The 71,289-nt window shown below is 38.1% G+C and overlaps 5 protein-coding genes across 7 annotated transcripts in view; 3 read left to right on the top strand and 2 right to left on the bottom strand.

The window, feature by feature from the left end:
• LOC119486288 (serine/threonine-protein phosphatase 6 regulatory ankyrin repeat subunit C-like) overlaps positions 1–9,653 on the top strand; it is a 16,751-nt gene extending 7,098 nt beyond the window's left edge. The window contains exons 11-29 of one of the 2 annotated variants that reach the window (XM_037767551.1): positions 1–71; positions 202–304; positions 834–905; positions 988–1,128; positions 1,220–1,276; positions 1,551–1,662; positions 1,766–1,837; positions 1,951–2,152; positions 2,367–2,454; positions 3,229–3,346; positions 3,503–3,722; positions 4,553–4,640; positions 4,757–4,840; positions 5,113–5,258; positions 5,618–5,700; positions 6,068–6,150; positions 6,502–6,593; positions 6,709–6,905; positions 8,791–9,653. The exon at positions 1–71 is cut by the window's left edge and continues 12 nt beyond it. In XM_037767551.1, coding sequence (XP_037623479.1) covers positions 1–71; positions 202–304; positions 834–905; positions 988–1,128; positions 1,220–1,276; positions 1,551–1,662; positions 1,766–1,837; positions 1,951–2,152; positions 2,367–2,454; positions 3,229–3,346; positions 3,503–3,722; positions 4,553–4,640; positions 4,757–4,840; positions 5,113–5,258; positions 5,618–5,700; positions 6,068–6,150; positions 6,502–6,593; positions 6,709–6,899 — 2,023 coding nt within the window. In that variant the 3' untranslated portion in view covers positions 6,900–6,905; positions 8,791–9,653. Of the gene's footprint in view, positions 72–201; positions 305–833; positions 906–987; positions 1,129–1,219; positions 1,277–1,550; positions 1,663–1,765; positions 1,838–1,950; positions 2,153–2,366; positions 2,455–3,228; positions 3,347–3,502; positions 3,723–4,552; positions 4,641–4,756; positions 4,841–5,112; positions 5,259–5,617; positions 5,701–6,067; positions 6,151–6,501; positions 6,594–6,708 lie in introns of both variants that reach the window. The other variant, XM_037766709.1, reaches the window with a different exon arrangement.
• Positions 9,654–12,635: 2,982 nt separating this feature from the next.
• npepl1 (aminopeptidase like 1) lies at positions 12,636–23,844 on the top strand. The gene is made up of 12 exons (XM_037783452.1): positions 12,636–13,026; positions 16,158–16,343; positions 16,565–16,735; positions 16,859–16,948; positions 17,056–17,137; positions 17,611–17,753; positions 18,602–18,679; positions 18,787–18,887; positions 19,314–19,437; positions 19,665–19,841; positions 20,544–20,654; positions 23,514–23,844. Exons 1-12 carry the CDS (start codon positions 12,877–12,879, stop codon positions 23,670–23,672), a joined length of 1,572 nt encoding a protein of 523 aa, XP_037639380.1. The 5' UTR covers positions 12,636–12,876; the 3' UTR covers positions 23,673–23,844.
• Positions 23,845–25,565: 1,721 nt separating this feature from the next.
• Positions 25,566–33,662, top strand: ctsz (cathepsin Z). Its single transcript, XM_037749727.1, has 6 exons — positions 25,566–25,836; positions 27,649–27,812; positions 29,567–29,746; positions 29,832–29,982; positions 30,156–30,318; positions 32,863–33,662. The coding sequence occupies exons 1-6, from the start codon at positions 25,712–25,714 to the stop codon at positions 32,986–32,988; spliced, it is 909 nt and encodes a 302-aa protein (XP_037605655.1). The 5' UTR covers positions 25,566–25,711; the 3' UTR covers positions 32,989–33,662.
• A 791-nt stretch (positions 33,663–34,453) lies between these two features.
• On the bottom strand, positions 34,454–41,853 carry nelfcd (negative elongation factor complex member C/D). The gene is made up of 15 exons (XM_037779527.1): positions 41,625–41,853; positions 40,632–40,738; positions 39,631–39,740; positions 39,367–39,476; positions 39,108–39,215; positions 38,126–38,278; positions 37,760–37,890; positions 37,468–37,633; positions 37,250–37,384; positions 36,957–37,096; positions 36,232–36,346; positions 36,052–36,147; positions 35,818–35,958; positions 35,101–35,230; positions 34,454–34,833 (listed from the first exon to the last, which is right to left on the bottom strand). The coding sequence occupies exons 1-15, from the start codon at positions 41,685–41,687 to the stop codon at positions 34,799–34,801; spliced, it is 1,740 nt and encodes a 579-aa protein (XP_037635455.1). The 5' UTR covers positions 41,688–41,853; the 3' UTR covers positions 34,454–34,798.
• A 3,349-nt stretch (positions 41,854–45,202) lies between these two features.
• Positions 45,203–69,387, bottom strand: kdm5ba (lysine (K)-specific demethylase 5Ba). Of its 2 annotated transcripts, none has more exons than XM_037773065.1 (27): positions 69,064–69,387; positions 62,933–63,010; positions 62,502–62,624; positions 62,194–62,364; positions 61,122–61,247; positions 60,691–60,784; positions 60,467–60,567; positions 60,131–60,289; positions 59,857–59,976; positions 58,172–58,330; positions 57,024–57,205; positions 56,665–56,827; positions 55,649–55,768; positions 55,070–55,264; positions 54,460–54,641; positions 52,969–53,093; positions 52,667–52,817; positions 52,205–52,325; positions 51,589–51,944; positions 50,064–50,202; positions 49,797–49,976; positions 49,541–49,699; positions 48,585–49,004; positions 48,407–48,497; positions 48,117–48,304; positions 47,679–48,014; positions 45,203–46,322 (listed from the first exon to the last, which is right to left on the bottom strand). In XM_037773065.1, the coding sequence occupies exons 1-27, from the start codon at positions 69,214–69,216 to the stop codon at positions 46,185–46,187; spliced, it is 4,530 nt and encodes a 1,509-aa protein (XP_037628993.1). In that variant the 5' UTR covers positions 69,217–69,387; the 3' UTR covers positions 45,203–46,184. The 2 variants fall into 2 exon arrangements, with proteins under 2 accessions (XP_037628993.1, XP_037629002.1); XM_037773074.1 differs by having other exon boundaries at positions 47,679–47,993.
• Positions 69,388–71,289: the final 1,902 nt, after the last annotated feature.

Here is a 71,289-nt window from a genome sequence, read left to right as displayed (position 1 = left end):
TGGGATGCTTCCACTGCATTTGGCGTCGCTCTACGGATTTCCAGACTGCTGTCGAAAGTTGCTGTCCAATGGTAAGAATCAATCAATAGTCCCTGAGCTGTGCTCCTTAATTCATCCAATCCCTTTTTACATATTTATTACTGACACAACTCAAAATGTTTCCATTTCACAAAGTGTTATTGTTGGTTGTGTATCGTTCAGGCCAGTTTTACATCATGCCGTCTCAAGCGGTGTCAACTGGGGATGATATAAACAGCTTAGATGACAACGGAAGGACCTGTGTGCATGCAGCTGCCTCTGGAGGGTGAGCTAACACACTTACCGTATTTTTACTTTTGTGACAACATTTACATACACTTAAAAAGTTTGACTTATTGATAAAAATCAGCATTTTGTACGTTTCTCAACTGATCATAGTAAAAGATATTGGACTGTTTTTCCGGTATGTTTACAATATGATGTCCATCATCTAGACAGTTCGACGTATAATTTTACATGTCTAAATATTGTCTACATTTTAGGAAGGTCTTCTGCTTGTTGTGGAAATTATATATCTTCATGTTTTTTGTTGGATTTTGGTCATCATAAAATCCATTGCGTAACTTAAATCTCGTCTTCCTGTTTTGCTGTCAATATGTTTTCTGAACTTACTTTCATTTATTGATCATCATCATCATTTTAGCCAATTAATACAAACAATAAATGCAATTTAATATGGTATAAAAATGCAACAATAAATGATACATTATCAATTTCTTCCAACATTTTGAAAGTGTTATATATTCAAGTGTCGTGTCATTTCTTGAAACACTGCTTTTTTCCTCTTGTGACAGAAATGTTGACTGTCTGAACTTGCTGCTGAATAGTGCCGTTGCTGACCTGGATGTAAAAGACCATTTGGGAAGGTAAGTAGCTAAGAATAGCTAAAAGATAAACTCTGCTTTGGTGTTACCTGATATCTCTGCTGTCCGCTGTTGCATCTTGCAGATCTCCTTTGCATTATGCTGCAGCTAATGGGAACAGCCAATGCACGATCTCCCTGGTGAGAGCCGGCGCTGAGGTCAATGAGCTGGACCTGACGGGCTGCAGCCCTCTGCACTACGCTGCTGCTTCACACACCTTTTGTGGGTGAGAGAGCAGTTACTGTCATTTATTTTTTTGTTGATTATCTCAAGTTCATTCAAGCCGGTTTTAAAAGTGTCCGTCTTTCTTTCCACAGAGGGGAAACGAACTCTGAGCCTGACCACTGTGAGGGAAAGGAACAAGAAGCCTCTCTGTAAGTCACCTTTAAAACCTTAAAAAAAATAAAATTGATTTTGATATTAAAAAAACGCATTAAAATAAATGTTGTTTCTTCGATATACTTGATATTTAAAAACAAATACAAGAACAATGCACAGAAAAGCCATGTTTCACTTAACGGAACTTTTATTGCATTTCCCAAAGACATCGAGAAGTGAATGTTTATAAAACACTTACTTACTTTCTGTTGCTGGAAGAAGAATAAAACCCTGACTGGATTCTTAATGTTGTGCTCTGTGTGTGTTCAGGTGTTTAGACTTCTTGCTTGACAACGGGGCGAACCCGACTCTGAAGAACAGTAAGGGTTACAGTGCCGTCCACTATGCAGCAGCTTATGGGAACAAACAACACCTGGAACTGGTCAGTGGTATATTTAGTTTTTTTTTTCTTGTTAATCAATTGCAGGCTAGACCTACAGTAGTTGAAGTTTTCAGTTTTTTTCTTTTTGCTCTCACTTTTGCAGCTCCTGGAGATTTCGTTCAACTGTCTAGAAGAGGTTGAAAGTAATATTCCAGTCAGTCCTTTGCACTTAGCTGTGAGTAGCACATGATTACAAGGAATACACTGGAAAAGATGTGACTTTTCCATGAAGACCACATGTTTACACACCTTTTAACTCTACTGTTATTATGCATTCTGCTGTTACAGGCGTATTATGGTCACTGTGAGGCGCTGCGTCTGCTTTGTGAAACATTAGTGAGTCTGGATGTGCGGGACGTTGAAGGCAGAACCGCCCTCCACCTGGCTGCTCGGAGAGGTTTTGCTCCGTGTGTGGAGGTGCTGCTGAAGCATCAAGCCTCTTACGCACTGAAGGAGCACAAGCGCAAGAGGACGGCTCTCCATGCTGCAGGTGTGTGTGTGTTGAATCCTGGGAAAGGAAATCCTTTATGAGATGAGATTTGTACAAATATACAGTATAAATTTGGTTTTAGTGTTGTGTTGATGTCTTTTGATGGACACTGTTATGAAAATAAGTCATAATGTTTTATGTTATAACTTTATCCTCTATGTAATTAATCTCTGTGAAACTGATATTTTTCTTTTACTGTTTTTCTGCTGTGCAGCTGCTGAGGGCCAAATGGACTGTCTGCTTTTATTAGTCAATGGGGAACAAAGTGCCGACGTCATCGACAGTCCAGATACACAAGGACAGTGAGTCACTAAATATTCTAGCAACCAGCTGTGGTTCCCAACCTTTTTCCTTAAGGGACCCCTTTTCTATCATTGAATAAACAGACAACCTCTGACTAAATGACATATTTTATGGATACTTCATATTATATTCAATGCATAACGATAACAGTACAGAACAACTGATAAACTGTAGAGTTAACCCAAAAATGGTGAACGCAATAACTGCAGGAAGTTTGTGTAAAACGAGCAATTTGAATTGAATTTTGAGCAGATTTCCTGTGTATATTGCATCAGAGAGTTTCCTGTTTTGTGTTTTTTTAATATTAACAATCATACATACTTAATAGGCTTCTTTTTTGACAAATTCGGTATTTAAAAATAACAATTTAAATTAATTTTCTTCACAGAAATGAATGAAATGCTGAGATATAGGCCAACTGTATATTTTTTTTAAAAAGTTGTCCTACATCCCTTAAAATCAAGAAGGCCTTGCAACTCCCTCGTGAAGCTTTGGTGACCCCTAGTAGGTGTCGGGACCCCAGGTTGGGAACCAGTGAGCTAGTGGACCATGAGGAGATATTTGTTGAATTTGACATAAAGTTTATTGGATTAGAATCGCTCACTCCACCTTTAACTAACAAACATGTTTTTTTTCTGAAAGCTGCAGACCTATAATGCAGTCAGTTTACTTTACCCACCGAAAATCCAACCAATTGTTATGTTCTGACACGATCAGAGAATTATCCTCACATTCTTCTTCTTCTTCTTCTATTTTCTTTTTGTTGTATGCAGGACGGCTCTCATGCTGGCAGCTCTGGGACGTCACACCGACTGTGTCCACATCCTGTTGGAGAAAGGAGCAAAGGCTGATGCTGCAGACAAAAAGGGCTTCACTGCATTACACAGAGCTGTAAGTGTACTTGCTGTGTTTTTGTGTGTAAATGTCCTATCACTTCACTAAGGGCACTTAATAATGTAAATAAGAGATATGTCTCTTTACAGAGGCCTGGTTGTTCCAGATGTGTTGTTTTCCTCTCACATCATATCTTTTGTTCTCCCGCTGCAGGCCGTGTTGGGCAGTGAGGACTGTGTATCTGCTCTGTTGGAACATGGTGCCTCTGCTCTGTGTAGAGACTCTCAGGGAAGGACCCCGTTGCACCTCGTAGCGTCCCGCGGCCACACGGAGCTACTGCGAACTTTGCTAAAGGCTGCTAAGAAAGCTGATCCTCTGGACTCCATATTGGACTACAGAGGCTACACGCCCACCCACTGGGCTGCCCACCACGGTGAGACGTCAGGGCAAGAATGCATGTCAGATGTACTTAAGTAATTCTAACAATTTTTTTAGTTATGTTCAATATTGAATAGAGTAAACATGGACATGAGTACAGATAAAACATGACAAAAACATGTATGAGTGGACATTTTTAGAGCCGCTCCAGCACAGTCTCTCATCACTATTTTTATCCACAACATTATTTTAGCCTTTGCATAATTGCTCTCATTTTAAAGTTACTACAAGGAAGTTTCATTTTGTGATGATTTTGGTGGCCCCTGTGGACAAAAATGGTGAGCTTTGTGTTGTAAAGTTCTGCAGCTTCCAGACTCCCTTTATAAAACCTTTCATTTTACTACAGCAGGGTCTGATATTCTGCCCCACTTAGTCCTGGTACTCCTGTGCCTCCCTTCCCTCCAGCGGGCCCAGTAAAAGGGCCTGGGCCTCCAGCAGCATCGAAGCCGGATATGGGTCTGTCCGCGGCGGGCTGGTTGCTGCCGGGGGCCCTGCTGAAGTCCAAACTGAAGGAGTTTCTGAAGAACTTAAGTGCCATAATCGTTTCGTCTGATATCGCGGGGAATCTGACCAGATGGCAGGCATTAAGAATATCCACCATCGTTATATAGAAATAGAAATGTTCTCGCTGATGGTCTCGTTTGCTTATGTAGGTCATATAGTGGCATCACTTGAGTCTGTTTCTTAACCAGTTAAAAGTTCCTTGTAGTAACTTTAATCACTTGCCTGTCTTGTTAGACTCTTGCATGGTGAGATACTATACAACCACAATTTTACAAAGATTTGAATATTAATCATTTGTCCATTTGTGTCCTGTGTCTGTAGGGCGTGAAGGATGTTTACACATTTTACTTGAAAACAAACTTTTTAGCAACCAGGAGGGAAATCTCTTCACCGCATTGCACTGTGCTCTGTGAGTACTGTAGTGAAAGTAAATGCTCATCACACATACTCTATGTTTATTATATGTTGATAATAAAAATTTAATGTGGTTTTTCAAAATGTTACAACTCTGTTCTTCCTACACAGTGTTAATGGACATGATGTTGCTGCTGGACTTCTAGTGAAGACCGTCGGCCCTCAAATTGTTAACGTTAGCGATGCCAAAGGAAGGTGGGTTCTGCTCTGAGCTGAGCTCTACTTACCATAATAAATCTATTTCATGCAGCACTGCAGGTTATGAATCAGTCTACGGATATTTTAAATGTATAAGTTTTGTATGAATTAGTATGATATGTATAATCTAGTTATTCGAACCTCAAATGTACCGATAACTCTGATATAGTATTTTTGTAATTTTGAAAGGTACAAGAAAGACCTTTCATAGCTTGCAGAAAGATGCTGATTGAACAGTGTTTTCATGTGTGTGTGTTATGTGAATGCAGGATGCCGCTGCATGCGGCTGCTTATTCAGGAAATGTTGCTGGGCTCCAGCTGGTCCTGGCCCAGGGAGCAGCGGTCGATGCTGTGGACCATTGCGGATGCTCTGCTGTGATGGTTGCTGCTGACTGTGGACAGACTATGGCTGTTGGTATGTGATTGAAATTCCTGTGGTCAGTGTCTTAAAATGTGTTACCTTTATCTACACCTTGGAAACCTTAAAACACATCGACACATGACATGTTTTCTGTAAAGTCCCTCATTCATCCATCTTCCCTCTGTAATTATTTATTTTCAAGCACTCAATCATACATGATGATTTAAGAAACACAAGAATTCTTAATTCTCCTTTTAGCACTTGGGAACTGTTGTTTTGACCCTCACAGTCCTCACTGATGGTTACCTTTAATGCACCATATAAATCTGTTCCCCTGTTGCTCTGACTATACGTTGCTAAATGTTTGAAGGTCTGTGTTCGTTGTGAAATGTGTCTTATTTTCTGCATTTCAGAGTTCTTGCTGCACAAAGCGAAGCCAGACCTGACCCTGGTGGATGTCAATAATAACACTGCCCTTCACTTAGCCTGCAGCAAGGTCACATACACATTCGACTGCATGTATTGTATGCATGCAGTAGCACAATAATAACTTTTGCATGTGTGTAGCTGTCAAAATATAATACAACCCTTGTTGAAAATGTAATGAAAAGAATGTAATCAAATGTGTTTTCAAAATTAAGTTATTTAACCCTGCAATGATTCATAACAGTAAGAATATAATAATGGGGTACTATAACATTGCATGGTGTGGACTTTACTAAATGATGCAAATTAAATGAAATATTTGATTACATTTTCAGCCACATATGACATTGACAACTTATTACATTTTCAGGCAGTTTGTTCAAACTGATAATGTGCTTAAGCAATATTACTGTAATAATGTGTTTTTAATTCTGCAGGGTCATGAGATGTGTGCCCTGTTGATCCTTGGAGAGATCAGCGACTCCTCCCTCATAAATGCAACAAACAGCGCTCTCCAAATGTGAGTGCATGCTGTTTATTAAGAATACAAACTCGTCAAGACTTAATCAAACTGAAATGCAGGAAATAATTAACATGGAATTTATGACTAAGGAAGTCAACCAGTATGGATTCTGAATTTAGTATTAAATGCAGTGTGCATTTTAAGAACATATTTCAGTGAGACCTACTGTATGTGTTGATAGATATGAGTAATTTTTTTTTACTTATGATTGAATATCAATACTAGATTTCGTACCCCCTGTATCAGGCACCCTGATATCAATGAGAAGAAAGTTGTCCATGTTTACAGTATTGACTCGCCTGCCATTTATATGGTTACATTAAAGAGTTGTCTTTCTTTCTCATGCAGGCCCCTTCACATTGCAGCAAGGAAAGGGCTGGCCACCGTAGTGCAGGTGTTGTTGAGCAGAGGAGCAGCAGTCATGGCTGTAGATGAGGAAGGTAAGCAGGAATAATAATGCTTCTATTTCATGATACAAAGCAGTCCATTATTCCTGCCAACAAATGTTCCTGAAGGACACTGTAGGATAATTGTTTGCCTGTCGGCGCTCTGCAGGCCACACACCTGCTCTGGCCTGTGCCCCAAACAAGAACGTGGCAGACTGTCTAGCGCTGATCCTCTCCACCATGAAGCCTTTCCCACCCAGAGAGGCCGGTGCCGGCACAGCCTCCCACTTCAACCCCATCCTGAAGAACTGCGGCATTGTTACCACCTGTGGGTCCAGCGGTAACCTGTGTCACGCCTAAGTCAAGGTGACGCACTCAAGGGCACTGTGGGCCTGCACGGGTGTTTGACGGAGTGAAATTTCATCCCAATGTAGCCCAAAGTCTAACCACACACACACACACACACACACACACACACACACTTCTCCAGGGACATGTGTGGTCATGCATAGCTTCTTCTCTCGTGTGTCCTGACATTTATCCATGTAACAGCTGCATGCACGCTATGTGCTCATGCACCAGTAGCATTGATTGCTTCTCTAGTCTTACACATTACTAATATTAGCAGACCTCTTAGATTGTCTTCTCTGTCACATGAGTTGAGTTTAACACACACATAGTTATTTTAATGAAGTACTAACTGTTAGAAATGAATGGACGTATTAACATGAACACAAGCCTCTCCACTTGAACCCCGTCCGCTGTCAGTATTGGCCTAATATCTCGTTAACCACCAAAGCCTGAAATCTCCATGTTTGTCTTCAGCTGATACACGTGCAAGAATACTCGGATGACTGTGTGTCTATTTTACGTATGTGTGTGTCGAGCCCGTTCTCGTTCCCAGGGCGTCAAATACCGACACTTTGTCACGGCCGTCAGCGTTCAATACAGCTCCACAAGGTACCCTTGAGAGGCGGTAGGAGACGCACCGGGCTTTTTCCATTAACTAGAATGTAAACCCATCCGCAGCAACAGTAAACGCTCAGAGAAAGTGCTGTGGTGACGTAGTTTAAAGAGCGACAAGACACACTAAGGGCGGCCAAGAGGGGAGGTGGATGGTTCCAACAAACACAGGGCTTTCGTCCAGGAGACCGCTGTTTGTGTCCCATGCGTCACGTTTCACTTTACAATCAGCTGTTTGTCTGCTGTAAAAACGTAGTAATTTTAAGCTCAACCACGTTTTTTTTTCCTAAACCTGAGTGGTTTTGTTGCCTAAACCTAAGCAAGTGTTTTTGTTTAATTCACGACGTTAAGCACGTGTGTACTGCGACTGAAAGTGACGCTGAGGGGTCTGACAAAGCGTCAGTATGCAATGAGTTGGGATGAGAATATGTTGATGTGTCTTGAGAGCTATTTTGCATATTAGACATTGCTTCTTAATATACTTGTTTTAAAATATCTAACAGGTGCTTTAAAACCTTTTATGCAATTAATAAGACTGTATTTTTCTACCCTGTCCAGAGTGTAGCAGACAGTACACTGATATAAATAGCCTTTTTATTCTAATAATATCATGATTTACATACAGTAAGATACATTTCAGTTTAGTTCAGTCACAAGCATGTGTATAGTAGTAGTTCTATAGTTTACAGAGTCTAGTGTATATATAGTTCTTATAATGAAGTTAACCTTTTACGTGCATTATCTTGAAAATCCCAAATTATTGAGAATTAACCTCAGGTCACTACGTACTGTACTGTGGGTGCAATAAAAAGCACATTTTGAGCTGGTGGATCCGTAACAATGTGTGGCAGAAGTATAATTTTTCCGTTAAATAAGCCAGAACAAATGAAAGGTCAAATAAATAAATAAAATATGTGTTAATATGAACAGTTTTAGAGCACAGGGAAAAAAATCGTTCAGTCTCTGAGCGTTAACGTTTTTAGAAAATGTGTCATTTCATATGCAAACAAAGATTCATTTCATTTTTGATTAATCAGTTGATTGTTATTTTTTTTAAATGAATGATTAAGTACACATTTCAAGTTCCAAGAGCCCAAGTTAACATCTTTTAAGTGCTTGTTTTTTTCTGATCAGCAGCCTAAAATCCAAAGATATTTAATTTAAACTGATATCCGACTAAGAAAAGCAGCAAATCCCTCAGAGGAGCTGGAACTAGAAGATGTCAAATGTCATTTTTGCTTGACGAATTAGTAAAATGTTCATTATCAAATTGTCTCTTAATTTTCAGGTTGATGAACCCGTCTGTCAATATGTTTGTTTCAGCGCCGCATTTTACCGTTGTTGTCGTTATAATGTCAGTGTGCATTAAAATAAAATGTAAGAAAGTGCTCACATCTACAACCACTACTACTCTATTTTAACGCCACTAACAATCTCTGTGAAACACTAGAAACTGAAATTATTGTATGGTTTGTAATTATTTCACATAATTTATAAGAGAACACCTACAGAAGTAAGTTTTTCTAATCATTGTTTTTCACTTGTTAGATACATTAGCATAATGGTACAAAGATGTCACCGCCTCTCTCTCTCTTTAAAGATAACATTTTTATAAATGGAGGCTTGCATTAAATGTTTCTTTTTATAATTTGAAAGCTGTAAATACACACAGACTTTGATATTCTCCCCTTTTTCTAATTGATTTTATTTTCCCATAGTAATACCTGCTGTGTTATCTTAAAATGGCTTTAAACTATTTGCACTCTGACATGAAAGTTTACATTTAACAGTGTCCTCTTTAGGTTTATGCAAAATTTGAAAGTGCATTTTACAACTTTAACTTTCAAAGTTACAGTAAACGTTAGAAACCAGTTCAGTTTAAGCTTGTTCTTTCTTGTTTCATTTGGATGAAATTAATGGGAGAAAAATGGTTTGACATTTCTAAACACAAGTTTCAGTGAAATGTTTTGAATGATGTTTGTCTTTAGGAAGTGCTCTGTTGCAGCTTTTCATGTGAACAAACTGTGTCCTCTGTACTGTACATTTTAAACGAGATTTCAGGGTGTATCTCCCAACTTGAGTACTCTGTGTGATCCAGTTGTGGATGGCATTCATATGAGAGAAAACGAATAAATCACCACCATGAGGGCTCTTTGCAGTATTTTCTTTCCATTTCCCTTTTGAGCTCCGTGAGAGTTTGTGCGCACTGTTGATCTCAAGCAGCCAAATGACATCTGAACAAGACTGTCCTGCATCTGTACAAGCAGATTAGTGAATCACCTTCAAAATGCTTGGAAAAAAAAACACATGATTGAGTTTGTCTCATTAATGAGACGGATTCTAGTTTTGTTTTGCATAAAGCTGTGCTGCAGGTCACACACGGGTCAATCCATTATGGTAGTCCTGGTTTAGAATATCTGACAAGTTATGCATTTATTAGCGGTTTTAACCAAAGTCCATGACTTATCAAATGAGTTCATAGGTTATAAAGAAGGATTGGCGTTGATATCAGCAGATAGTTGTTATATCAGTAGGCTAGAGGTGTCTGAAAAGAAAAAGTAGTATCGAGTCATCCCTACTAATTATTGCTGTATATGTGTTGCTGAAAGAATGCACTGGTGGCATTAAAAACTAGGTGTACGGAAAAGTAACACAACAAACCAGCTTACGGGGCATGCAAAACTTAGAATCCACTTTAATGATTTTACCCCTAAACAACCGAGTTGTTAAATACCTTTTGGAAGGTACAAATATAAAAAAAACGCAAACACTTACATTTAAAATAACAAGAGGAAATATCCCCGTTTGGACATTTCCCATCTTATGAAAAGTGCAAGTAAAGTCAGATTATTTGCTTAAATTAATATGTACTCTAGTGATATATATTGGAATAATACATTGGATTATAATAAATCCAACATGAACACAGAATTTCAGGTTCCAAACTGAATAAGTAGTACTTTATAACACTGGTGCAATGTAACTAAGCACATTTACTCAAGTACTGTACTTAAGTACAAATTTGAGGTACTTGTACTTTACTTGAGTCTTTCCTTTTCGTGCCATTAGCCTATAGTATACTTCTACTCCACTACATCTCAGATGGAAATATTGTACTTTTTACTTCACTATATTTATCTGACAGCTTTAGTTACTTTACAAATTAAGATTTTTGCATAGAAAAAACACAAGATGGGCTCTGGGTAATTGTGACGGCATTTCTCACTATTCAGAAAGATGTCCTCCTATGACTGTACTATTATATCATTAGATTATTATTACTCATGCATTCATGTAAAAGCAGGATTTTACTGTTGTAGTTGGTTGAGCTCATTTGTATCAGACTACAACTAATGATTATTTTCATTATGGATCAATCTCCATTAATCGATTGATTGTTTGGTTTGTAAAAATTCAGCAAATAGTGAGAAAAAGCTGTGGGCTACCTCTTATAGCATAGGTTATTTTTTCCAAGGTAGTACATGAATTTACCTCATTAATCCACTGAGTAATATTAGGGGGATCCTCATGATTCTACTTAGATGTGATACATCTACTGGCAGCCGTGAATGCCAGGTTAAGAGTATTAAATACTTGACAAATCTCCTTTTAAGGTACATTTTGAACAGATAAAAAATATGAGATTAATTTGCGATTAATCATGATTAATCATAGATAATCATGCGATTAATCGCGATTAAATATTTTATACGATTGACAGCCCTAATTGTTATTAAATCTATATTCAGAACGACAAACAGAACCAGATTCGGGGAGTTTTTCCTGGCCACAGTGCGCTTTGTGGATACTGTTGGGTCTCTAAACTATGGTGTACGGTCATAGACCTGCTCTATATATAAAGCGTCTTGAGATAACTTCTGTTGTGATTTGACGCTATACAAAAATAAATTGAATTGAATTGAATTGAAATTGAATGTGATTGAACTTTTTTAATTTTATTGAGGTATTTAAAATATTTTCGAGAAAGGAGAATAGATGAGTTTATAGATACAGACAGGGAATGAAATTAGCACCTGCCAAATACAGGGTATATGTTGGCTGTGGCAGGTAATCATTTCAGGTCACCTGCCACCATGGCAGACAGGTTTTTCTTATATTAAGAAATATTTTTTTAAAAGCAATTCCTAAATTACAAAATAGTCAGGGATTAATGTTACATGATCCATATTTCTGTCTGTTACCACTGACCCAGTGTTTACTAAGGGTGGAAGAAAATATCGAAAATATCGCAATACATTGCAAATCGATTTCTAATTAATAGTTTATATGCAAAGATTAACTCAGTCAATACTTCATTTTATTTGCAAAGATATGCATCCTCTGTGATAAATGCAAATGCAGATCCTACTACTCTGATTGCATAAAAAAGTTAAAAAAAATTATATTATTATTATTAAAAAAATTTACTCAGATGATGCATATGGTGGTGTGTTCTTTATACTATGACAGTTTTCCTAAAATTAGATTAAAGTATCGCAATATATTGCATCGTAACCCCTGTATCGTGATATGTATCATACCAATACACAGCCCTAATGTTTAAAAACATAAAGCGTTAGATTTCAGAAGTGGCAGAAAAAACAATTGTGTGGCCAGAGACATGTTCAGTGACCTGCCACAGTGGCAGGTGAGGAAAAAACTTAATTTTAGACCCTGGATACAGATGTGCCAGTTCTCAACCCCTGAGACACTGACTCTCCCCCTCTCTCATACACTCTAAATACCACCCCCTCCTACAGCATCCCTCTGTCTCCCACTCTCTCCCTCTGATACCTGATTGTTTTGTTTGCACACCGGCAATATTTGCACTATCTGTTTATATCATGTTTGTTTTTATAGCTTATTTTGTAAATTGTACATTTTTATTCTTATTTTATTCTTATTTTATTCTAACGTTTTATCTATTTCTTTGTTATTATACTATTTGTCTCGCACCAACAAAGCCAAAGAAAATTCCTCGTGTATACCCCTTACACCTGGCAATAAACACCTTTCTGATCCTGAGGGTTTTTATCTTCATTATATGTCTTGGTGTAGTTGCTGCTGGTCGCCTGTAGAGGTCAGTAGAGATCTCTGACTACAGTTTCTATAAAGGAACCTTTCTGTCCTCTCCCGGCTGCCGTCGCCGGTTCAGGCTGCACCAGTGAACGACCGACAGCAGCTCGTTCCTCCACTTCACCGGTACCAGATATAGTCATCTATCTCTCTCTCTCCGGCTCTAGTAGTCTCCAGTAGTCTCTAGTAGTCTCTAGTAGTCTCTAGTAGTCTCCAGTAGTCTCCAGTAGTCTCTAGTAGTCTCTAGTAGTCTCTAGTAGTCTCCAGTAGTCTCTAGTAGTCTCTAGTAGTCTCTAAGATGGCCAACGTGCAGCTGGAGTTTAAGGCTTCAGCCGGAGACTCTGAGCCTCAGACTCGACCTGTCCTCATCATCGGTCAGCAGAGCAACCTGACGAGACTCGACTGGAGCAGAGTGAAGGGGAAGCTACAGCCGGCTGTTAGCAAAGAGGTGAAACACTTCATATATAACTACTGAATGAACAGGATGTGTTTGGGTGATAGCTAGTGCTAGCACAAGTTAGCACTAGCTTGCTAACATCAGCTAGCTAACGTTAACTAGACCAGAGATACACAACAACAACAACAACTAACTAACTACATAGTTATGTTAGTTAGCTATCATAACACTCAGCTTAATTCATCCAATTGACAGAAAAATAATCTGCATCTACTTTGGTAATTGATTAATCACTTAAATCATTCATGAAGCTGTCTAACATTACTGTACATGGTTACACTTACAGCCTCTTTTCTTTGTCTTAGATAGTAAACTGAATACCTTTGGGGCTTGGACTGTTGGTCAGACAAAACACACAAGTGTAGGAAGTAGGAAGGAAAATTGTGAGGGCTATTTTTTTGCATATTTGAAGTTCACTAAGCAAAGTCAAGGTAGCCTAGTCTGCAGCTCCTCCACTGCCATCCAGGACAATCCATACATTACTGTTTAGGGCAAGAAAAGTCAACAACTGATTGCTATAAACCATGCAAGAAAGACCATTGTCATCATCAGTGTGTTTAAGTTTGGGAGCTCTGAAGATTCATTCACAAAAACAGATGGAAATCCACCAATATGTGAGTGGAAAATGTGACAAGGAGTTTAAAAAAATAAGAGGCTTCAAAGTGTCACTCAAGTTTCCAGACAGTGTCACAATTACCATCTTAAGCATTGCAAAGACTTTTTACCACCTTGGAAAAATTAGAGTAGTACAAGCAGAACAATAATGTTGGTTAATCATTGTCAGAGGATATTGAGTAGCTCTGGGAATGACAGGAAACCTTTCCTTGACCTCACAGACTCACTCTCTCAAGTCTCTCTTTTATAGACTGGCTGTCACTTAAATCATTCATCAAGCAAAACTGTCTAACATTACTGTACATGGTTACACTTACAACCTGTCAGATGTGTGGATCTGCCTCTTTTCTTTGTCTTATGAGATAGTAAACTGAATATCTTTGGGGCTTGGGACTGTTGGTCAGACAAAACACAGAAGTTGAAGTAGGAAGGAAAATTACTAAACCAACTAGCTAGTTATTAGTTAGCTCTATAAATTAAGGAGATATTAATGCTCTTGTTACATATAAGTCAGTGGAAAAGTGAATTACAACGCCAATATTGTTAAATATAACTAACTTTACATTTTTTTAATAGTGTTGAATTGCTTAACTCTTAAGTAACAATATTGTGCGTTGTTAACTTTACGTTCTTAACTGGTAAAAAAACAACACAAGTTAATTAACTTCTCAAGGCACAATTTTGTTTTACAATTAATGAGAGTTGAGGTTTCCACTTCCTGGCTTTGTGAATGGCAGTATTGTATGGCCATGAGATTAATGTAAAGTCTTAAACTGGGTGTTATCCTGCTCATGTACTGGACTCAAGACAAAACAATACTCTGCTCTCCTGGTTTCTAATGGAGCTGTAAGCAGTGTGTGCTGCAGACTGGTATAAATTAATGTTATTATATACTATTGTATATTATAAATAATGATTTGCCCATATAAGAAAAGATAACAAATAGTCAATATGATTAAGTTAAATATGTAAGTAATGAATTGGTATTGTGATTAAGTTATATTATAAGTAATGAATTGGTATTCTGGATTGATAACAAATTTATATTTTGATAATTATATCCGTAATTAATATATATTTCTGTATGACAGAGATTAAAGGTAATAATTATAGTTAGAATAATTATAAATAATAATAATTATAGTTAGACACATTTAGGAAAATTGAATTAGAGTATATGTATGGCTCAATAAGGAAGCGGGTTAATAATTGACTTATGGAGAAGGGGTGGGATTAAATAAATTTATACTTCTCACTCTTTTTCGAATATGTAAATCAAGGCATTAAGTGTTTTTTTTTCCTTATGTTTTTCATTGTATGTAAATACTACTTGTTTCTGACTGTCCACTCGTTGGTATGATCATTCTTTTTCTTTATTTTATTTTTTTTGTATTATACATTTTGAAATGAAATGACTGTCGTTCAAAGTCCTCAGAGGTGGTTGTGCAAAGGTGACAGCCAGTCTATAAAAGAGAGACTTGAGAGAGTGAGTCTGTGAGGTCAAGGAAAGGTTTCCTGTCATTCCCAGAGGTACTCAATATCCTCTGACAATGATTAACCAACATTATTGTTCTGCTTGTACTACTCTAATTTTTCCAAGGTGGTAAAAAGTCTTTGCAATGCTTAAGATGGTAATTGTGACACTGTCTGGAAACTTGAGTGACACTTTGAAGCCTCTTATTTTTTTAAACTCCTTTTCACATTTTCCACTCACATATTGGTGGATTTCCATCTGTTTTTGTGAATGAATCTTCAGAGCTCCCAAACTTGAACACACTGATGATGACAATGGTCTTTCTTGCGTGGTTTATAGCAATCAGTTGTTGACTTTTCTTGCCCTAAACAGTAATGTATGGATTGTCCTGGATGGCAGTGGAGGAGCTGCAGACTAGGCTACCTTGACTTTGCTTAGTGAACTTCAAATATGCAAAAAAATAGCCCTCACAATTTTCCTTCCTACTTCCTACACTTGTGTGTATTGTCTGACCAACAGTCCAAGCCCCAAAGGTATTCAGTTTACTATCTAAGACAAAGAAAAGAGGCAAATTCACACATTTGACAGGTTGTAAGTGTAACCATGTACAGTAATGTTAGACAGTTTTGCTTGATAAATTATTTAAATGATTAATCAATTACCAAAGTAGATGCAGATTAATTTTCTGTCAATTGGATGAATTAAGCTGAGTGTCCATATAGCGTTTTTTTTTTCTGGCAGAAAAGTGTTGACGACACCAGCGCCTTTCTGAAAAGTTCAGAAATTTTCAACTAGAAGTGTTCGGAGTGTCCACGCAAAAAGTCGGCGCACTCTGAAAAAAAAAAAAAAAAAAAAAAAACATTGTACTGCAGCGTCTTACCTCTAGACAGCTGCATACATCCACCTCATTGGGAACAATTGGAAAAAAAAAAAAAAAACACTAATATGGATACTCAGCCTTAGTCTACCAATTGTTTCTGCTCTACTGTCTCCATAATGAATCTAAAATGTTGGTTTTGTCATGTTTTCTCAGCTCTGGCAGGCGGCTCTCAGCGCTTTGAACCCAAGCCCCACGGACAGCTGCCCTCTGTACCTCAACCATGCCGCGGTGGCTGCCATTCCTTCACGGGTCAGCAGGCACAACAGCCAGTCTTCTGCCCACTTTGTGTCCCGGCTGGTCCGTTCCTGCCTGCCTGGAGGGAACAACCGCTGCATTGTGGTCAGTATCGTCAGAATTTAATTTTTTTCTGTCCTGTAACATAATAGCTAATGGATATGGGACGTATTTCCTTACCTTTTCTCACCTCCACTGCTGTTTCAACCGGGATACCATTCTTCCGTGACTCTCTGGGAGTCCTATGGCACTTAAATCTGTGCCATCCAGTGTAGGACGGCTCGTGTGACCAAGTGGCTAATATGAGTGTTTTCTTTCCTCTCCAGATGGTGTGTGAGCGTTCAGAAGTGTTTGCGTCCTCCTGTGCCATTGCCAGGGCCTTCCCCATCTTCTCTCGCCGCTCTTCATCTTCACGCAGAGCTGACAAGAAACATGTCACTGTGGAGATTTTGATTGTCGGGCCAGAGAACAGTCCTCTGGATGTCGCAGAACTTGAGGTACTTTTTTTAACACAATTTTTCAGGGCCTTTAAGACGCTACTTAGGTATAGCATGTTTTTGAACCACTGTGGTTCATGTTAACTGCAGTCTGCCATAGCTGAAGGTTTTTCTTTTGTTCAGTGTCTCTCCAATGCTGCTCATGGAGTGCGGATGGCAGCTCGGATCGTGGACACACCATGTAATGAGATGAATACAGATCACTTCTTAGATGTAAGTGAAACTATTGCTCTTTTGGAAATGTTGTTGACTCTACTACAGGAACATGGTTCTAGTTATTTTTCTGCAGCCCCCGTCACAGACATTCATTTCTGTTTCAGGAGATCAAGGCTGTGGGAACTGAACTTGGAATAACTCCAGTGATCATTCGTGGAGAGGAGCTGAAACAAAAAGGATTTGGAGGTACTGTGTCTGTAGATGTCTCTTTATGTCTGTGATTAGCCTGTATTATGACAACTCACCTGTCAGAATAACTGATTTACTGTATATGAGAAGCAGCAGCTTGTTACTGTGGTTAGATAACTCAGTTGTACGACTATTAACATAAAGACTCCATATTTCGTAGCTAGATACACACATTTATTTACCACGTTATTCTGGAACTTGTTCTTCTGCAATTAATAAAAGTTTAATGATCATAAAAATGGATTATCTTTGCATTCATCCAGTCTGAAATCCTAACTCACTGTAATTTTATTTCACTTTGCTTAGACGTCTTCGTTAAAGCAACTATAACTTAATCCTAAAAAATCTTGAAAAACTAAAGTTCAATATTAGGAGTTTATAGAGCGATACACATGTTTATCTGTCCTCATCCAAGAGATGACAAATCCTCAGATTGATCATCGGTAGTTTCTTTCTTTTGACCCTTTCAGGTATTTATGGAGTTGGCAAGGCGGCAGAGCATCCCCCTGCATTAGCAGTCCTGAGCCACAAGCCAGATGGTGCAACCCAAACCATTGCATGGGTGGGCAAGGGCATCGTATATGACACTGGAGGACTCAGTATCAAGGGAAAGGTAATCTTATTTTTCCTCTGGAGAAGTGATAGTAACTATTGTACATCATGGAAAAAAAAAAAAGTTTGTTTTATGCTAATGTCCTTTTGGGAACATCGCTGCAGTAAACACCTAGGTAAATAGTTTAAACCTGCATATTATTCTTATGTTTTAGCTCCCTGCATTAAGGGTAACTATGCAACTAAAAATCACAAATCAGATTTTGACAGCAGATATGTGAGAATTGCTTGTGACCGATGTCTAAATTTAGATATGCAATTTAGGACAAATCTAAATTTGTCATTACTTGGTGTAATCAATTAATTGCACTTTCACGGTTGTTTTAGACACTAAATTATGGTGTAGTATTATTAATAAAGTGTAAACTTTATTCATCTGGATGGTAGTCTGCTGCAATCAAACAGACAATTTTCAAAGCATTGTGTGTTATTTTTGTACCTCTCAATTTGACGTTCATTGTGATCCTGTGGACTGAATTAATTTACAGTTTAATCTACACATCATTTTCCATTTTCACCGACAGAACCACAACATAGCCACACTTTGACAAGGTGTTTTGGCCCATTCACTGTACACCTTTCAGACTGCTGCCTTCGAAAAACTGCAATCGTTTGGGTGATCCTTGAACCTGCCTGCTGTGACACTCCTGATTTAAGCTTTAAGCCTGTTCTCTGTAATCCATTCACATATAGTTGCTGGTGCATGCACCAGTTTATGTAGAGTCCTATTGAAATAGAAAGGTAGAGCTCACTTACTCTGCAGGGATGAGGTTTACCAACCAGCTGGTAAAGCTTTTCTGACTGTAAATATATGGGCTGCATCACATGTGCATATGTTTTTCTTTCTAGACCACAATGCCAGGGATGAAGAGAGACTGTGGTGGAGCTGCTGCCATTTTGGGAGCTTTCAGAGCTACTATTAAACAGGTGAGCTTTTGGATTATCCCTCAGCAGCTGTCACAGCTGTTCTAGCCTCCTCTGTTTCTCTGCTGCAGAGTTGTTTTATCAGACTCTCTCTCCTCTGTTTGTTCCAGGGCTTTAAGGATAACCTCCATGCAGTGTTTTGCCTCGCAGAGAATTCAGTTGGACCCGCAGCCACACGACCTGATGATATCCACACTCTCTACTCTGGAAAGTGAGTCTCTCCTTTGATGATAATCTAACTATAAAGCCGGTATATGGGTATATGTGTATGACATTCTATGTGGGTATGTCCTTCGCATATCTCGAGATTTACGAGAACCACTCATCTGATTGACTTCACACTTAGCGGTTTAATTTTCCAAGGAAGCGCAGCGTCGAGAGTGAAGTTGTTTGTATGAGTGGTTCTCGGAAAGCTGCGAGCAGCAATACCACAGGCCAGGCATTCGGCCCGTTCTGAACAGGCATGTTTTGAACTGGCACTGCACATGTGTGTCAAATTATCTGATTTGATTCGTATGTGCCCATCATGGTATGATTGGACACAAACCGCCACTGATATTATTTTACAAGCTGAATCAACAGGAATGAATGTGGGCTACGCTATAAAAAGAAAACTAATGTGTGTTTTATTCTCAAGGACAGTGGAGATCAATAACACTGATGCAGAGGGCAGGCTGGTGCTGGCTGATGGAGTGGTGTACGCCAGCAAAGACCTCTCAGCTGATATTATTCTGGACATGGCCACACTGACGGGGGCACAGGTGGGTGACGGCTACTTACAGACTGTTATTAAACCTTCCACAGCAAATGTGAACTATAGCATTTTCAACCTATCACAAGTCGATAGATAAAGCCTCAAAACACTGGCAGGTTTTTGTTTTTTTATTTTTCTCAACACAGCCCCTGAAGAGACCAAAACCAACAATGATTTAGCCTTCTAATGGGTACTGTCTTTCTATCTAAAAACGTTTTTGCTTCTGTTGTCCAGGGGATCTCCACAGGGAAGTACCATGCAGCTGTGATGACTAACAGTGAGCAGTGGGAGGTTGCATGTGTGCGCGCCGGGCGCAGCAGCGGAGATCTTGCTCACCCTTTGGTCTACTGTCCCGAACTGCACTTCAGCGAGTTCACCTCTGCCATGGCTGACATGAAGAACTCTGTGGCAGTAAGTGACAAACTACAAGTTCATCAAAACCAAACGCTTAAATGAGACATGACAAAGTGCATAAAAAATCCGACACATTTGATAGTTCGCAGGACAAAAAAAAACAATTGTGTACTTTAAAAATACACTAAACTGTACTAAAAAGGCTTTACTGTAACTTTTATTTTTCATTTTCCAAGCTCAAATTTTGTAGTTCACTGTACCTGCATCTCCCCTATTCTTTTTGCACATTGTGCTAGGTTCATTAAATTAAATGATTTTAAAGCCTACAATAACCAGTGTGTTCTTCTATGTTCATGTCAAAGCCATGTTGGAATTTTTTGTGGTGGAAACTCCACCTTGATGGTGACAGAGAACCTGGGAAATTAATCTTAACAGTTCTTTGGAAATTCCCTATTGACGTGGTTCAGTGTAGATAAATATAACGGGATAGTAGCTCTCTTTGACTTTATACAGGTGGTAGAGGATGTTTGAATTGTTTAGAAAAAAGTTTTTTCGATTTTGACTTATGGCATATCTGCATACAAATGGCTGGTATGGGCACCGTGTGAGCCAGTAACATACAGTAGTGTATAGATTACTACGTATTTCAAGTACAATATTTGTTTGATGACTGATATAATATTTATATTAAATATGTAATTAGTTATAATTTATTTTGGGGACTTGCTGATGTTTGTCATCCTTTTCTCGTTTTGACAGGACCGTGAGAACGCCCAGAGCTCCTGTGCCGGCCTCTTTATTGGTAACCACTTGGGCTTTGACTGGCCTGGTGTCTGGGTCCATGTTGATATCGCCTCTCCTGTCCATGCTGTGAGTAACTGGGGCTTTGGTGTGCTGACAGATATTGTGCTTGAATTTTTACCCTGGAGCAATGCAGGTGATGATCATAACTCAGTGAAGTGAAAGTTTTATTGGGTTTCTGCTGCCTGCAACTGGCTTAACAAGACATTTCTTAAGATGGATTGTGCAGAGAAGCAGAACAGGAGTGTGTCTTTAACAAATTACATGTTGGCATCAGAAATTATACTGGTTCAGACCATGTCTTACTTTAGCTGTCTGTGCCGTTTTAAATCTTGTCTTTAGCTGACTGACTCGTGCACATGGACCTCTACAGGATCACATAAACCCAACTTCTGATATAAAACCTCCAACTGAACTTAATATTTTTCACCACAAAAGTCATGTAAATATGTTTTTATTATTATTTTAAGTTATTTTTATCTGCTTATGGATTATTGCATATATATATATATGCAATATCAGTTGTGGAAAATGTTCTTGTGCTTTATTGATTATAATGTAAAGAATAAAAAACTAAATAGCTTTCATAAAAGAAATGCAGTACAAAGTGCTTTACTATAAGGGAAAATAAACATGGAATGAACATAAAAACAGGGAAAATAAGATGGAACAAAACACACTTCATAAAACAAAATAAAAGTAAGATGAATAAATTACATAGAATGCATAATGTAAGATGAAAAAATATAACCCACTGAATAATGATATTAAAATCAGTACCCATATTTGCTGCATGCACATCAATAAACACTGCAGCAGCATCAAAAGGTCTCAATTCTCTTCGACTCTGTTATCTTTTCTACATCAGTGGTAGAGATTTGAATTTTTAAGTGCTCTCTACCAATCGACACCTAGGTCTCTGAGGCTATAAATAAACACAACAGAACCTACTTTTTCCAAAAGACACAGACTCACCACCGGTCTTGATTACATCAAAATTAACCTCATTGTGGGTGTTATCTGTGTCGGCCACAACCCAAAGTTGCCCTGGAGGAATAGGTGCTGTGGGGTTTGACAAAAACACCACAGTCTTATCTCAAATCTGATGGCCTACCACTGATGTCAACATTTAAATTAACACACTTAATTTAAACATAATCTGTAAACCACTTTTAAGCTCCCTCTATAGACCCCATCCATGTTCTGTTAGTAAACATGATTATGTATTTTTGTGGGCAGAGCGTAAGTGGAGGTAGAATCATTCTCTGAACACGTTAGCTAATACTGGCAAGTTTTGTTTGCTTGTTTTTTTAAAAATGGTTGAAGAAAAAAGTTTCTCGGAAAGTTTTTTTTTTTTTTTTTTTATACTTAAGAAGGTTAACATTAACCCACGGGACCCGATTTGCTGACTCAATGGCCAGACATTTACATATCTGATAGAGAAACCAACTGTGCATAGTAAAGAGATACTGATGGCGTATACATTTTTGGATGTCTATAACTATCCTGCAGAAAAAAGTTCAGTTGCTATTCCAGCATTGGCAACAGCAACCCAAAAAAAGGAAGGACTTATCAGAAAGCGTCTGCGGCGAAACGTCTCAGATATGGAGAGAAAATGTTACTCATAGTTTAGCTCCTGCTAACCGCAGCCAAAGGCTCACAGCTAATGTTAGCAAAAGGCTAAATTATTAGCAACATTTTCTCACCATCTCTCTGTCGTTTAGCCCATTAGCAACATTTTATTCATCCAACAACAACGCAAGATGACATTTTTGATGTGTAACTTTAGCCTACTACTCTCACTGAGGTGATGTGCTTGCCTCCAGTATTTCTTTTTTTTGCCTCCAGCTAACACCGTGACGTAATCACGACGTTGGCACTAAAAGAGTCTATAGAATACCTTAAATCAAGTATAAAATAAGATGAAAATAGAATGCAAAATATAAAATACAACCCACTGAAAATACAACATTGTAAAAGAATTGCAGCAGTGCATAAGTGTTGCACAATTTAAGGACAGTATTAACTATTACCAGAGACTCGGTAACCTGAAAGAAGTGTCAGCAGAATGTGTAAGGAAGTTGGCAGCAACACCGCTATGCTGTGAAGCCTCACATGACTTATGTTGAACATTAAAGGATAGGTCCACAATTATTCAGGTATGTCTTAAAAGAATAGTCAGGTACCAACATGAACACCGAAACAGGTTTTTCTTGCTGTAATCGTTCCTCCTGTTCATACTAGACATTTAAAGATTGTTCCTTATGCACTTTCAATGTAAGTGATACAGGTCACAGTGCTTGCTCTGTGCAAAGAAAGTATTCAAAAGTCAATTAACCTGATTATCAGAGTGTCCATGTTGTACAGAAACTAGTTGAGCCAGTAATATCTATAGAAACACCAACTTCCTTTGTGGAGAAGCTGACTTCTGCTGCTGATTTTTTCGTTTTATTATGAAACTCGTCACCGTTTTTTGAAGGAAGTAAAAGCAGCTGATCTTTCTCCATTACACCTGCTCATTATGCATTTTTTTTTATTCAAACTACGTTTTACAACTTCCTGCAGGTGTCAGGACTGTGCCGGCTTTACATATAAAAAAGAATCCGTTGCTCTGTCCTGGTTTTGTGGTTCAGCTCATAAAAAACAGGGCTCATAATCACTTATATGGTACTGAAGCCTGCTGTATATATTTGTTCTTCTCACCTGTTCATTGTTTTGGCTCAGAAATGATGTAACATCTTCACTATAGTAACATTTATGGAGAATTGGGTTTTAGACCAAACAAGGTCTCATGTTTCAGTCACATTACCTCTGAATGAAAAAGAGAAGTTTATGGGTAGCGAAAAAAAAAGATAACTGCAGGATAAGTTTACGGTAATGACGCTTGAATCTGACCCTTGTTTTTTGTCTCATATTTTGTTTCTGCAGGGAGAGCGTGCCACAGGATTTGGCGTTGCTTTGCTAATGGCCCTGTTTGGTCAGGCATCAGACGACTCCATGCTGAAACAAGTGTCTCCTCTGGGTGCAGCCACCAACATGTGTGGTGACCAGATGGAGCGTGACTGCAAGAGACGAAGACTGGTGTAGAACACACAACGGTTTACTTCCCAAACCCTGACCGCTGCGCTGCCACCACACACCCAAACCGCTGAAGAAGCAGAAGAAGTGCCCATCCAGTTAGTTAAAACATTTTAAATTGTGATTCACGTTCCTGTGTTTGATCAAATGTCACTGAATAAATCGGTTAATCATCAGTAAATCAGGTGTGTTATATGTATGACAAAACACAAGCCCTCATTTGTCCTCATGACTCGGCACTTGCTGCACTAATCACCTCCATAGCTTCCCCATTTTTTCAGTTGCTCTTGATGAAGATGCATTGATTATTATAATATTTGAAAAAAGCAGGTGGTTTATCTTCAGGACAAATCAATTAACCAATCTTTAATTTTTTTTCAGCAGTGATTCTTTGTAAATGTTCATATTTTTTACAGTGCGACAGTTAAAAGATTTACCTCGTAAATTATAAATGTTGTTTTCAAATATCCACCTCATCAGCGGGCATTGTTGTACGTTGATACTTAAATGCAAATCAAGTTTTATAGCATACATGTTGTCTTTGTAAACAGAAATACTGGATCAGGATCAGTAAAACTAGAGTTTTCTTTTTTGGTAATCACTGCACGTTGTATTCACTTAGTGTATAGGTGGATTGTGTGATCTCTGGACCAAACTGAGGAGTGAGTGCTTACTGCATTTTTTTAACAGTTTCAAATGCTGTCAGATTGAGGAATTGACGAGCACATGTGCTTTATCAGTACAAAAACACACACAAGATGTTAGCTGTTTTGGACAGATTCCACCGCAAGTATAATGTTTTTCCACCCTTGTGACAATCACGTTATCCTTCAATAAAGGCAGTGCCATCTGACCTTTGTATGCGTGTGAAGTAAAATACTCCAAAACTCTGACAATGATCTCTTAAATCAAGATCTGACATGCTGGCTTTTTGGAGAACTCCATCTGCCGAGGTGAGGGGAAAAATTCAGGAAAAGCCATTAAGTGGACCTTGAGTTCAGATATTTTTTGGCTGTTAACTCAGTTAATTCTTAACTTGCACACTCGCCACTTAACAAGTTTTATCCCACCTAAAATGAACTTCAGTAATTCATAGCATCACACCCTGAATTTTGATTTTATTCTCGTTTTATTACGACTTTATTCTTGTAAAATTACGACTTTATTCCCGTAAAATTACAACTTTAATCTTGTCAAATTACGACTTTTTCTTCTAAAATTAAAACTATATTCTCGTAATATTATGACTTTTTTCTAGTAAATTTACAACTTTATTCTCGTAAAATTAAGACTTTTTTTCGTAAAATTACAACTTTATTCTTGTAAAATGACGACTTTATTCTCGTATTACGACTTTTTTTCTCGAAAAAATTACAACTTTATTCTTATAATATTACGACTTTTTTCTCAAAAAATTACGACTACTTTCTCGTAAAATTACGAATTTTTCTTGTAAAATTTTGACTTTATTCTCGTTTTATTACGACTTTATTCTTGTAAAATTACGACTTTATTCTTGTAAAATTACGACTTTATTCCCGTAAAATTACAATTTTAATCTTGTAAAATTACGACTTTTTCTTGTAAAATTACGACTTTATTCTCGTATTACGACTTTTTTTCTCGAAAAAATTACGACTTTATTCTTGTAATATTACGACTTTTAAAAAAAAAAAAAAAAAGTTATGACTTTATTCTCGAAGTCTCAGATTTGTTTTCCTCAATGTGGCCCTAATACTCCTCCGTACCCCTGAGAGATGTGTTGTGGAGAAAAGAAACTGTAGTGTATTGAATCCCCTTTACATGGCGCGTTGCTTCCTCTGTGCCCACTGACGTGACTTCATGACTTCCTTGTTGGACATGTGGGATGTGATTTACAGGTCACATGACTGTAGTCTCTCTGAACCGGGTTATTCTCTGAGTTTACCCACAGACAGACAGACACACAGACACACAGACAGACAGACAGACACCAGGCTATCTCTGCCAGTTCCTCCTCTCGTCGTCGCGTTAACGCTGCTTCAGGTTAACGTCTCTCGGTGTTGAAGATGACGCTGACCGTGTTAGGCGTGCTGTTTTCGGTCGTGCTGTCCGGTGTGAGCGCCGGACTGTTCTTCAACCCGGAGGAGCCGTGCTATACCCGCTCACCCAGAAAACACGACTTTGGACTGCAGTAAGTAAACACATATCTGTTTGTTAAGAGTTATGAAGTATTAGCTGCTGTAAAAGCTGTTTAACGAGCCGGCTGGCTGACGTCAGCTGTAGAGAGAAGTAGGGAGTTTTGGGTTTTAATGTCATGTTGCTGCTTTTCTGAGTATTTACGGTAAAACAAGACGGAAACAAATTCATAAAACTGATTTGTTTACAGTTGTTAACTGAGTGCCAGTGTATAGGGGACAAACCTCTTCACAATGCTCAACCTAATCATCTCTTATCTTGCACATGTACGGGCTTACAGAGGACGCTCGTGATGATGATGATGATGTTGTTTTCACGCTTCCAGGAAGATTTCTCAACATTTCCTTATTAGTGTCTGATCACGAGTTTTACTGAATCACAGGTTGAGGAAGTTACCAATTCCCTAACTATAGGTCAGCTATCAACAATGAAAGACTCATTGTCATGGGACAAAAAGATAAAAATCATAATATTTCACTTTTAATGTTAACTTATAGATAGAGCTGTCAATCGATTTTAAAATATTGACTATGACTTTTTTATGACTTACTATAATATGACTTTTTTAAAATATCTTTTTATGGCATATACTATGATTTTTTGATATTTTCATGCCATAACACAATATAGCATTTTTATGACATACTGTACTATAACTTTTTATGACACAATATACTATGATATAGACATCTTCACATGTATATATTATGCAATGATCACCCTGGAAGTTAACAATTCCCTAATTATAGGTCAGCTATCAACCCTGAAAGACTCATTGTCATGGGACAAAAAGATAAACAATCTCAATATTTCACATTTAATGTTAACTTATAGATAGATCTGTACAATCGATTAAAATATTTAATTGCGATTTTTCCATAGATTATCATGATTAATTGCAAATTAATCACTTTTTTTTTCTGTTCAAAAGGTACCTTAAAGGGAGAAATTTATAAAATTTGTAGAATACAAAAAAAATTTAAGAAACAATGAAGAAAAAGAGAATGATCATACCAACGAGTGGATGAAAATGAATGAAAAGCATAACATGTTTACATGCTGTAATGTTAAAAAAAAAATTTATTTTCCTCATACTGTCTGCTTGAATATGCCTGAATTCACCCTCTGTCTGAAACGCTCCGTTTTAGTGCATTTCAACAGAATTGCAAAGGAATTGCAACAAAATTGCGTTGCTAGGCAACAGTTTGTGTCCATGTTTATTTCCTGTCAGCTGATGTTATTCACATACACTGCAACAGGAAATAAACTGGGACACATTTAGAATGTTTACGTTTAAAACCGTGTAATGGTCTAAATATTGCATATTTGTGACATCACAAATTTATAGATTTTGTTTTTGTGCAGTTTATCTCCGTGCATGTAAATTCTGTATTAAAACCTTCAGTACTGTACAGTAATGTTAAGTATATGGTGAAGAATATTAAGTCCCTTTACATTATTTAAAGTTTTCAAGATAAATATCAGAATTCCTCAAAAGCTATAGCTTTGCGATACTGGACTTAGATAGTACAGTAACATGTAGTTTTAAAGATCTATTAATGATAGATCACCTAGAGCTAAAATTGATTAATCGATACGTTGATTGACAGAAAATGTATCAGCACCCATTTTGATAATCAATAATTGAACTTTTAAGTCTTAAATGACAATATTTTGTTGATTCCAATCCAGACCTTTTGACAAATGCACATTTTTAGCATTTTTTTTGTGTGATGTAAATGATTAATTAATATTGAGTGTGTTGCTGCTGCAGAATTAATGTATCTAATCACCTGTCCTTTCACAGGACAGCTCCTCGCCCTCATGAGTATTTAAACATTTCTGACTTGCCCAAATCATGGGACTGGAGGAACATCAATGGCACCAACTATGTGAGCACGACCCGTAACCAGCACATCCCCCAGTACTGTGGCTCCTGCTGGGCCCATGGCAGCACCAGCGCCATGGCAGGTATGAATCAATATAGCTTTCCTAATGGGAACTTTAAAACATGCTGTATCATTGTTGTTTGGCAGCGGTGTAGAACTGTGATCACATGACTGTTGAGATATTTATATATAGGGTTTCACTTCCACTTTGCATAGAAGTGATTTACAGGAACTACTATAACTGAATTCGATATCTCCGGAACACCTGGAAGCAGTTTCTTCCATTGCATTTAGATGCTGATGGGCAGGTTGGCACCGTGCATGGCAGTCTCTGCCATCAGTGAATGTGTGTGTGAATTTGGGAGTTTTTGTTTTTTTATGGCATACTATAATATAACATTTTTGACATACTATAATAGACTTTTAGGAAATTTTCATGGCATACTCTATTGTCATTTTTATGGCATATTCTATGACTTTTTATGACATACTATACTATGACATTTTTATGGTTTTTATTTCATAATATTAAATTTTTATGACATTTTATGACTTACTATACTATGACTTTTTATGGAATACTATACTATGATTTTTTATGGCATACTATGACTTATTTATTACATACTATACTATGGCTTTTTTATGACTTACTATACTATGACTTTTTTAAAATATTTTTATTCAACATTATATGGCATACACTATGATTCTTTTGACATTTTCATGCCATAGCACAATATGACATTTTTATGACATACTATACTATGACTTTATGACACAATATACTATGGTAAAGACATCTTCACATGTACATACTATGCATGATCATCCAGTCCATGTATATCCATCCAGTATTTATTTCTTTACACTATTTATATTGTTTACAACTTCCAGAATACTTGACTTGTATATAGACATTTTATTTTTATTTTCATTATTGTAGTCTTTTTTATTGTTGGTCATTGTTGTTCCTAGCTGTTGTTATTTCTATGCACATTGAGAGAGCTGCATAAAACCGGAGTCAAATTCCATGTATGTACAGTATATACGTGGCGAAATAAAACTGATTCTGATTCGGAGTGTTTAACTATATTAAAAATAGTCATAATTTCATTCATATTTCAACAGTATATTGTGTCGAAAAATGTAATGAAAAAAAAGTTATAGTATCTTATGTTGAAAAATGAAATGAAAAAAAGTCATAGTATATTGTGTCAAACATTTTCTTGAAAAAAAACATTGTATAAAATGTCGAAAAATGTCATGAAAAAAGTCATGGTATAGTATGTCAAAAAATTTCATGAAAAAAAAGTTATAATATAGTATGTCGAAAAATTTCATGAAAAAAGTCATACTTTAGTATGTAGAAAATTTCATGAAAAAAAGTCATAAGTATAGTATGTAAAAACTGCTCAGGGCTGCCCCTGACAGGCGCCCCGAGCAGTTGGGGGTTTGGTGCCTTGCTCAAGGGCACCTCGGCAGTGCCCAAGAGGAAAACTGGCATCTCTCCAGCTACTAGTTGTAGATTCGGCTTTTTTTCACATTAAACTCGGTGAAATTACAGTTGAGTTTGACCAAAGCACACTTGGTGATTGTTGGAAAGAGTAACGATGACAGTTTAGGTGAGTTTTATTTTGTTTCTGTCCAGTTTGAATGAAGTGTTTTACGATGCTCCGCTACGTACAGCTGATCTCAACATAAACAAAAATACACGTGGATGATATCGCAAGCTGAACGGAGAGGGGGGCGGAGGTCTGCGCTCTCTGAGTGCCATTCTAGTTCTAGTTTATTTCTCATTTGTATTATAAAGCTCTGTGTTTGCTCTCTCACCAGATCGCATCAACATTAAGAGGAAGGGAGTGTGGCCATCCGCCTATCTTTCTGTCCAGAATGTGATCGACTGTGGTGATGCCGGCAGTTGCCATGGAGGAGATCACAGCGGAGTTTGGGCGTACGCTAACAAACACGGTATCCCTGATGAGACCTGCAACAACTACCAGGCTAAAGACCAGGGTAAGCATCCTTCAGTGCACAAAGTAATGGTTACCATCCCTTCCCTCATCTGAGTCTGTAACATGTTCTGTGTCCCTCTCTAAAGACTGCAAACCCTTCAATGAATGTGGCACCTGCACCACCTTTAATGTGTGCAATATTGTGAAGAACTACACCCTGTGGAAAGTGGAAGATTTTGGAGATGTCACCGGGAGGGAGAAGATGATGGCAGAGATCTACGCTAGAGGACCGATCAGGTTAGCGACTTTTCTTTTGTGGAGCAGTAGACGGCCCGCTCTGTTACTTTTTTGATCAACTGATGTGGAACATTGGATTATCGTGTATCCACGTCTCTACACTATCTGATTTCAGTCATTGTTTCATCTTTACCCAGAGGAAGTAAGTAATCTGTGGTGTTTGTTTTCTCCAGCTGTGGGATTATGGCCACAGACAAGCTGGACGCCTACACTGGAGGTCTCTACTCTGAATATTATGAGGAACCTTCCATCAACCACATTGTGTCCGTGGCAGGATGGGGAGTGGAGGGCGGCGTTGAATACTGGATTGTACGCAACTCCTGGGGAGAGCCATGGGTAAGTCTTTATCAAACGGAGAACGCCACGCAGTGAAAGTAGGAATGATTGTCGGCTCTACGCAGCGTCGGCGTTAGGGGCGGGCCATGGGGATCCAGGCCCGTCCAAAAAGGTCACTGTGCCCCCTCAGCTGAATTCTCTCCTGACAAAAAACTCAAATGAAATAACAGCAAAGTAAAATTAAGTCATTCAGTTTGGTGATGGAAGGACTTAACACTGCAATGCAAATAAAGCACAAAACAGTGATAGTTTTGCATTTAGGAAACAACTAGGACATGTACTTGGGCTTGATTACATAGTTTTCTATTGGAGTGTCCTAACTGGCTGCGAGCAACATGGTGCTGCACAGCAACACGGTGCTGCACAGCGCGGCGTGACGTTTTGTCTGAACTTCTATCGGATACACGGTTCCTATTTTTTCCTGTAACTCATATTGAGAGGAACGGCTGATTAGTTTAGATAAAATGAGCCGAGAAAACCGGGTCAGTTGTCCTGGATGTAAATGAAAATATTAACTTGATTACTGACATTTTCAGCACAGGCATTGACGCTCGCAGTTATATGTAATAAAGTTCACCAGTGAAATTTTATTACGAGCAACCTGTCAAAAAATACAACAGCCACCTCACTAATGGTTCAAATAAAACACGAACACACAGCGCAAAGAGACAAATATGGAAACTCTGGGGAATATGAGCCGTCACTACAATATTTCAGTAAGAAGCCTCCTTTTGATCCGCTGCGTTTGATTGTTTTTTTTATTTTTTTATTTTTTTAATCTAGCTCAATAGAAAAAAATGAGAGAAAGTAGACCTACAAACCTGGTGCATTAAAGCACAATTAGGACCAAGAGAGTAAAAAGCATCCTGTGCTCCTCTCACATCTTACTTTTTCTACCTGTTTGGATTATTCTGTTCAGTATCGTGTAATAAAACAACAGACTAATGTTACACTACAGCAGGCTGAGCAGGGACTACAACTGGTGAGGGAAACATCCACATTTAGTCTTTCTTAACATAAATTATAGTTATGAAGAAATCAGTCAGACTGTTAGATTAATGTGTTGTTTAACTCCCTGTTAACTGTATCTAGGCACCCGTGTGTGTACATTTTGACCCTGGCATGAGCAAGACGCAGGGCGTGCCTGAGGAGTTATCTGTGTCCTACAGTACCTCCTCATTTCAAAACAGAAATCATAATAAGGTGGCAGTTGGCTGGAGAAGATCACTAGATAACAACCTACTTGCTCTTGGCTATATCGTATGTTATTTCCAGTAAATATCACAAATAAAACGTGTGTTTTCTGATAAAAAAAAAAAGTACGAACGTAGGAAGATAACAAGTACTACTAACCCATCTTTGAGGTGGTTACGTCTTCAGCTCCAGTCTGATCTGGAGCTCACAGCTGATATGTTCCTGGTTTGTTTACAGAAGTGCAGATTTAACGGATTCAGTGGACAGAGAGCATCCGATGCGCGATGCAGCGCCATAGTTGGACACTCGCATCCAGTTAGGACACGGTGTTAGTTTATAACCTGTTTTTGTGGACATAACAGCATGTGGATGCGTGCATGCGCACCTGTGCGCATAAGTGGCAGTATGTATATCCCTCTGTCAGTTTATTTCTTTCATGAAACATGATAATGTTAAAGATACACTTAATAAAGGCTATATGAGGTGGAAAAAAATGCCCCCCGTCAAAGCTGATTGCCCGTCCGCCCCTAACACTCTGGCGCCGACCCTGGCTCCATGGTCAAAAATTGCATTGTCATTTTCATTCTGTTTACAAAACTATGTCACTTAAAGCCCCCTGAAAACTAGGCTTGCCGCGGTAGTCAGTGTTACCCGTGTTTCATTACTTACCTACTGCCCCACCGTTGTTTTGCTTATTTTATAGAAATAAAACCCATTTAGTTCATTTTTACGTATAGTCGGACGAAAGAGGCTACAATCTGAAAGTGAAAGTGTCTGCTCCATACGGAGTCTCAGCAGAGTAGCAGGAGTCATATTTCATGCACACGGGACGAGAGAGTTAACAGACAAGACGATGAAGGAGGATTTGGTGTCAAAGCGAAAAGCAAAAGCGCCTATTTGGCAACATTTCAGATTTAAACCCAATGCTAGAAGGGAAACATAATGTTAATGAGGCAATCGCCGTGCGGAGGACGGTTGGTTGGACAACAATCAATTTGAAGATCGGACTTGGAAAATTACCAAAAAAATGGCCATCGCAATTTTCCTGACATTTTATAGACCAAAGTTATTTAACTTTCTATCACATAAAACAAAGAAGACCAGCAAATCTAGGGAGTGTTTGGCATTTTGACTTGAAAAATTATTACAGCGATTAATTGATTAGGTTAGAGATCATGTACAACGAGCCGGTCATTTGTTGTGAAATAAACCCCAACAGGTCTATCGGGGTTTACAGCCTGGTATAAAGAAATAACAGACCGTAGAACGCCGTGATTGACCAATCAGAATTGAGTATTCAACAAAGCCATGTAATAGTAATATTTGCCGATTCATTTCCCCTCTCCACAGGGGGAGAAGGGCTGGCTCAGGATCGTGACCAGTGCCTACAAGGGAGGAAGTGGAAGCACGTACAATCTGGCATTGGAGGAGGACTGCATGTACGGAGACCCAGTTGTCCCCAAGGCCTACCTGTAGGGGAGACCAGCACCCACAGTGTCAGAGGTCATCACTGCACACTCTCATATGTCTTCCTGTCTCAGGCAAAGGAAGACTTTCTATTTGTAAAATGTTGAAAAGGGAATAAGATCAGATTAGATTTTTTTTGAGAGATCTATTTTTTACACTTGTAATCAGGGGGTCAAATCAAACTTGCTTGAATCAGTGCATATTCTGATTTTTACCACAGTGATGTGAACTGAAAAAGATAAATTGCATAGGAGGAGTGAAAGATCACTACAACTAATTGCTGCAAAATTCAAGCACTGCATGCTAAATAGCCATTATAAACAGTGACAAGATGCAAGAAGTTCTTCAGTTCAAGAGGACATTCACAGCTTTTTATAGATTATGTTTTTCAATGCATTCTGACTCAGCCAAAGAACAGTGTTTTTAATTTGTCCTGCACTGCTCCGACACTGAATGTTTTCAGTGTGTGGTCTTATTGTATTGACAATATCACCACACCCTGATAGAAAAACGGAAACAAATCAAACTAAGTGTGCCTTACATGCACTGGCAGTCAATACTAGATGTATGTAATCTTCTTTTTGTTTTCTCACTTAACAATGTACACATCAGAAATTCTGGAAAAGATACAATCTTTGTTTTAAACTCTGCCAATAAACACAACTTGACAGTGATGCTCCACACAAAATCTGTATTGATAACTCAGACCGTAGGCCTGACAGATGGCTGTAAAAAGCTTCCTATGGTGACATGATTATAAAGTTTACTGTGCTAATAGTCATATTATATTAGCCGCAATTTCTATATCTAAAGGTTTGTGATGCTGTCAAAATTCAACTAACTCGCTCTGTGCTATAACATTCTGTGGGGTTTCAGATCTTTATCAATATTCACGGACGTCAGATACGATAGATGTTATTTTAAACTGTCTGTACGTGAGAATCAAGAGACTTCATCTGGCACCTTGATGTGTGAAGTCGTGAACCATAATGGGGAACTAGTTTTACCGCTGTGCTTTTGAACTGTTAAATGTTTTACAAACTTTGATAGTCATGTCTGATTGCAGGACAGCTCTGAATTAAGTGATGTTAAAGGTGCTAAATTCAATATTCAGAGCATTAATATAGCAGCAAGCAACTATTTGCTATGTAAAGATATAGCGTGGAGTAATGTGTAATTGAGCAGAGAATGAAGTCGTTCTCCCTCTCTGTGTGTTGTAATTTATTGAGATCGGTCGCGCTTGCTTTTTGCTGCATGTGAGCGTGCCCCACTGGCTAGCTGACGCCCGCCAGTCTGCACTGCTCTCATACGGCGGTTACAGTTGATAACACTGACCGACGGCGCTATCGCGGAAGCGTAGCACCCACCCTCCAGTTCCCCCTCAGGTAAACACCGTTATCTCAGCACTGTTGCCATTATTTACATTGTTTAGCGCTGTTTTAAATATATAAAAGATAATAAATGCTCTCTATCCCGTATTTAGCACCTTTTAATTATAAAAAAAAAAAAAGTGCCATTTTATAATTGATTAAAAATTCCAAAATGCAAGAAAGTACATATTCAGGATTTTATTTTAAAACCGCTTGAACTAACAAAATATAGAAAATCAAATATACACGTGAAAAAAGAAAATGTTTAGCTGCATCTTCAGAGGCTTCTCCTTCGATCAGTGTCTCTTATTACTGTACTTCTCCATCAGCTCGTCGACATTTACCTGTTTGTTGCCTCAATAGAAACAAATCGTTCACTTGGTGAAACTGAGCAGTCCGTCTCCGAGCTATGTGCTTCTTCAACATCAAGCAGAGTCCTCCTCTCCACATCAGTTTATCATGATGAAGTTTGACTTGCAATGAGCTGGAAAAACAGGGAACTAATTACCTACATGTACATATCTTGTGCTTCAAGAAGAAGTTTACAACTTTTAAATAGATGTTATTTTGCATTCTAGTTTGATGGTTGATGTTCCTGCATGTAAACTACTTCCTACTTAGTTTAGTGTACTTTCAAAGCTCCTGTTTGTTGAACATAGAAGCCCTGACTTCATCAGGATATTGCACATTTAGTTTTCTCTCACCAGTACAGCATGGTTGTACCAACTTAAAATGTTAGCACGTCACTTACCAATGAACTCTGCAACAGGGTCATGCTCTCCCTCTGCGCGGATTGTTCCTGCGATGCTGTCGTTCTCCAGGATGGGCAGGAAGAGCTGAACAAAGTCTGATGTGTAAGGAGGCGCTATCACATCCAGCACCTATTAAGAGAAATAGAGGAGTTTAATTAATTTGTTCTAAGGTTTGTTTTAACGCACAAGTTACAAATGTTTTCTGATGGCGTTCAAGGTCGGTTTATGCAATATTTATAAACCACCGTGAAACAGGCCTGTTTTCATTTATGATCACCTGACAAACAAACAATTACAACATTGACCTACCGATATGGTGAACTTGTTAGCTTATTTACACATCCATCAGTTATGGAAGCAACATGATTACTCATTAGGAGTTGTGCTTGTGGCCACTTGCTCTATCTTTTCTCTCTACCAACTCTTGAAGGGGATATGACTCATTAGCTGCTAAGTGCTCCTGTGTTCACCAGCTAATTGTTAAATTGAAGATGTTTTTAAGTTAATTTATCTCAATTTTATACACTTAAAAATATATTAATCATGGTAGGGGTGGGCAAAATCCCCTGAAAACATCTCAAAATGATGAAACTTTGTTCAAGACCATTTTAGGGTCGATTTGAGTGAATAAAACATAGTTTGAGACTTTTGGGACCTGCAGACAACCTATAAACGTCTGTGATGGAGGAAAATACTCAAAGTTATACAGCTGTTACCTCAGTGACAAAATATCTAATGAGGGAGATGTCCGTGTTGAGTTTCTCCAGACACTTGCGAATGTAACCAACTACGGGCAGGACGTAGCCACGGCTCAGCAGATGAACCATTCGGTCCAGCAGAGTCTTCTTCAACTCCATCTAAGGGGGAAGTAAAACCAACACTATGTCAGCCGAGTGGTCACACTGTTACATCACACAGGAATAAGAAGCATCACAGTGACACGAACAGACCTGCTCCATGACGTCCAGCTGAGAGTGCTCCGTCTCAAAAAGCTTGATGAGCAGCTGGAGGACCTGCGGGTGCAGCAGCTGGTGACACGTACAGATCTGTGTGGAGGAAGCATTCGTTTTGACTTTTTAGAAGGGCGGTCTTAAAGAATGAAGACTTAAAGTTTGGTAGTCAAGTCGTACCTCGTCCAGTAAAGCTAAATGTACTGGAGTGTGGTCCGTCTGCAGCTGGAAATACCGCGGCTCAGACACCGTCCAGTCCACCCATTTTAAAACCCCCATAGCAACTACTGGAAACCTGAACACAAACACACAGACAGGAAGTTAGCAGGGATCAGTCAGAGGTGAGAAGGGCTGGCTATTGAATCCTCAAGTGTCTACACTGATAAGTATTAAAAACTGACAAGTACCAAAAGCTGTCACTGAATCCATAATCTTTGTGTTTTTAGGAGGTAATGTATTTCCTCATTTAAATCAATCATTTTATTCTGGTTTAGCAGAAAAACAAGTTTATTCTCATCAAAGTAGGGTATTGAAATTAGAGCTGCAATGATTAATTGATTAGTTGTCAACTATTTTGATAATCGATTGATCAGTTTGAGTAATTTTTAAGAAAAAAAAGGTAAATTCTCTGAATCTAGTTTCTTAAATGTGAATATTTTCTGGTTTCTTTACTCCTCTATGACAGTAAACTGAATATCTTTGAGTTGTGGACAAAACAAGACATTTGAGGACGTCGTCTTGGGCTTTGAGAAACACACTTTTCACCATTTTCTGTTTTGTCTTTTCACAACCATCAACAACGCAATCATTATAAACCCATTTCTTATCATGTAGAACACCTCCCTCCCTTAAAATAATAACAAGTTGCAGGCTTTAGAGAAGTGAGATCTCGGTCGTCTACTCACCGGATGCACTGGTACAAAGTGCCGAGTTCAGCCACCAGCTCTGTGGCTCCTTTGTTCTCGTTGCAGCACAGGTTGTGCACAGTCTCTATGGCCTTTGAAGTCGACTTCAGCTCATCTTTATTGATGTTGACTCGCTTGTTCTGGGGTTGAACAGAAAGAAAGATGTAAAGAAGCTGTTAAAGGTGTGTAAAGAAAACAAATGAGCATCTGAATTCAGTAAGGAAATAACAACAACAAATAACAACCAAATACAAATACAGACGGATCAGCAAATTCACCCCAGTTCCCTGTACCTTTTTCCACGTTTCAACCACACTGGCAGCGTAGGCCAAGATGTGGATGTATTTGTGTTTATGGTCTTGGTTGATCTTTGATCCGGGTTTAAACAGCGACTGCATGAACAGGTCCAGAAAGGCGGGCACTCTGATCTAAAGATGAGAAAGATCTATATTTCAGCACTTTAACGAGCATGTAGTGGATGCAAACCGAGTCAAAGGTGCTCCGTCCTCACCAGCTCCACAGGAGGCGGGTCCATGCTGCTGAACATCTTGAACAGAACTGTGATATCTGCAGGATTCAGGGCTCCTTTAGACAACATGGCACCCAGCGCCTGGCAGGCTCGAGGGTAGGCTGCTGCTGTGCCTAGCGCGAGGGTTATCTGACTAGCATCGTGACCTCTGTGATATAAACCACAGAATTAATATCATCCACATAACGATCCACTTGATCAATTTTACCCCCCTGAAACACTAGAAAACAGGGCACGTCATGGTGAGATTCTGATGAAAAAGAGACAAAGTTACCTCTCATGTGCCGACTTCTGCACCTCCTGGCCGATCCTACGAATAGCTGAACCGCCTTGTTCCTCCTGAGAGAGGATGGACATCATCGCCTGGGCAAAGAGGTAGGTGTGCTCGCCGTGACACACCATCTTCTACACGAGAGAGGAGGGAACAACTCAGCAAAGATCGCCACATGCAGCAAACAGAGGAACAGAAAGTCACCACATGTACCGACTGACTTTCACACACTGTGGTGTTAATATAACACAACTGATTATTTTCATTTGGGACTAAACTCTCACTTCAAAAGGTGAGAAGCAAGACTCTAAAAATACTTAGTAAATGGAGACGACATGGTTAATGAAACGGAGAAGATAACAGACTCACAGCAAATTCTGGTAGGTTCTTCTCCAGGTTTTCTTCTCCTCCATCGAGCAGCGTGGCCAAAGATGTCCTCAACACCCGGGAGAAAACCTCCAGCTGCTGACACGCTGTGGACACACTGGTGATCTCACCCTGATAACCTGCATCTGAAATGAGCTAAACACACATACACAAAATATGTGAGACTCTTCTGAAAGATCAGTCTTCTTTTGAGGCATTAAAATATAAAAAGTGAACCAAGAAAACAACTGCTCAAATTCAGAAAACTTAAAAGAGGCATCAGCAGCTCTACGTATTGATCGGTCATAGTATTGAACTACAAATTATTTTGATTTATTACCGTTTTTCTCAGTTGCTTTGGTACATTTCATTTCACTGTTGAATAGTCTTACACCCCAAAACATCTAGGCATTAATTCATTGCATTCATTAAGTCATTACATGCAAAATGGTGGAACCAGTTGTCATAATCTGTCAAGCATATTTTATATACATTTCTATAAGACTTTTTTTAATAAGTGTGTCCTGAATTGATGAATTGCTCTCAGGTGAATCTTGACTTTCACCAATGCAGGGGAAGTGTGAATCGTTATATCAACCAGTACTCTAGGGCTGTCCTCGCCCAAAGAAATTCTTAGTCGACTAATAATTATACAATTTTGATGACGAATTGATAAGTTGGTTTAACGGACAGATCTGTAAAATTGAGTTTCTCCACAAAGAATCACACATCTTGTGTTTACCAGAGATGTGCTCAAACGTTTGTTGGAAATAACTCATTCAGCATGAAAAAAGCATAAAAAACGACTAAAGAACTAAAGAAATATTAGTTGACTAATCGGTCTTTAGTCTTAGTCGACTAAAAGGGGGCAGCCCTACAGTTCTCTATAAAATGGCTCAGCTGTTTACATTTCTAATTTTGTGTTTGTTTACTACTACTACTACTACTACTACCACTACCACCACTACTACTACTACTACCGTACCTTTACAGTGAAGTTGAGCATCAAGCAGTCTGGGTGAGCCTCTGCCAGCTTATAGAAAAGATCTCTCCACGTAGTGTGTGCTATCATCTGTTCGAGCCAAGCAGGAGTCTGAAAACACAAAAGTCTGGATTGGTTTTGTTCATAAGAGCTTCACTTATACAGTATGTAACCATGACAATTAAATCTTTTTGCACAAAGTGTTCAGGATTTGTGATCACTTGCATTCGTAATATTACAACCAAGTGTTCAGAAATCTCACCTCTCCCTCGACAGTGAAAATGGAATCAGCCTTTTGGGGGTCAAAGTGTTTTATCAGGAGACTCTTGAGGTGATTTTCTACTCGCTCTTGGACCTGAGCGGGCTCTACACCTGCAGTCACAATAAAGAAATTACAAATTAATAAACAGTCATCAATAAGACACAAGGTGATGGTCAGAGGAGGAAAGGGGAAGTTTTTTTTTTGCACAGCAATGATGACGCAAAACACTGAAAACATTGCAGGATTTTGTAGTTGGCTACCTACCCATCTGGATGAGCCACTCTGCCAGCAGATTAACGGTCTGAGCCACAGCAGAGTAGTTTTCAGAGAGAAGCTGGATGACGTGTTCTGGAGATCCACCTGATTGGAAATACCTGCAAGAAAAATAAATAGAATATAATAATTCTCAGTGGGTCTTTAACACTTAAACACGGGTCATCCTGTGAAGTTTTCAGTTAAGTTGTTGTCTCGGTCTCATTTAGAAATATTCTCTGTGTTGCTCAGTGGGATGAAGGCGATGATATTAGAGATGCACCGATCCGACTTTTTCAGTCCCGATACCAATAGCGATACCTGGGCTTTGGGTATCGGCCATTACCGAGTACCGATCCGATACCAGTGTTTAATTAATAAGCTGTATGCCTCACTGTGTGGAAGTGACTGGGATCATTCTTTTATGTGTAAGGCAACATCCGGCTTGACTTAAACATTGCTTTCTTAACTTTGCAAAACAAAATGTAACAAATAAATACATAAATATAAATGTACTGAATTGTTATTATTAAATAATAAATCGTACACCAGAAACTTGGTAAAAAAAACAACTTCAAAATTAACAGGAATTATTTACATTAATTACATTTCAAGTGTAAACCCTTTCAATGCAGCAAAAAATTGCTCAAAACTTAAAAAGGTATTAAAATTCCAGTATATAATGGATATAGTATATAAAAATTGAATTGAATTGAACAGATCTAGAAATCACCAAGGGTCATAAAATCAATTTTCTGCAACATTTTGGAATATTTAGCGCATAGTCGGATTATATTTTGAAAAATGTTTGCCATGGCCCCCAGGGGCCAAATTTGCAGTCCAAATATCTATATCTTTTCATTATATATAAACCTACATCTACATTCCCACTAATCGGCCCCATGTCACCGATACCAGATCCAGCTATTTAAGTCTGTACCGGCCTGATATCAGATCTGGTATCGGTGCATCCCTAGATAATATTATGTTTGTATGAGAAAAAGGGTGCTTACGTTTTGAGGGTGTTGAAGATGGCAGGCTCCATGATGTAATCTCTACTGGAGAATTTCGTCAGACAATCTTCCTGGACTTTCCCATCATTTCCCCCTTCCACATATTCCTTCACAAAAGGAACATTGACACATGTGTTTATGATTCTATAATATATATAATATATATATATATATATATATATATATATTATATATATACATATCCATAAATGTTACTATATGCAAAAGAGATTAATTATTATTATTATTTATTATATATATAATATATATATATATTATATATATTATATATATAATATTGATAATATATATGATATTGACATATAATAAATAAATAATAATAATAAATCTCTTTTGCATATAGTAACATTTATGGATGCAGAGGAGGATTAACCAGATATTGACACTATCAGATTTATGTGACTGAGCATCATCAGATTTAAAGCAAACTAAAATGCAGATGACAGATCTGTGCTTGATCTCAATATAAAGTTTACTGAACATTTACAACAAAACTACCTCCCATAAGTCACTATATGGTGTCCTTCTTCCTGTGTTTTCTGGTTGAATGCATGTGTGAAGGTGCAACATTGAACTATGTGTTACTGAGCATTAACTCATTTGTCTTCTGCTGCAGACCTTCACAGGTTTACATGAACAACCTACCATTTAATGTTGAGCACAATAATTTAAATACAGTGACAGAGATCAAACTAATGGTTAATGGTGCATTAAAGAGAGCTGAGTATCAACGTGCAACTTTAACTTCCATGTCCAGCAGCTGTGAGGTCGGTTAGCATGTAGCTAGCTAACATCTGATCAGTGCAGATGTGTGGACACATCTGTCTCTGCAAATCATCTGTATGTTAGATGACTGTTAGTGTGGCGTTGTTACAATAAACCAGCAGCTTGTGTAGCTGCAGTTAAGCTAATGCTGCTAGCTAACTAACAGTGTTCACTGTGAGCATCAACAGGTCTTAGTCTTTCTCTCACCATGGGACCACTGTCTCCGGTTCCTTCCCAGTCTCCTCCTCCGCTGTAGTATTCCTCCTCCATGATGACAGGAGAGAAGCAGCGTTGAACTGGCTACAATAACTCAGCTGCAGACTTTGATTAACTGATGAAGCAGCTAGCCGGTTTAGCTCGTCAGCTAACAGCAACCATGACAACAAGCAGGAGGAAGATGGCGACTCGGTGACCAGCAGGCCACGCCCCCTCAGGGTTATGACGTCAGGGTTCTTCTGCCCCGGGTCCAGTCTGTCAGGAGCAGCAGGCTGCTCACTACATTTAACTAGTTTAGATGCCAACAATTATTATACTATACTATAAATACTCTTTATAACATTAAATAATTACACTAAAATGGTGTATTTGACATGTTGTTAACCATTGCTATGACTATCACTGCCCTCTCGCGGTGACTATGAGTAATTACACTTCTGTGTGCATTTTATTTTGAAATGATTTACCGGAAGTGTGAGTATGCTATAATGTCTGCATTGATGCTAATTGACTAATCTATAACTTCCTCTCTGTCGCCACTAGAGGGCAGCAAACACTCCTGATTTTAAATACAGAGATAAACATAGAGGTAGACTCACAATCAACGAGCACTTTATTTTGCTTTTTACCTTATATTTAACATACTTATATAGGAAATGTACACTTTCTTAGCACATTACATGATGCAGGACTTAATTAATAAGTCCTGAAATAAATTAAATAATTAATTAATAATTATTAATAATGGTTTTATAACAAAGTATACATCAGAAATACAGATACTATTATGAACATATAAATTGATCAGTATTGATAACTGTATTATTCCTATTAAATAGCTTGATAAATCCTATGATGCAGTTCCTACCTGTGACCACTGGAGGACATTAAAACTAGTGATTTTAAATAAATAGGTCAAGTTAGCAAAAGGACATCTTTATTTACCAGTTGTTTAATCTGAATAATGTCTATATACTTTATTATTATTATTATTTTTTTTTATTGCAAGACAAAAGACAATACATTAACACAACAACAAGAGGACGACAAGAACATATGTATATATATTTTAAACATCTTCCTCTGTGTTGATGTTAGGAGATATTGATCTGTGTAATTAAAATCTCGAGTGTTTGCTGCCCTCTAGTGGCGACAACAAGGAACTGATAAATTAGTCAAGATAGCGTCAATACAGACACACTTATACTTCCGGTAAAGTATTTCAAAACAAAACGTACACAGAGTGTAGTTACTCGAGGTCACCTCGGGGGAGCATGGCAATAATTGACCATGGGCAATAATATCATGACAAATACACGATTTCTTTATGGATTATTTTCTACACATCCTAATATTAAGATAAAAATATAGAAAAAAATATAGAAATAGAAATAAAAATATAGAAATAGATACAAATATTAAAATTATAATTACAGCTTTATTCTGCATTGTATTCCATATTTGAAATTTCTTAATATCTATATCTCCTATATTTTATTATCCAGCACTATATCACTTTTTGCACTATATTCACTTTTTTAATAGTTGTGTATCACAGCTGTTACCCTGCACTATATTCAGTTTTAACAGTTTTCTTCATCTGCTGGTATTTTTATATCTGGTATATTTTTTTACACTTTGTACTTTCTACTACTAACTTGTGCCTTTTTACTAACATGTTTTGCACTATGGAACTGTGATGCTGGAAACTTGAATTTCCCTCGGGATCAATAAAGTTACTATCTATCTATCCATCAATCTATCTATTTAATATTGTTAACCTTTGTATTTCCCATAATGTTGACAAGAAGATGCAAGGGATTAACAATAAATCCCTGCTGTTTACATGGCTGCATTGATGCTAACTTGATGAATTTAATATAGCAGTTCTCCACAGTGACCACTAGAGGGCAGATTTTAAATGCAAAGTTCTTCTCTTTGCTTTGTACAACCAGCGGGCATTTTTGTTTTACCTTAAATTTAACAGCAGTGATTTATTGTTAATCCCTTGCATCTTCTTGTCAACATAAACTGGGAAACACAAAGGAAAACATAATTAAGTTGTTGTGCTTCTTTTTCTTTATGTGTACAAAACAATCACTACAAAAATACATTGTATTACATTAAATAATTACACTAAATAATGTATTTGTCAAGTTATTATTGCCTATGGTCAATCATTGCTGTGACTATCACTGCCCTCCCGCGGTGACCACGAGTAACTACACCTCTGTTTACGTTGAAAGTTTTATTTTATTTTATTTACTCAGGAACTGATAATACTTAAAAAAATATATAAAAACATTATTCAGGTTAAACTGGTAAATAAAAACATCCAGTTGCTAACATGTTTATATAAAATCACTAGTTTTAATGTCCTCCAGTGGTCACAGGTAGAAACTGCATCATATAATTAGTCAAGCTAGAACTATTACAGACTTAAGTAGGAATAATATAGTTAATGTTGACGCACCGTTTGTTTTGGTGGCTCCGGTGTAGATGGTGTGCCTCCAACACGTGGCTCTTTGTCCTCTGTTGTCACCAAAACACTGCCCAAAAAAATAACACTTCCAGTCAGATATATCAATTTTCACATTAACAAAAGTAGGAGCTGCAGCTCTTCAAATAAAACACCACCAGCACCATTCACCATTCTCCTTGCTCACCTCACTGTGTGCCACACCTGAATCAACTTTAGTCTACACTTAACTAAACACTGGCCAGTTTAAGAATCACCTCTGTACACTGTCATGATAAAGTTGATATTTTAACCACAATAATCAAAATGAAGAGTAGCAGTAAAAACTGTATGAGACAGCATCATAAATATGCATGCTGATATAGATTGTTTTGTGGCAACATCTGCAAGAAATGGTGGCCACTCATTGGCCACCATTGAAAAGACTCCAACATTTATCAATACTGATTATATTCTTTAGAGGTATCAATAAGATATCTGTATGTTCATAATAGTATCTGTATTTTTCATATGTACTGTGTTATAAAGTTCAAACATCATGTAATGTGCTAAAAGGTATTGGACTCAAAACTATCCAATTTTACATAATTTTGGACCATTATTACTATACATTATGCCCAAAAACTTGCTATAGCTGAATAATTATTTCTCGTCTTGATATTTCTTCTGACAATGTTTACCCTGTAAAATCATATTCTGTAAATCAAAAGAGCAGAATCAGAAACCTGAACATGGTTTCATCAGTGCGTAACAGCGCGCATTAGTTAACCACTTTTGCCCGCTATTGTCATTTTAGAAAAGCAAACTTGAACATCTGTATGTTGAAGAGGCCACAGCAACACAGTCAACAACATGGAGCTGATGCATGAGAAGTGAGGAGAGGGGGGAGTGAGGCAGTGTATGGATGACCCATTACCAGGTTACTGTAGTTTATAATAGGAAGATCCACCGATGCGCATTCAGGAGGTTCATATGAAACAAAAATATTTTGTAACTGTCTGAGATTAATTTAAAATCAAGCCACCTAAAATCTACTGCAGACAGATGATAATTTTTCCTTTCAGCACTATGAGGATTGACGATTCCAGGAGTGGGAACAAACATTTTTTTTTTTATTTTATAATGCAAACTGCAACATATGAATTATATTATTTACCCAAAGGAGCAGAAAAAGGTCATATACCCGTGGCAAGTAAATCACACAGTCTGTGTTAAATCTAAGTCCAACACAATATTTCCATCTAAACCATAAAGGGAAAATCCACCCTAAAACAAAATGTACATTCCTTTGATGTCGGACAGTTCATTCTCATTTTGTGAACATTATCAAGTCTCACCCAACGCACACAAGACTCTTTTTTTTCCTCCGCAGACATCACAAACGGGACCCAGACTTTATATCAAAGTCAGTGATTTGTTAAGGGATAAGGGCAAATATTCAAGAATTCAAGAAGCTCAGACATTATAGCATCGTTGCTGTCTGGTTTCTGATTCAAGTTCTGTTCACAAATTTTAATTGAACTGTGTAATATCATAGGACTCATAAAGTGAATTCTTCAGGGTTTTTGCTTCAAGAAGGCATCCTATAAAAGAAGTTATAAGCACAAATATAGCTCAGGTGAAAACTGAACCTCAATTCATCAGTTCAGTTATTGCTTAGATAAATAATATTTACTCTACAAGAGAAAGATAAGTTTCACATTGTTCAGATGTATGTAAAAAAAAAAAAAAGAAAAGCAGTTCTAAAATGTGATGTCAAATTGACTTTTTTTTCTTTTGGTTGAAAAATCCCTGCGCTGTTGAATCATTTACTATTTTGTACATCTGCATCAAGTCCTGGAAAGTTTCAGAAAGGATTAGTTGATTGGCTGAAAAAAACAGCCACGTGACGAAAACAGTGACAGAAGTCTTTTGTAACTCTGGAAAAAACAGTAAATAGCACCAAGTTCACTATAAGGGGCAAAGCCAGAAGGTAAAGGGGGAGAAGCCACAGGAGCGCACAGAGTTCAGGTGTGCACGGAAGTGCTGGGGCTCGCAACAAAAACTGATCCTTCAAAGTCGCTTTTTGGTCTTCATTCTCCTCGGTCGTAGTCTGGCTGTGTGCAGCTAATGCAAACATAATCCTCCTTCTCTGCTCGCTCAGCAGACACTCCGACGCAGACCTGGTGGAACCACTGATTGCAGCTGCCGTCACATTGGACCCAGTTTACCTGAAAAGCAGCAACATAAGAAAAAAACAACTTAAAATCCATAAATCAGTTAAAACTCCTGCATTAGATCTGTTCAAATTTACCAAAAATGACTTTGTATATTCGTTCTAAATTAAACATACTTTCGAACTATTAAATTTTTTGCACATAACGTCCCTCACACTGTGTCCTAGCTGGCCGCGAGCGACGCTGAACTTGTCAGACGCACGGTTTCTATTTATTCCTGTTGCTTATTTTGAAAGCTCCCGACGGACGAGGAACGACTGATTCGAGAAGTTGAAATGAGGAGTTAATATCTATACGATACCTCCTCATTTCACTACAAAAACCTAAATAAGGAGGCAGCTGGCTGGAGGGAGATCACCAGGAGATCACCTGAAAGGTTGCTACTCGCTGTTGGCTATACGGCAAGTCATTTCCAGTTAACATCACAATATAAAACGTGTTTTCTGTTTAAAAAATACAAACATCAGAAGACAGTGAGTATCACTCACCCATCTTTTAAGTGGCTGCGTCGCCAGTCTGAATATAGAATATGAATAGTCCGTAGAATAAGATGTGTAGGACAGGACGTCTGCAGCAACACAATATTTAATTTGAAATGGTATTTTGACACATATTTCACCTTTAACAAATATTGCAAGTATTTTAAATCCTGTGATTTGAATATTGCAGTCGGCCATACTGCAATTTCAATAACATTTTTGATTCATTGTGCAGACATACCTGTTTCTATTTATTCCTGTCACTCGCTTTGAAAGCGCTGCAACAGACGAGGAACGACTGACATGTGAAGTTGAAATGATGAGTTATCTATGCGACACCTCCTCCTAAATAAGTAGACAGCTGGCTGGAGGGAGATCACCTGAAATATTCCTACTCGCTGTTATATGCTGCTATATTGTAAGTAATTTCCAGTAAATAGGCCTATCACAATATTAAACCTGTTTTCTGTTTAAAAAGTACAACCGTCGGAAGATAGCAAGTGCTATTCACCCATCTTTTAAGTGGTTACGTCTCCAGCGTGATTTCGAGTGCACAGCTGATGGTTTGTTTACATGATGTAATGTAACGCTTGTTGTTAGGACACAGTGTCACTCTCTCTGCGGCCGAGTTCTCTCCATCATTACTGTCGTTGATGAATTATTCCTCGTTCAGCTTGACCTAACGTTACATTTCATTTTCAGTTAATGAAAGTGACGTTGTGTGACTCCCGTCATGTGGTGCATTCAGGACAGCGGCGATAGTGATGCTTTTTATTTTATAATATCTATATTTTTTACTATTCAAATATATATTTGAATTTAAAATATTCGTTGCCAGCCCTATCCTTTAGTAGACTGATATAAAACTAACCTCGTCGCCCTCTGGCTCTCTGCACCACGGTGCAGCACACAGTGAGAAGTCCTCCTCTGAATCTGAAGCAGCGGGGTCAGACACCGTGTGTGTGGGAGAACAAGTCCGCTTGGTTTCTTCGCTCCTCTCTTCGCTGATCTCTTCGCTCCTCTCCTCTTCTCTCCTCTCTTCGCTGATCTCTTCGCTCTTCTCTTCGCTCCTCTCTTTGCTCTTCTTTGACTTCTTTTTGCGGCACTTCTTGGCCTTCTCGCTGTGCTGCGAGTCGGAGCTTTCCTTACGCCGCTTGGTCCTTTTGCTCCGACCGTTCACCGCATCCTTTTTGAGATTGGAAGCATACTGTGTTAAGACATAAATATTACAACAAGTGTACCAAAAAGTAGTGATTGTGATTGAGAATATGATCCACAAGCAACAAACTCTGCAGTATTCACACATTACCTTGTTGTGGTGGGGGCTCCCTCTCTGAGACGGTTGGTCCTGTTCTGTGTTGTTCCCACAGGGGGCGCTTTGTGAGAGCAGCGGGGCCAGTTTGTACAGCAGGTATCTGTACAGCTGCTCCGTTTCAGGCAGCGTGACCTGCAGCAGGAATCCCTCCACCATCAGCTCCTCCAGCTCAGGACCGAGAACTGTGACAGACATGATGAGCAGCGGAGAGTTCAGAGGTGAAATAAAGAGAAAAAATGCAAAGTATGCGTAGATGCAAAGTGCTTAAAGCTTAAAACACTCACTCTGGAGCGGGACAGACTGGTGCTCTGTATGAAAAGATGAACCGTTTATTTCCTGAGTCAGATGTGAAGATATTCCAGGTCCAACTCTCCCCTGAAACAATAAACAATCAACTTGAGAGATAAAGACTCATCAATTCTACTGTATTTACACTGAGCTATAAAACGTGTTTCCACTGACCATCTTTGAGACTTTCTGCAGCACTCCCTCCGTGCAGGCCTGCTGAACTCTGTGCTGCCATCGCACCGTCCTCTCGATGAGGAAGCGCAGCGCGTCTCCTTCTGGCAGCCGAACCCGTATCCTCTGCAGCGAAGCCAACAGGGGCAGCACCTTGTCCAGAGGGGGTTTCCTCGACCGCTGGCAAAGTGGGCAGAGCCAGGCTTGGCCGTACTCGAGGTCTGCGGTTGTCGTAACGCAGCCGCAGTGAAAAACTTCTCGACAGAGCTCGCACTGCATCATGGCACCCGAAGGGGCCTTTTGGCAAACGCAAACACTAAGTGCACAACAGTTTTCAGCAGGAACAAGCTTGGACTCATTGGAAGCACGCAGAGCCAACAAGATCTCCATCTCCCTCTGGCGGACCTCAGCGAGAGTGGCCATCTGTCAAGGAAGAACATAATAAATACAAATTAAAGACTGATCTCATTCAGTACATAAATACAATGTTTCATCACCTGACAGCCAAACATACTGCTGTTAGAAGTTCTAATAATATATACAGGGGTATATGTATTGTTTTAATGTAAAGTATGCTTCACAGCCTTTACAGCTTAAAGCGCCCAGAAGAGAATGTGGAACATAAACTGCTCAACCACCAGAAGAAAATATGGCATATAGAGTTATTTAGAGCCAATTTGGATTTGGAAGTCTCACTGAAGTGTGGTATGCATTTCAATGAGCAGACTCAAGGTCACCTGGACTTTATGCAGTTAAAGCACTTCAACTTGAGTCTTAATCATAAAGTTTAGATTTTAGGACAAAAGGGTTTCTTGCTAATTTATAACAAATTTTACTGTTAACACAATGCAATCATGAGAAATGTTGTTAATAATCACTATTTAACAGTTTTTGATGACCCTAATTATACTGTAACACATATGTACTGAGAAAGAATAACATACTGCAGCTACACTCACAGCAGAGGCAGAGTCCTTGCTCTCAGAGAGAGCTCTCTCCACGTCACACAGAGACTCCAGTTTTGTTGAAGATTTTTTACTGATCTGTGTAGCTTCTTTTGCTTTTTTAGATCTCGACTTCTGATGCCCGGTCCCTACATCACATCTCGGACAAAGCACCTGAAAACATAAAAGCAAACACACACATTATGTATTGGTCCTCCGGTCCTTTTGGGAAACAGCTTCTAAATGAGCCCAGTTACTAATATCCGTTTACCTCGAGGAGAGAGAAAGGCAAGCTTTTCAGTAGGAATGTCTTTGCTGCGCTCTCCTTCCAGGTCTGAACGTCACTGACGAGGGCCTCCAGTCGACTCAGCGGGTCGAGCCTCACTGGGATGCCCTCCGCCCTGAGAAGCAGCTCATAGAGGCTGTCCAGCACAGGAATACGTCCCCCGAGCTGCAAGCGTGCACACACAAAATTTATAATCCAAACTCAACCATCTCAGTGATTAGAACATTCAGCTTACGTTTAAGTATATTTCACCTGAAGTGCTTCGGCTTCATGGAGCCATTTCTTGGCCTTGGTGATGACATCCTTCAGCTGCAGACAGTTGGGCAGATAGGCAGGGATGTTTTCTACTTCTTGTAGAGCGGCGTCGAGTGTTTCTATGCTGTGATACGGCCTGTGAAGAGACTTTAGCTTTAGTAAATATGTTCAGGTTTTATACAATGTCTCATGTTGGAGTGTCATTTTATCTTTTATCTTGTGTTTCAGTTTTGAATCTTAGGGCGCTTTCACAATCAAACATTTGGTTTTAATCAAAATCTGGTGTTTGGGCAGTTGTGAACGCAGTAATCGTACTCTGGTGTGGACCAAAACAACCGGTCAGAGACCGCTTGTGAGAGGTGGTCTCGGACAGTTTCCAAGCAAACCAAAACGCAGGCTGCCTGTGGAGGCATTTGTTGAGATGGACACAGGTAAACAACAGGTTAACATGAGTGGGAGAGGACTGACTGTTTGCTTGACATCTGGGCTGAAGAGAACATACAGAATAAGTCATAAGTAATTCGGGATAAACTGGAGGAGGGATTTGTGCGCTCAGTAGATCAGTGCCGAGTCAAAGTGAAAAAACTTTGACAGCAATATTTAAAAGTTTTTGATTACCTGCATAGAAGTGGCAGCTCTCGAGAAGAAAAAGATAAATCCGCTCCTTTGATGACGCCTCTCAGTAAATTATCTTTTTTTATTTGGTCCAATTTAATTTGTGCACTGTGAAACCGAACCAGACTAAATAGAAAACGAACCAAAAATACTTCACTCTGATTCGGACTAGCCAGGGTTTATGACAGACTGCATTTTTTGATAGATTTATATAAACATCATATGAGGTGCTTGCTATGGCTGTTTGGTGCTTCACAGTGTGTAGTCTCTGTGGAGCCATCAGTGGGTTAAACACTATCACAACACCATGATCCTCTTTATCCACCATGATCCAGCTCTGCAGACTTGGCACATTTCACTCTACACTGTCTGAAGTTAAAGCTGATTTCACGTTTTCACTTCACTTCTGACTATTAAAGAAAATCATTGATTTAGAAAAACAAAGTATGAATTCATTGTTTAGAAAAACAGACGTTACTATATTTTAACAAAGTTATTGTAAGTAATTTCAGAAGTGGAACCAAACCGGGGTGTTCCTGAATTCTGATTAATGTCATTTATAGAAGAGACACTCAGAACTGGTGAGGCGTAGGTGGGGTAGAGTGTCTGTCTTCGCTGTAGTTGTAGGTCATTATGTTTTTCTTCGTGGTAAATTGATATATTATGCTGAAACTTGGCCAGTCTTTACAATATTGTTTCAGAAGATTCTTTTATATAAAAAAGGTTATAGTAGGGATGGGAAAAAGCTGTAGTATCTGACTTTAGAACCTGGTACATGGATCACAATTTCATTAAATTACTGAGTACTCCAACAGCTTTCCCTCACCCCCCACATAAACCACGGCCAGGGAGTGCCACAATAAAAATTAAAATCTATGGAAAAACGACCGAAGGTCAGTGTCCTCACCTGGCTTCCATGAGGCTGAGCACCCGTTCCTCCCACTGCTCCGACACCGTCAGCAGCTCCTGTAGACGAGCCATGGCTCTCTCCACAGAGCTGTGAGGGGCCAGGCCCACGCCCTGGTCTATCAGCCTCCTCATGGTGTCCAGACAGAGGCTCTCTGGCCGGTTGCTGGCTTGCTGCACGGCCTCCAGCCAGCGGGCCTGTTCCAGTCTCTCTCTCAGCAGGGGCAGCTGAGGCAGCTCCACGTCCAGGCCCAGGCTCACGTCCAGCAGGTCCTGCAGCTCCAGCGGGCTGGGCGACTCATCAGAGAGGAGACGCTCGCTGCGCTGCTGGAAGTCATCCACCCGGGTCAACAGGTCCTGGGGGTCACATTTAACAGGCATTAAGGGACGGCTATATGACTAATGAGACAAGACTTCATTCAAAAACAAAGCCAAATCACATAAACTAAATATTCAGACATTGTCAGACCTCAATGTGAAAGTGTGATGAGTGACACAGAAAAGTGAAGAGCTTTAATATGTGCTGATTTTTCAAAGTAACCAATTCAACTTTAATGATGTTTAAGATTCAGCTAGTCACGTAAAGAGGTTAATGCGTCTAATCAAAGCTTGCCAACCTTCAGTAAAGGAGCCTGTCGGATGTTGCACGGCAGGTTGTCGAACTGTCGAACAAAAGACCTCAACTCCTCAACGGTCAACTCGTTGTGGTTTTGAGACTTTCCTCCTCCAGAACGATACCTGAAATACAAAAAACAAACTGTTCCAACAGATCTATAAAAACAATCATCAAAATGACAGAATTGTCTTTAACAGCTTAAATACAACAAAAGTGACCCCTGTCTGGCAAGTTAAATAGAAAATAACAGTAAATCAGCCCTAATACCTCCTATAATGATACGATGGAATCAATAACAATAATAAAGATAACTAGAGTCCAGCTCACATCAAAACATACTGGAAAACTGGAGTTTCCTAGAAGTAACAGTAAAAAGATCACTTAACTGATTCATCATTATATAACTAAACAATGTCGGGTGTGATGCATTATGAGAACAATGCCAAATCTCTTCGTGTCGTACCTCGTCTGCCTCTTTCCATTGAGAAGCTGTTGGGCCATCACAGCCACTTTATCAGCCTCGGAGGCGACTGTGCGTAGCTGATCCAGGAGGCTGATTTGTGGGTACGCCTTCGTTTCTGCCTGCTCCACCAGGCAGTGAAGCTCTTCTAAACCTGACCAGAAAGTAAGAAATATAAGGCGAAGTAATATAATACAGTGTGGCTGGCTGACAGAGTAGCAATAAGTCTATGCTTAAAATTAGAAGGCCATATTTGGGATAACTGAGTTTTGTAGTATTTTGCATTTTCTTCATTGACTTCTAACCTCTTTTCTTGCTTCCTTTGTTCTCCAGGATGTCCTGCACACTAAAGTGCCAGTCTTTATAGGACTCTGCACGCAGCTTCACTGATGCCATCATGGGATACAACTCATCCAGTGTGAACTTGTAACTGAAGGGAAAAGACAAAATGAGGCAGAGGACATTCAATAATGAAGGTTCAATAAAAAGTAATGTTTTTTTCTACTTTGCCAAATGTAAAATAACACTTATGTCTAAATTTACTTTGAAACCGAACATAAGAAGTCAGACAGACTTTTTTCTTTTTACATTTAACAGCGGCTTTTCATGAGAGTGGTGCTGCATTCACAGGCAATCAGGCAGACAGCAAACTGGATATCATTTTAGTGTACGAGAGCAGGACAGTAAAATTAGGTGTGGCCGGCAGAGAATACCAGCAGCGGTAATGGTAGACGCCATTGCCATCCAAGGTTAAAACATTTGAACTTTTTGCCGTCCTTTGCGACAGAAGTTACAACCGGATGTTACGCAGCTCCCTCACACAAGAAGAAAGTTGTTTATGTTTGCAATTGAATATCACGAGAAATCTGCATTTTATAGCTACATGCATTACTAGAATAATTACATAAAATAAAAAACTATTTTTTGTAATCAATACAACATTACCGTAGCAACATATCATTATGCATGTTTGTTTTTTCATGCGTTTGTTTTTTCTGTGCCGTCCAGAAGGTATTGTCTGTCTGCCATCTGCCTGATTCCATGTGAATGCAGCATACGAACAATAAACTACAACTAATGAATGTATATTACTGCAAAACCAAACTGCTTTGATGTTTATATAACAATGCAGTCTGAACTTAATTTTTCGGCAACATGTAAAAATGTGGGCTTTTTAGAAAACACAAATTGTATCTGTTAAGAAATATAAGAATTATGATGTTTTAAATCATCTAATAAGATAAAAAAATAATAAAATTCCTCTTTTACTACATATTCCCATGTCACTGCCTCAGAAACTGCACATTTACTTTCCTGGTGTAATCTTGTCACTTTACTCTGTGATAGAAATATTTCATTGCAGACAAAAATGCAGGGCTCAGATGAGTACTCAGAATTGAGTGCTGCGTATTGCACAGTTTCAAGTTACTCAGTTAAATGTCTTTATTTCACTCTTTATGTAAGAACACGTCAGCAAAGCTGCCCATTTCTGCCAGTTTGATTCTCGTACTATTTTTTACTATTGTTTTGGGAGATGATTTATTTACAAATTGTGTTCGGCAATATAAAGCAGCTGTGATTTTGTGTGATTGTATTTCTGAATGACTTCATTCAAATTTAATACAAAAATACAAGTATTTCCTTTTAGGAAAGCATTCAGGAAAAACCTGATGCAAGTAGCCCTCAAGATTTAGCTTAGCTGATGCAGATGATTCATAAATAATAGTACTAAAAATAAAACACAAGTCAAATTCAGAGGTGAGTGTATTCAGTTGTTGTGGTTACTGAAGACTCACTGGAGTGTACGGTTGCTATGAGGACAGGAGCAGAGGTCCCGGGTGTGGTACAGACAAACCATCTTGCCAGGACTGCAAGCGCAGGTGATGCCAGACAGGTAGCAGGTGGTCCGACACTTGCAGCACTGCCGCTCCTCGTCTGGGAGCACCTCATAATCAACTTGTCGAGATTGCACCACACCCTGGGGAAAAAAATCACAGTCATTAGAGCAGCAGAGGAGAGAGAGGAAATATATGAGACAGATGTGCAGACAAAAAGAAATACTTCAAAAGTTCTCTCTAATGTATCCTTGATGACACTTCATTAAGGGTGTATCAGCTTTGGTACAGTATAACTGCCCCAAAGGAGCTAATACAACAAACAATTTGCAATTGTTCTAATCTGTTTTGTTTCCATACGTAAGACCATAGTGAAAATCAAGTCATTGTGTCCTATTAACCATTGGTAATGATATGTAACTTTCCATATCACTCACTTTACATCCTAGATGTCTTTAATATGTGCTGAAATACTAAAACTACATCCTGCCATTATTGAACTTTGTTAATCTTCTGAACTAATAAAAAAAAAAGACACATTAGAGACAAAATAAAGACAAGAACTCCTAACCATCTTCTTAATCCTCTCTCTGAGTTGTTCTTCTTCTTGGACCATCACAGTCATTTCCTTCTGCACTGCTGACGCCAGGTGGACTTCCATGGTGTCTGCTTTATAGGCCATGTTACAAACCATCTCGTCATGTGAGAAGACGCAGTACCTGCTCAGCTGGCGATAGTGTGTCACACATTTACGGCCGATGGGCATCTGTCAGAAAATATATAAGAGTTTAGGAGTTTGAGTTTAGGAGTGATGGGCTAACAAAAAATAATGAGGCAGAAAAATTAATAATATTAACAACAGGTGTTGAGGGTTTATAAAATAGTTTTTAATACTGTTTTGTAAAGCCCTCTGCATGAAAAGCACTATACAAATAAAGCTACAATTATTATTATACATTTTTCCCCACTTTTGTTTTAAACCAATTATTATTGCCATACTTAAATGTTACCACTGTAGCAAAACATATTTCTCATAAGAGCTAATGAACAGATCTCCTACCATATGAACATCATGACTTTACAGCAACACAAGTATAAAAAAGAAGTGGTACTGTACAAACAGTGACAGGGTGATAACAGATTTTCTTACCCAGTCCATGGTGCAAAAGTTGACCGCTTCAGCAAAGTTGAAGCCCTGGTTGAATCCACTGTGGTAAGCTCTGGGGAAAGTGATGACAAACTCGCCTGCACATTGGTTGGTGCGATAGATCTAGTAATCAGTAAGAAAAGAAATGACAAGCTGTAAGTGTTTAACAGTCCATGTTTTTACACTTATCATTACCACGTTGAACCCAGCAAAGTTCTGATGTTTTGATTCATATTTTTTTTTCATCAAAAATCTAGATTTTGACTCAGTATGTACTTCAAATATACGATTTTCCCAAAAAGGGGCAAGACACTGCAACATGTTTAAGTTTTTTATTTACTTTATTGATGCTAGAGGAGCATTATTTTTGATTGACATTTAATGACGTACTTTCTGTGCCACTGTGATATTTTAAGATGCACAGATTGCAATTTTCTTGGCCTATTCCAATTGTTTAAAGGTCTGATCTGCTGATTCCGATTTTCTTTCTTTCTAGGAACTTTAATTGGCAGCATACACAAACATTTTTTGTAACTTTTCTTACATTGAAAATGAAATTCAATTGTATGTTCATAATAAAACAGTTATTTGATCCAAATGCTTTGAGGTTGTTGCTCCACGTCTTATTTTCGACTAGCAAGCTTTATGTGTTCTTCACTCGCGCTGAAAACTTCTACACCGAAGTGCATGTTGTGTTTGTGTTTGTGTTTGTGTGTGTGTGTGTGTGTGTGGCTGTACTGTACGCTGCAGCTGCCGCTGTGTGCGCGATGTGCACGTTGTGCGTGTGTGGTTGAGATGTTACCATCTGTGCGTGCGACGTAAAACTATCAAGCGGCACATGTGTTACAAAAAATCGGATATATGAGACTGATCGATGGCCGATCAATTGGTGCATCTCTTCTAGTGATATTTAAATGTAAGGAATTTTATCATCTCACTTAGTGGATAAAGATCTTGCTTTGTTTCAGACATTTAAATGTGATGATTAATACATGAGTGTAACAGTAAGGGCAGGTTACCGGGACGCCATTGTTCATCAGCGTGTTGGGATTCATGATGGTGACCAGCTGGTGAAGGAGGTCTGGCTGGGACTCAAACAGCTCAGGTGCCAAGTTCTTCATGACCGACTCGAGGTGCTCCGCGGCATAACCAGGAGCCCCGTACCACGTCTTTGGCTCTCCCCTGCAAATATAGCCAAAACTATTAGTGAAAAACCCTTAACCAGCATCACAACACACGTTTCTTTGAAAAATTAATCACATCTACAAAACTGTATTTCTCATGAAAGTATCAGATTTTTCTTTGTGTAAGAAAGTTAAACTTCCACTTTAAAATCACTATAATAGAATCACAATAGAGTTTAGAGAGTGCACTCTACCAGTGAAGGTAGTTAATGGAGTAGCTCCAGTGGTCCTCAATATGCCAGCAGAAGGAGGAGAAGCACATGCCCACATAGAGCCAGGGTAACTTCATCCCACAGATGTCGGCTGTAATGTGAGTCAGCACGGAGGAGTCCAGCACCGGCATGTTGTTCAGGTTCCAGCCGCTGCTCACGTAATGCTGCAGGTCACACACAGGTCTCAATACACTTCACTTCTTACTCAAATATAGCCTAGAGTCCAGCTGGCATTATATAGTAGTTATCACTGGGAACATTAGTCATAACATTATATCCAAGTCCTAAACTTTGGGTTTCAAGCCCTAATTAAGTCATATTGCACTCTTCACTTCAAATGTAATTTCATTTTAACAACAGAGTAACTGGCTCCAACTGGCGCTCAGTAACGTAAAGTTAGTTCTTCGTGGTTTTCTCCTGCAACTTGATTGCATGCTGTCGGATTGGTTCAAACAAAGTGGATCTGGGGAATTCAGTGTAAGATAATCAAATGCAAGTTCCAATAATATTCACCAAAAATAAAGGGTCAAGAGTTCAACAAAAACCCACTACTTTTCAGGGATTCAGCAATAGAATTCAGTTTAGTTTTTTCCACCACGAATAAGACCTCTTCCCAAACAAATAAATAAAGGATCTCTCAAATAGTAAATAAATCCAACATCTCCGACGCTGTCTGAGTTACCTCTGGTATCAGGCAGTTGATCGACTTCGTGCACACATATTTTAAATAACATACTTTTTAATCTTCAGTATTTCAGTATTTTCAAGTCAAAAGGCTGAAGTCCAAGCAAAGTCACGAGTCACTGGTGTTTAAGTCGAGTTGCAAGTCTTTTTTTTATTTTGTGAAGTTTAGTCTAAAGTCATCAAATTTGTGACTCGAGTCCACACCTCTGATGATTAATGTTCATGTATTGTGGGTCAGACTATACGTATGAAAAGTAGTGCACTATAATTTGTATATAACCAGTGTAATCAATTTGCATGTTTTTTTAGACATGTGGTATGACAAAAATCATCTTTAAAGGTTGTGGAGGTAAACCATTACAAAAATGTCCCCCTTTTACATCCCCATGATCGCTTATATTTTTCTTATTTATTTTTTAAGGTTTTAATAAAATGACGGATTGTACCTCATCCTCAGGAGAGACTTCAAAATGGCTGTTACTCGAAGGGAAACCACTCCCAAACTCCTTGGAGGCGATGTCTGCTCCGTACTCCACCGTGACATCGTCCTCAATGGTGCTGACGAGACGCCAGAACTCCTTCTCCACGAGCTCAGTGGGAACCATCTAAAACACCCAAGGAGATGACATGGTGTGATTATGTGCTGTAAGAACACAAGTCCAGAAACCAAAGCTAGTTTCATCACAAGATCAAACAAATTAAGAAAAGTGTTTCAGTGTTATCAACACGTCAGAATACTGTATGTCTGATGGGACCAATGACAAGAATGTCATCTTTTTCAGGAATTCAGTTTGACAACATTTTTCGTCTCAAATTCGTTGCCTCTAACCGCCTTCACCCTCTTCGTAGTAAGTAAGAGTATATTCACAGGACGTGAGTGTGTGCAAGAGGGGGGAACATCATCTGATAAGACTAACAGGACTGTCTCTGGAAGTGTGTTATCAAAGCATTCCATTGTTTCAGACCAAAGTTATAAAACAGAAGTAACAAAGAGTACAGGACTGTTTTCCTCAAAGATCTTCCAAAAATCTGCCCTAAGTCTCAGAAAACATGTTTGATATATAAATAGAACAATTTCAAATTATATAAATATTGTGTGTATTTTAATTTTACAAGGGTTTTTTTGAAAACACCTAATTACACCAGTAATGATGTCGGCATAACTTCTGTTTCCACTGTGCCAAATGTGCTATGTTTTGTATCATATTATAGCACAAGTCATGACAGATTTGGAAAAAATACTTTAAAATTGATAACTGGTTTAACATACAAGATATGATCAAATTTAATTGTTAATGAGCATCTGATAACAGAGGTGTAACCTTAAACCCTATTCACATGGGATTAGTATTACCAGGAGACCTCACATCACCCCCAAGTTTGTGTTTGTGCGGCGCTTTCGCACAGAATAAGTGAGGTCTGTATTTTACTCAAATTTACTGATATTATCCCTTGGATATGATGTCAAGGCATAATATCTGCTTATATTAAAATATACTATATAACATTTATATCTAATTTTATAAACATTATGTCGAGAAAATAAAAATTCCAAGAAAAACACACAACCCCAAACCACAGAAACGCAGATTCGCACATGACTAATATTATCACATGACGTCTGTACCTGGTGAAATATGCTAGGTAATTTGCGGTAGAATTTTTATTTGACAAATTATGGACATGGCAGATTCGCACGGGATTATGATCACAGACGACCTCCGCAATTATTACAAAATTACTAGAGGTCCCCAGGTTATACTAGTCCTGTGTGAATAGGGCTATAGACAACATATCCATGATAATTACAATATGTATCAATAGACATGGTTATCCATGTCAATATCCCATATTTAACCATGTATCAACTTTATTCTTCTCTCTGCGCAAATATATATACATATTTAAAAAAAAATCTTCACATACATGCAAGAACATGTATAGAGGAGCAACTTTCATCCAGATGTTTCCTACACATGGACTCTTTAACATCAGTAAACAGTGAGAACAGAATACAACCCACCATACTTAAAACCAGTGATTTAGATGAAGTGTAATTACCAACAAAAACATGTTGACTACGTAGAATGGAAACCACTTGGATGTCAATTAACAAGTGATGCAAACTCACATGAACTGGCATGTTGAAATAATCTGACTTGAAGGAATCGGCCATGTCTCCAAAAGCCTGCAGGGTGTAGCTCCTGCTCGCCTGCTCAAAGCCAAAGGCGACAGGAGGTTTGCCACATTCCTGTTAAAAAAAATAAAAAATAAAAAGGTGAAAAATAAGGTCAAGAAACACTTGGAGTTGTATTACATTCATGAATATCTGGCAGATGATTAGTCTCTTGTTCCCAATTATGAGCTTCTCTGGCAGGGTTTAGCTCCCTGAGGGTGCAGCTCACCTGAGCCAGGCACTTGGGGCATCTCCAGTCGCCTTTGGGGACGTCGTGGAGGGGAGGGATCAGACAGAAGATGTGATAGCTGTCATCACAGCCATCACACAACAGCAGGCGGTCCTCAGCATTATCATGGCCACAAACCAGGCACATGTACTGGTCCTCCTGAGGAGACAGGGCAATAGTGAGCGCTGCCTTTGTTCTGTGATGTGCAATTTTCTGTGATATGTGTAATTTACAGCAGAGTACAACACTACAGCATGGATACATGCTTTTTTACTGGCACAATATTGGAATTATAGTGATGTAAGCCAACATTTTAATACAAAACAATATACTTACTTTACCCGTGGGAGGTTTCTTATCTAATAGAGTTTCTTCATAATCTGTCGGATACTGATGTGCAATGGGCTCCCGTTTCACCTCAGTGACCGCCATCCTCACTGAAAGACACAGAGGAAGGCTCAATGGAAGCTTTAAGATTCTCCAATAATTTCAATCAGCATCCGACACATTCCCATTTTTCTCTATTATAAACCAAGCAGCACTGCTTGCTTTGTTCTTACCAGGCTCTTGTTTGCCAACATACGTTCCCATCCTCCTCCTAAGATTGGGACGATTCTCACAAACTGACCCCGGTTCGGTTTTAACACAGCCTCTCTGTCGGAGTCACAGTGAGAGTCAGAGAGAAAGAGACAGAGAGAACAACAGCTGTACATTTTACTGGGTTCACAATAACCTTTTACACAAGACAACTGGTGGTGGCTTCACTATTTAAGTGCAAAATGGCCACAGTCACAATATAGATTAAGATCAGCTGGTTGTCTGTCAAAGCGTTCCTGTGTGTGGATTGCATATTAATGAGAACATTTACTTTCACATCCAGATTTAAGAACACACTTTATCATACACAAAATGAATTAAACATGGCACAAGTGACAATGTCAGAGAGAAAGAGAGAGAGAGAGAGAGAGAGAGAGAGAGAGATGGGACTCACTTCGGATCTCATGCGTTTGGCTCGGCGAGCGATGCTGCAGGTCTCCTGGGGCTGGACAGACTGCCGCTGCGGCAGGTCGTGAGGGGTGTACTCCTTATCTTTAGTGTCATTGGTCAAGGTGGCTCTCTGCAGAGACAAGCAGGGTGAATGTGATGAAAAAGACACTCCACCAAATGGTGAACTACCCTGACTAAAAACTAAGTGCAACAAAAATCTACAAAGCCTCTCTTATCTTATTTTTTACCTGCATTTAAGCCAAATGAACAAAACCAATCACATACTCTCAAAACTATATAGTATCAAAGTATCTATACAACCTCCTCCTACCAGTCTCTTCATTATACTTCATCAAATACACCAAACACAAGAAATATAAAAGTGTGGAGCTAGAAACAAATCTCAGTTTCTCAAAGAAATCTGTGTGTTCCTTACATTTCAATATGGTACCAGTGATTTGTTTCTTGTTAGTTCTAGTTTCACACTGACTGAATGACAGTGAGGGCACCAGTGCTACCAAGTTCAATTTAAGCCACACCAATCGGTTTCAAAACAACTGTAAAAATGAAATATATGGTTGAATCTAACTGCGGCACACATTGCATTTCGATGAAAATCACAAATCTTTCAGGAATGTGATGCAGAAATACTCACTTATACACTAAAACCATACCTGTAGCAAAATATTTTAAGATTATTAAGGTATCTGCTCAATGAAAGGCCATGAAACACTGTTGAATTTATAAGATCCTGCCCTGCCTCAGAAAACACTCAATACCTGCCATTTCTATTCTCAGGACCAAACTGAGATGAGGTCAAAGGACCAATTTAACTCTATTAAAATAAACATTTTCCCAAATTATGATGCTATAATGTCAACTATAATAATACTGTGTGTGTTGAGCTGGTAGGGAAAGAGTTCTAGTCACTACCTATGGTTTATAATAATAATAATAAACTGTGTAGCTTGAAAAAGGCACGTAAATGGACTATGACTTCTTCCAATAAACATCCACTGAATTCTAGCTACTGCTGCTCTACTGGGAAAAGAAACCATAAGCAATTAGGGTCGTACAGGCTGATTGTCTCCAGTCTGGAACAGGTTATATGGGTAGAGGATCCTCTCATAGTGTGCCCGCAGATGAGAGCCAATAGCCTTGCCGGGAGCAAAGCCCATCTTGACGGATATTTTAGTCCAGCGGCGCTCTCTGCAGACGGCATCGAAGCCTCCCTCTTCATTCACCAGCTTGGAAAGGGAGAAATTACGTATTCAGTCTTGATGTGTTTTTTTATATATTTATATGTAAATAAACATTTTCTTGTGAATTTCTTTTAATATACACAAATACATCTTTATAGGTTACAGCCAGGATTTGCACGCACCTTATTCAGCTGGTAAAGATCCAAAATCTTTCTTTCCACGTGAGGGATTTTCAGAGTGCAACCTTGAAGTTCCCAGAATTTTGCTATTTGATCCAAGAAGTTGAGCTTGACTCTGGTCTGAGCCTAAAAGCATAGTGAAACAAAAGTTAATGTTGTGAATTGAACATTTCATTGTTAATTATTTAACAGTGACAACACAATAACTAAACAGGTTACCAAAAATTCATCAGATGTTTTGAAGCTGTAAATTGTTTGTTTTACATTTGTATTGTTTGGGGAAAATGGACAAAGACAGGAACATTGTAGTTATAACTTAAAATTTAAAATGCAAGAATAAAATAATCAATTAACAGGATTCTTTATTTGCCAAATACCCCATTTACACTTACTGCATTTTACATGTCTTAAATATATAAACATCATGAATGTACCTCCAACTCATTAAGTCTTTGTATCCGTGGTGTAAATTTCAGTCTGTCAACATCACAGGCAAATGGTGGCTGCCATTCCTGAAAGAATAAAAAAAAACATTTTATGAAGCAAAATGAAACAAAACCTTTGATGGATACACTGAAACAGATGTCTTTGAAACAAAATTTGTCAGAGAAAGTACATCAAGTTCAACAAGGCCCCATGTGATTGATGGGTATTTTAAGTCAAACTGCTCAAAAAAACGAATAAGGCTGGTTTTACTGTGGATTTTTTTGACAACAAATCCCATGAAAACACCAAAACCAAAAAATGTGCTTCTAGTCTCCTCAGCTCCGATTGAAGATTTAATCTTTAAAAACAGGTCATGAATATATATAGGTCTACTTTCTTTCTCTCTTTTTTTTTTTTTTAAAAGTCTAAATAACTTCATAAACCAGCTGGGCACTGTAATATTTTACCAAATGTTACTCAAACAGAAGAGATTTTGTTTTTGTTGCGGATTTTTTTCAGCCAGCGATTTGGTGCACTAGTGAGTATGCATGGCTGCAGGACAGTGTTTTTCAGGTTGACCTTTAACTATTTCTTGAACAAATAAACCATTCAGACTACCAGACATTTTCTTTGATACAGTTTGGAATATAGTTTCATGGAGTTCTTGACCTAAATGAAAAGGAGAATAAGTGGAGAAAAGACCTTTTGACTGTTGCTTCTTATCACTTAAATGTGATATTTTAAAATCTATCTTCAGATCCTCTTTACGGGCATGCCTGTAATACAGAGTCAAAATCTCAAACTAACCCTGGCTACACACATTCAAGAGACTGCAGTTATTCTAGTAAACCCACAGACTGTTATTAAAGGGCAGACATACAGGAGGTCATACGAGGTCTGTGCAAACATGCATAGATGCTGTGTGTAGGGAATCAGTTTAGTCAATATCGGTAAGCTAATAATGGTTGACTAAATGTTGTTTTTCTTTTGTCTTGTTTTGTTTTGCATGAACAAAACTGCATGGGAAATAAGTACTGTACAAGATTTTCATTCAGCTGCACACCAATGTTAACGCATTTAAAAATGTCTTCAAATGTTGTCTTATTCATCAAACAGCATAATTGTCACAAGGATGTGATTCCGTAAAACACACGTACACAAAAAAAAAAAGAAAAAAGAAAAAAAAGAAATCACATTGCTGCCTGTCACTATATGAAGGAGTTAACCACCACACCATCTGTCTTACTGACAGGCTCAACGCTGACATGTCTGATATTAATGCACTTGTCTTGCACAATGTATTAAAACAAACCTACCCACGCTAGACCACACAACTTCCTGCAAGACTAGAGAACATAGTGTCAGTGATGCCTCAAGAGTCAGCAAGATAATCTCAGTTTTACATCATTAAATGTGTGATACCACCACACCCTGCCGATTTGTCACGAGTTACAATATTTACAAATGAGAGAAAAACAACAAATTGCGTCCTTGACTATGATAGAAAGTGTGCTATCCTCACCGATATGAAGTTGATACGCTCTCATAGACTGACATACTTATATTGTTACTTTTGATATTTCTTCTTTCCAGGTATTTCTTAAAATATTCCCGAATCCCAGTCATTTCTGACACTGTGTAACAGAGAGAAATACTTATCTTAGAGATAATTTTCACATTTGTCCTTCAAATAGTATGCAAGAAATGTTTTCAGACAAGCGGTGTCTGATGTGTTCACAATCACAATTCAGGTTGTAATAAATTTTTTAAGAATTTATTATTTTGGTAGGCAAAAGTAACCATGAACACATCAAGTAGAATCTCACTATATTGAAGCACATCTTGAATATTTACACACCAAGTACAACCTGAGGTTTCAAGATAACACAGCTTTAGTTTACTGTTTGAATAGATAAAAGGGTTACTAAGGTATATAAAGTGCAGTTTCAGAAAATACACTTCAGTATACATTTTTGTTTGTTTTGCTGTGTGCTTTTTTCTTTTTGTTTACTTGGGAGTATAGGGGTGGAGGGAAAGGACGGGAGATATGAGTGTACGGTTATGTTTAGTTCACCCACTGGCGATTGATGATTATTATACACTCTCCCGAAATAAAAAGATGAAAAACAACAACAAAAACAACAACAACACATAAATCTATAAACTCAAAATAAATGCATAAACAGAACGTGTTTATAGCCACGCCTGCTCTGCCACAACACTGGATGGATGGTCACTTTGTCTTTAATGGCTCAGATTCTGGGCTCAACACTGTTCAGGCTTTCAGAAAAACCAGGCCACATACCAATCTAAATTAGATGAGCTGAATGGGCTTGTATCAGCTTTGTTGGCAAGATAAAGATGTTTTTCTATTAAGATTACAACTCTAAAGCAATTACTAGCTGCAACCCAAATCTACAATTTGGATCTTTAAATTTGTATTTTAAATATTTGCACAAAATTTGTATTTGATTTTTACATATTGAAGTATTCTTCATTCACTCTTAGTACAGAGTAATTTGTGGAGAATGAGATACTACAACTTGCTTTTACATAACCAAATGAAGCTATCAAGTTTTGCTTTAAAATGACCATGTTCACATATTAAAGCCAAACTCCGGCTGACACTACATTATTGCATTGAAAAAGTGAATGTGCCAAATTGGCAAGCAAGATGTGTAAACTGATCATGTGACTTGATTCAACTGAGCCTGTAAACTAGGCTACAGCTCTGGGTCTAATTCAACCATCACAATATTTCTTAATGGGTATAGAAGCATATAGTTAATTTTTATATAAATAGACGACATTGTCTTTAAAACTGACAACCTGCTGCATGCAATGTTACTCCGGGATTAGCACTATAAAATGTAAAATGTTGCACACAAGATTTACTGGGTCTCGCCAGGCTTTTTTTCTTGCTAGGGATGGAAATGCTGGTCAGAGTAGGGACAACAATAGCCGCATTAACACAACCTTATCATCTGTAGACAAAGCTGGATTAGAACCACAAAATGTCCAGGCACAAAAGACAAACAATCGCTTTGAAACATACGGAACTGCACCAGTGGGTTTTTATTTTTTTTTACCATCCTTCACACACACAAGTCTGACCACACCAGTTAAGAGTGCAAGTGCAAATTTAGTCTGAACATGACAAAGCCTTTCGCCAAGCACAAAATGACAAATACTAGTGGTGAGAAGTTAACCACAAACAGCCTTATGATGAAAATCATTTGCATATGTGCTACTGACATCTACATAGTCAAAATGTGATCCGTGCAAAACCTTGGGAGTAAATACTGACTGCACACTGTGCATCCACAAACCACTGATCAGAAACAGGTTGTGCAATGTCTTCTTCCCTTCTAAAAAAAACTATTTTTGTTTATACTAGAGAAAATGAAACAAAGAAAAGATCTTGGTCCAGATCACATGTAAATAACACAGGGTGTGACATGTACACAGTGTGAACCTTTGCCAGAAAAGCCTCCAGGATGCCCAATATCCTCATACAAAACACAAATCAAACATAAAAATGACACACTTAAAAATGTTGCTTTAGTATAAAATCCACTCTCATGAACTCAGAATCAAATTGCTGAAGGTTGGGTTTTTTTTGGTTTGTTTGGCCCACACACCACCCTGGAGCCAAATTTTGGTGTGAATGTTCAGTAGAAAACGCTGGTGCATGACACAGGGCTGCAGACAATGGAGCACAGTGTAGGACAAATGGTGGAGTTAAAAAATGAGATTTTTGTATTCTCCTTTTGGTACATGCATTAGTTTATATACCAGTATGTATATAACCAAGAAGCAGGCATTGTATTTGAACTTTTTGGACATGCTGCTTTTCACCATATGGCTTTTAGTTTAAAAAAAAAGAACGACCGTGCATTTTAAAACCTGCCATAAAAGATGCCAGTAAATACAGACGACCTGCAGTGATAACTTAAAAAGCTGTTTGGGCTAGAGTGTAGTATAGGCTATAGCTTTCAATTTGTACTGCACAGTTATATCTTTGATTCTATTTTATTGTATTTTTTTTGTTTCTTTATCAAGTTTAAAGTAGTTGTTGGTATGTACATGTATTTAGAGATTTGTAGATAGTGTTTTTTTTGTACCTACCTCGTGTCTTTTTGTGTGAGTGATGCACATTTTTTTGTGATCTATGCAAACTGCTGCCCCCTTTCAGGGATCAATAAAGTCAATCTATCTATCTATCTATTTCTAAATGATAAAAAAATCTCTTCATAAGAGATTTTGCACTAATCAAAACAATGCAGTAAACAGGATAACCAACAGTTTCTTGCTCTATCCCATGTAAAGATAGACTATCGGCATCCAATCTTTGCTGAAAGCTTTTGCCATTGCCTTCTTTTGTTTACATGAGCTGTGCACTTTCAGCCATGCCTTCAAATTCAGGTTTCATTTTGGATCAGCAAACACCAAGCAGTCCACCCGCCCACCCACCCTTTTTTGGGTTATATTGCAGCCCACGTCCTGTTTAGGCCTTAAAATGGGCTTCCAGCTTCCTTATTTCTACTTAAAATAAGTCTCATGTTAATTTATCTGATGGCATATAGATTACATACAATTTCCACCCATGACCATAATGTTTTTAAAACGACACACAGAAATTATGTCATCAGTCATGGGAATATAATTTATCCCAGCAGATTTTGCTCCTTTATCTAATTTGCATGGAAGCTTGGACACACCCTTGAATAAATATCTTCCCTCTTCCGTCACATCAAAAAATGAGGTCAATGTGAGATTAATTTTAATTATGTCCATTTTAGGAGAAAGTCTATAGCTAAAACGTTACTTCATCTTTTTTCTGTATCATTATTATTTGTATTATTATTTTTTTTCTTCTATTTTTATATATATATATATATATATATATATATATATATATAAAAATAGAAGAAAAAAAATAATAATACAAATATATATATATATATATACACACACACACACACACACACACACACACACACAATTGATTAAGCATATATATATACATATATATATATATATGTATATATATATACACACACACACACATATACACACACACATATATATATACACACACACACATACATATAATATACATGCTTAATCAATTGTATATATGTATATATATGTTTTTATTTTGTTCTTTTTTATATATTTTTATTTATTATTGAATTGCCGTTTTGGCAATATTGTTCACCTGACAGTCATGCCAATAAAGCAAATTGAATATATTTACATGCATGTTATTTTTAAATATCTATATATTGTAATTTGCTTAATGAATTGTATATATGTATATGTATATGTATATGTATATATATATATATATATATATATATATATATATATATATATATATATGTTTTTGTTTTTATTTTGTTTTTTTTAAATTTTATTTATTATTGAATTGACGCTTTTGGCAATATTGTTCACCTGACAGTCATGATCAATAAAGCAAATTGAATTGAAAGAGAGAGTAGCCGTTGAAGCTCATCTCTTCTCTCCATAAACAGTTGGTCACCGAGCACGTACGTAACCGTTAGTAGCCATCGTTACGTACGTAACCGTTAGCCGTCGTTACATGACAAACGGCCGCTTAAAACGGGCCTGATTAACGGTAGCTAGGTTACCTCATACTGGCTTAAATCCGTTAAATCCCGTTGGGGAAAGTTACCATAAACATTTAATGTTTAAAAGCAAATTATTAGTTTAATAAATCGTGAGGCTTTATTTCCGTTCGCCCAGAGAGTCCAGGAAGCATTTTGCTGCGCTGACTGTAAACACTCTCCTTTTTATATTTGCATACAAACTTTGAATTATTTTTTAAAAATCATTTTCTTTAAAGCTGATTCTTCATCATAAAATACATTTGGAGGTTAAAAACTTGGGTTAAGACACTGGTTTCTTAGTGTAAATAGTGCTTCACCATCGTTGATAACACTCCTCTGAGCTCTGAGGCTAACTGACAATTCAACTCAGGGAGCCGCAATCCGCCATGTTGAAACCTGTCTTTAAAAACACACACAACTTTGCCTGCTTCAGTTATCAACAGCAACCAGCACACCTCGCTGAAAACAAAACAAGCCTTTCATAACTGTTCAGAATGAAGACTCACCGGCGGTGGTCGGACCTTACAGATGCCAGTTTTCTCTGCAATAGCTCGTATTTTGTTGATGTACGCAAAAGGGTCGGCGAATTCCTCCCAGCTGGGCTCAAAAACAGGGCACTCCGGAGGGGGAATGAACTCATTCAGCTGCGGTTGACTCATCGTCGCATCTTCGTTATGACTCTCAGCTGAAATGTTTTGTTTGTTTTTAAAGGGGCTTCCTGACGCCGAAGTATGCTATGAATGTCTTGTCTTTCAGTTCATGTCCACTCTCCACTCATTGAACTCAAAGACGAATTATCTAGTTGGAGACGAGAGAGGGTGACAGCCAGAGAATGTGTTCCTCCGCTGCACAAAGTAGACCTCTACACAACCTACAGTCTGTTTGTGGTTTATATCTCAATTCAGTTTGCTTTATTGGCATGACTGTCAGGTGAACAGTATTGCAAAAGTGTCAATTCAATAATAAATAATAAATAATAAAAAAAATAACAAAATAAAAACAAAAACATATATATATATATATATATATATATATATATATACAATTCATTAAGCAAATTACAATATATAGATATTTAAAAATAACATGCATGTAAATGTATTCAATTTGCTTTATTGGCATGACTGTCAGGTGAACAATATTGCAAAAGCGTCAATTCAATGATAAATAAAAATAAAAAAGAACAAAATAAAAGCAAAAACATATATATACATATATATATACAATTCATTAAGCAAATTACAATATATAGATATTTAAAAATAACATGCATGTAAATGTATTCAATTTGCTTTATTGGCATGACTGTCAGGTGAAACAATATTTCAAAAGCGTCAATTCAATAATAAATAAAACTAAAAAAATTAAAAAATGAAAGCAAAAACATATATATACATATATACAATTCATTAAGCAAATTACAATATATAGATATTTAAAAATAACATGCATGTAAATATATTCAATTTGCTTTATTGGCATGACTGTCAGGAGAACAATATTGCCAAAGCATCAATTCAATAATAAATAAAAATAAAAAAACAAAAACAAAAACATATATATATATATATACATATATACAATTCATTAAGCAAATTACAATATATAGATATTTAAAAATAACATGCATGTAAATGGAAGAAAACAATAAAGATGTAATCAATGTTTGTTGTGTCACTAAAACAAACAAACAAATAAAAAACAATTAATAACAATATATTGCAATATCAAAGTATAAATGTAAAAAACAACAAAAAAAAACATGAAGTAGAGGAGTAAATAAAAGACAGAGTGTGAGTTACATCTATTATGTGTTGTTGTTGTTGTGGTTGTCTCTTAGGCTGTGACATGAACTGACACATCCTGCAGCTTCTATGGCGATGACACTATTTTCTCCAAGTAGATGTATTTTATTTTGGTCAGAGAGGGAATCAAAATCTTGGAGTTTACATTTAATTTTTGTAAAGAATTGTTTCCTAATCTCTTCATATGTGCTACATTGTAAGCAGGAAATGTGTCTCTGTCTCCACCTGTCTCTGTGGACAGAGCTGACAGCCTGTCTTCTCTAGGCAGCAGGTCTGCACTATTTTGGGCTATTATTTCACACTGATTGTGTGTATAATTGTTTTTACTACACGGATGCAGCTCGTTTATATCTGTTTGAAGGAGTTAAATGCGGTTACGCCTTAAAAGTCATTTAAATGTACTTTAACACCGTCCTACATGAACTACAGTAGAGTTTGCTCTGAGCACAATACTCGGTGGTTTCCTATCAGATGATAGCCTCCCTGTTGGGTGAGTTTGATTTGTACACCCTTTTGGCCCGCGGGTGTACTGTGTTGAAGGGATTAGTTTAGATTCGTGTCTTCTTTTTACCCCCGCCCGGCTGAGCGGACATAATGGACGTATCAGACGGTACATTGGGTTTTCTAATCGAACACACCCACTAGATCGTTGCGCGCTGACCGGCACTTCGTTTTTAAATGGTCTAGAGGAGCTCGTTGATTGGTGGAGACCACAGTCATATGTTATGATAGTTCAGCTGTTTATGTTTTAATCATTTTAATAATAATATATTTAATTAATTAATGTACTGACTCTGAACGTCTCTAGCATAATGTATAGCCTTTATAATATAGTAAAATACTATATCTTGCCACTGTTTTAATTAATTACTTTTGTATTAGTTAGATTATATTATTATAATATTATTATATTATTATTAATTATAT

The sequence above is a fragment of the Sebastes umbrosus genome, chromosome 1, assembly GCF_015220745.1.
Source record: "Sebastes umbrosus isolate fSebUmb1 chromosome 1, fSebUmb1.pri, whole genome shotgun sequence".
Lineage (NCBI taxonomy): Eukaryota > Metazoa > Chordata > Actinopteri > Perciformes > Sebastidae > Sebastes > Sebastes umbrosus.
This window is presented reverse-complemented; position numbering and strand designations above follow the sequence as displayed.

Coding starts and splice junctions, on each gene's coding strand:
- npepl1 (XM_037783452.1), top strand. CDS start 12,877: ATGGCCAACGTGCAGCTGGAGTTTAAGGCTTCAGCCGGAGACTCTGAG. Junction 17,754..18,601: donor GACTCAGTATCAAGGGAAAG/GTAATCTTATTT, acceptor TTTTCTTTCTAG/ACCACAATGCCAGGGATGAA. Junction 19,842..20,543: donor ACATGAAGAACTCTGTGGCA/GTAAGTGACAAA, acceptor TCGTTTTGACAG/GACCGTGAGAACGCCCAGAG.
- ctsz (XM_037749727.1), top strand. CDS start 25,712: ATGACGCTGACCGTGTTAGGCGTGCTGTTTTCGGTCGTGCTGTCCGGT. Junction 25,837..27,648: donor AAACACGACTTTGGACTGCA/GTAAGTAAACAC, acceptor GTCCTTTCACAG/GACAGCTCCTCGCCCTCATG. Junction 30,319..32,862: donor ACTCCTGGGGAGAGCCATGG/GTAAGTCTTTAT, acceptor CCCTCTCCACAG/GGGGAGAAGGGCTGGCTCAG.
- nelfcd (XM_037779527.1), bottom strand. CDS start 41,687: ATGGAGGAGGAATACTACAGCGGAGGAGGAGACTGGGAAGGAACCGGA. Junction 39,741..40,631: donor ATCTTCAACACCCTCAAAAC/GTAAGCACCCTT, acceptor TTTTTCTTGCAG/GTATTTCCAATCAGGTGGAT. Junction 38,279..39,107: donor TGCTCAACTTCACTGTAAAG/GTACGGTAGTAG, acceptor ATGTGTGTTTAG/CTCATTTCAGATGCAGGTTA.
- kdm5ba (XM_037773065.1), bottom strand. CDS start 69,216: ATGAGTCAACCGCAGCTGAATGAGTTCATTCCCCCTCCGGAGTGCCCT. Junction 62,625..62,932: donor AAAGACTTAATGAGTTGGAG/GTACATTCATGA, acceptor CTATGCTTTTAG/GCTCAGACCAGAGTCAAGCT. Junction 62,365..62,501: donor ATCTTTACCAGCTGAATAAG/GTGCGTGCAAAT, acceptor TCCCTTTCCAAG/CTGGTGAATGAAGAGGGAGG.